Here is a 70,100-nt window from a genome sequence, read left to right on the forward strand (position 1 = left end):
TTCGTAGGTTACCGCGCTGCTCTTAGTTCGGTTGTTTACTTTTATGTAATATCGAAGTTTGAAACAGTCTGCTAGGATGGTCCAGTCACAACTGTAAGACCTCCTAGGGAGGTCATTAGAAGCGTGTCGTGTGTATGGTTAAATTCTTCTTCTTCTTAATACAATGATACACAAATCTTTTGCGTATTTGAGAGAAAAAAATATCTGAATCAGTACTGCACAACATCATGCCATATATTTCCCCAGTATCAGTTCTGACTACAAAACGCTGCCCTGCACACATTGGACCATGGTTAAATGACAATTACTTTATGATGTATCAGTATTCTTCATTATCATTCATCCATATGTTCTTTTGATCTTTCCAACAGCCATAGGAAAATCTTTGATTATCTTTCTGTGTTATGTAGGCGTATCTACTGATCAGCCTGCAACAAGAAAAACGCGATGAAGCAATTTGCCCAAAAGAATAGCAACAGGAAACAAGTGGTGGTTGTACCTTCAACAAATTACTTATGTCATCCCTAATACCAAAAAAACTGTTACAGTGTCATGAGATAGAGGACAAGTAATGTGTTGGAGATCGCTCTTAAAAAAGGGCGGCACTAAAAAGGCCCACCGGGGATAGGTGTTCTGTTTATGCTCATCATGCTACTGTCATTCGTTGACCGAGTCAAATGGGTCACACATCAACAATTCAGTTCGCATATGCTACTGTAAAGTGCTCATGTGAGTTGTGCCGTGAGAAGTAGAAACGTCATTATTCTAAGGGGCTCGCAGCTGGACTCAGCATGTGAGGGCGATAAAAAAATTAACCTTGCTGGTCGATGCATTTTTGTCGGTGAAAGCTCCAACATAAAGTACTTGATGCAGTTTCAGTGGCCATTAGCCAAGTTTAGAACAATATCTCTAGAATGCAGTGGCGTTATCAGTGGAGATTCGATCTAACTTACCAGGACAACATATCTGCCACTCAAATTCCAACAGCGTCAAGAAGCTCCGAATGCTGCGACACCGGAACCAGTGTGTTGGCGACGATTGCGCCGCTTGCCGCGACCGCCGGCACTCCGATCCCTGGAAAAGTCGAGTCACCGCAGCACAAGAGCTGGGGGATTGGTGTTGCTTGCCCAGGGAAAGTGGCTTCTCCAGCTTTTATGGCTGGACCATAGGTTCCCCTATTCCTTCGGAGAAATCTCTTGTGCGTTAGTGGTGTCCCGACCAATTTCACGTCGCATTTTGCGCGGCTAAATTTTGGGCCAAGAGCAAGTTCCACAGCTTTCCACATCACCTGAAAAGTTTGCATGGGAATGTCAGTCACAGTCAAGACAACAAATGTCTTGTTTAGGCCCCGTTTAGTTCCAACCCAAAAACCAAAAATTTTCAAGATTCCCTGTCACATCGAATCTTGCGGCATATGCATGGAGTATTAAATGTAGACGAAAAAAAAAACTAATTGCACAGTTCATCGAGAAATCGCGAGACGAATCTTTTAAGCCTAAATAGTCCATAATTGGACAATTTTTGCCAAATAACAACGAAAGTGCTACAGTAGCCAAAAGCCAAAAATTTTCGGAACTAAACGCGCCATTAATTGCCAAACTTTGGATGTGCAAAATCGGCAAAATGTACTGTAGCGTCACTGTAGCATTTCGTTTATATTTGATAATAATTATCCAACCGTTGACTAATTAAGCTTAAAATATTCGTCTCGCAAAGTACAACCAAACTGTGCAATTAGTTTTTAATTTCGTCTACTTTTAGTATTCCATACATGTACCGCAAGTTTAATATGATAAAACATCTTCTTTTTACATAATACTAAAATTGGGAGTTCTGGAGAACTAAACACTACTTACGGACACTCGATAGCGGTCTTCTTTTTGAAAAACGAGAGCCATCTTGATGATTTCTGTGCCAACTTTGGGGGCATTTCTCTCTTTTGACTATTCCCTCTCTTTTGGTGTCAGATCTTTGCTTAGACGATGCAAATGAGCACGTGCATTTAAGAACTGGACCATTGAGGGTGAACATGGCCTTATTTAGATTGCAAGTTTTTTTACTCTTTTTTCATCACATCAAATCTTTGGACATATGCATGGAGTATTAAATGTAGATAAAAAAATAACTAATTACACAGTTTGATTGTAAATTACGAGACGAATCTTTTGAGCCTAGTTAGGCCATGATTGGACAATAATTGTCAAATACAAACGAAAGTGCTACAGTGTCAAATACTGATTCCTAACCCCAATCTAAACAAGGCCCAGATGAGACTTCCAAGAAATATCTAAACTATGCATTTATTTGCTATACTAGGTACTAATAGTAACAGTGGCAAAGAATCAAAATTGCATCCCATGTATCTCAGAACGTTCTTCCTTCAATCTTCGATATTCTGCACTTTTCCTGTCCAATCCCTCCCACAAACTGAAAGGTTCTGTCCCTAGAGTATATGCATAAGAATGTGCTTTTCAGGTGGTGCTAGGTCCTTAATAAGGGGTGTTTGGTTCTTTATTCGCTCCTAAAATTTATGTCACACCAAATATTCGGATACTAATTAAGAGGATTAAACATAAGCTAATTATAAAATTAATTACATAGATGGAGGCTAATTCGCGAGACAAATCTATTAAGCATAATTAATCCATCATTAGCACATGTTCACTGTAGCATCATATTGTCAAATCGTGGACTAATTAGGCTTAATAGATTCGTCTCGCAAATTAGTCTCCATCTATGTAATTGGTTTTGTAATTAATCTATATTTAATGCTCCTAATTAGCATCCGAATATTCGATGTGACAGGAATTTTAGGAGCGTCTAAAGAACCAAACAGGGCCTAAGAACACTAGGAACGGATATCAACACAACATTTTGTTCACCATCAACTCCTTTATTCCAATCATCAACCACAATATGATGGATCCCAAGGTCCTCTCTAGCATTCTGATTCAGTAATGTCGAAGGGTTATGGTAAGAGATGGATCACCTATGAGGAAACATGCACCTTTGTTAAAATGTTTTGCTAGATTTCACTTCGGACAAAGCATACCTCTGCATCAAAACCAAGGTGGAGATGCATAAACGATTCACATTGTGGAGTTGCTTTCACTCTATCTTCATATGATTTTGGGACAACATTTGGTGGTAGCAGATCCAAAGTATCCCACATAGATGCATTGCTAACAATCGCTTTCTTTGCACGGACAACCTCCAAAGCATTAGCGGAGCCAAGATGAGCACCTCGGGGGGGGGGGGGGGCTAATCAATAGAGTTTTAGAACAAATGTCGAAGATTAACGGTGAAATCACGTTTTTTCTACAGTAAATACAAAGAAAAATCACTCTCACAAAAGGGGCTGCTGCCCCCTAGCCCCCCCCCCCGTGGATCCGCCACTGCTCCAAAGGACATAATTCCCGACAAGATTTCAACAGCTACAACTTTCTTTAAACCATATGTTGGATGTGTCAATGGGGAACCCTACGGGCCCCCATAGACCGTACTATAGGGAAGTGGGCCTTGGTAACAAGGCCCACAGCCTAATCGCCAAGAAGAGCACGGAGCAAAGCAACGTGCAAGACCAAAACTCCAATTCAGACTATACAAGGAAAGGCGCCCGAAGCATAGCTTAGGACTCTGACCTTGTATCCGAGTAGAACACAAACAACTCCTCTCAGCACCTGGACTATAAAGGGCTGGTGAGGATATCCCTTGTAAACGCAACACACACCCAATACTCAAAGCAATACGACGCAAACATGCTAGCGTCGAACTGGACGTAAGGTTATTACTCGACCAAGTCGAGGGCCCGAGCCAGTATAAATCGTGAGTCTCTTTGCGTAACCGTCGAGTTCCACTATTCGCCGAAGCCCGAACAACTGTCTCGAGTACCCCCGTGGCAGGCTATCGGTGGTAAAACATCGACAGCTGACGCGCCAGGTAGGGGCTTTCAACGAATTTTTTTCTCGAGAGCTCGGCGGACCTCGACCTCAAGATGACTTTTCCGGCGGGAACAACCTTCGTCTTCGGATCCTAGATCTATGAGGCTGACGGCGATGGCAAGCTACGTACCCGTCTCCGAGAAGAAAAAGAACTCGACGACAAAGTTGAATATGAACTCGCCGAGAAGATGACGAAACTTTCAACTTCGGATCCAACTCAGAATGAAGAAGAAAGCGGATACGAAACCGACTCTGAGAAAGAGATACAACCCGACTCCAAGACAATCTTCACAGCTAAAGAGCCAAGCCTAATTCGACTCGGAGACGCGACGACAATCGTGAAGGAATACAACCCGTACAACTCCAAAAAGAACTCAGGAACATACGGACAAAGCCCGGACTAGCACGTACATTGAAGAACTACCTTATCAAGAGGGAAAAGAACTCGGATCCAGCTCAGAAACTACCGATAGCTCAACCAAACGAAGGATGAAATACCGTACAAGAAGAGCTTGGAAGAGGCACACTGTATACATGGCAGAGCAGTTAGAACAACCTCTGAAACCACCACAGATATCAGATATAAAATCTTCAGACGAATCAGAAGGCAACATCTCACCGGATGAGAAAAGCGACATCAACGAAAATGATGAGCAAAGGCTAGCAAGACTAAAGAAGAATAAATTGAAGGCTGGAAGAAGGAACAGGGCTAAACAAAGGAAGCAAATTTGGAATAAGTATAAGGCGGAACTAACGGAATACAACAGAAAGAAGGCAGAAAGAGAAGCCGCAAAAAGTACAAAAAGGGAAAGAATTGAAGAATTAACAAAAGAATTGCACACCCTCACGAATAACGGAAAGTCAGAGGAAGACCAGAAGAAAGAAGTCGGGGGACCAGAAAAACAACCCGGCGAGGAAGTTCCACAAGAGCCACAAGGAGAACAACCACCCAAAAAGTCGATTTTTCAAAGACTAGGGAAAATGCTGACAATAATGGAAGGCAAGAACATTACCCAAGATTACAAGAAAAGGGCAAGCCAGAACTAAGTCAATGATACCCGGAAGCATCAAGAAGATTTGACAAAGAAGATGACTATGGAGAATCCGAGTTTAAAGAAGACAGATCTTATTACTGAAGGGCAAGATCGCCAGACTACGGAAGAACGGAACCATACAATAGATTCCCTTGTTTTGCAGGAAGACTACAAACATTGAAGGTACCACACAAATTTAAACCAGCAAATCATTCCAAGTACGATGGCAAAGTAGAACCAAGACAATGGCTAAGAGTTTATTCCCAATCTATTGAGTTAGCTGGAGGAGATGAAGACATCAAGGCTCTATTTTTCCCAATGGCCCTCGAAGCAATGCCACTATAATGGTTTGACAAATTGAGGCCAAGATCAATTAGATATTAGGAAGACTTGCAAGAAGCTTTCTGCAACAACTTTGCAGGCATTATTACCCATCCAATGACTGCAGCCGAGTTGAAAGGAGTAAGGCAAAGGAGAGGAGAAAGTCTAAGGGAATACTATAGAAGTTTCGAAGAATTCAGGGCTCAAGTCCACGACATTATCGATAGAGAAGTGATAGAAGCCTTTGCGGAAGGAATCTTAGCAAACTGGCAATACAAAGACTATTTCAATGAGAACCCAAGAACAAATGAAGATTTCAAGAGGGTTGTTGAAAAGCTGATTTCATCAGAAGAAAGAACCTGGCATCGGTTTGCTAGGGACAACCCAGAAAATAGAAGACCTGATTACAGACAGCAAGACAAAAGGCCAAGGCAGGACAATATGATGGCAACCACAGACAACAAGAGAAGATACAACGACAACAGCAACGGTGGCAATTACAATGGCAACTACAGCAATAACAACAACAGTAACAACAGCGGGTACAACAATAATAGCAACTATCGGAGCAACAACTACCGAGGAAGAGCACCGAAAAACATAGAGAACATGCCATGTCACATACACCTAGGAACCAGACACAAGTTAGTTGAATGCAGCACTTTTCAGCGGTAATTCATGAAGAGAGAAAACAGGAATCAAAACAACTCAGAGCAAAAGCAAGAAGAATCTAAGAAGGAGGAAAAGAAAGCTGAAGGAAATTATCAAGAACCCAAACGCCAATTAGCAGTTATATTTTTAGGTGTTCCTAAACACGAAGCAAAAGGCAAGAAAAACTAGCTCATAGAGCCATCATGGCAGCTGAACCAGTCACCCCAAGATATCTAGATTGGTCAGAGTACCCCATCCACTTCATAAGAGAAGACCAATGGACCAGTGTAGCAAACGCAGGATGCTACCCGCTGGTACTGGGTTCAACTATCGCAGGAGTGGCAGTAACTAAAGTACTCATCGACGGAGGAGCCGGGCTCAACATAATTTTCACAGATACTCTCAGAAGGATGAATCTAGATTGTGAAGGACTAATGACACCAACAAGCACACCATTCTATAGAATAGTACCCAGCAGAGCAACTATACCACTCAGACAGATAACCCTACCAGTCACCTTTGGCACACCAGACAAATACCGAACAGAATTCATCAAATTCGAAGGTGCAGACTTTGAATCATGCTACCACGCAATACTTGGGAGACCAGCTTTAACAAAATATATGGCAGTGCCACACTATCCATACCTACTACTCAAGATGCCAACAACAAAGGGTGTATTGTCATTGAAAGGAGATATAAAGAAAGCACATGATTGCGATGTACAAGCAGTACAAAAATCCGAAAGATTACATGACATAAAGGAAGGAAAGGAGATTGCAATACTAGCCAACGAAATGAACCCGGATGAGATTCAAATACCGGCTAAGAAGCCAAGCAACTTTGCACCATCAAAAGAAGCCGCTACCAAGACTATTGACTTGTTGACTGGTGACCCGGAGAAGACGACAATCATCAGTGCAAATCTTGATCCTAAATAGGAACTCGCGCTCACCAACTTTCTTCGGGACAACAAAGATATCTTCACTTGGAAGCCGGCCGACATGCCAGGGGTCCCAAGAAAGTTGGCTGAGCACATAATTGATGTGAACAAAGGTCCAAACCCGTTAAACAAAAGCTACGAAGATTCGCTCCAGACAGAAAAGCAGCAATCAAAAAAGAGATCACCAAGCTCATGGTAGCGGGATTCATCAGAGAAATAATCAACCCGGATTAGCTTGCCAACCCGGTCCTAGTTGAGAAGAAGAATTCAAAAGAATGACGCATGTGCATTGACTACACAGACCTCAACAAAAATTGCTCAAAAGATCCATATGTTCCACCAAGGATTGATCAAATCATCGACTCAACAGCAGGATCAGCCCTATTATCCTTTCTGGATTGCTACTCGGGCTATCATCAAATATCCCTTAGAGAAGAAGACCAAAGCAAGACATCGTTCATTACACCCTTTGGGGCATATTGCTACAAATCAATGCCTTTTGGGCTAAAAATGCAGGGGCAACATATCAAAGAGCAATTCAAACTTGTTTGGGGAGTCAAGTCGGAAGAAACGCAGAAGCATATATTGATGATGTAGTAATCAAGATAAAAGAACCCGGATCATTGATAGAAGACCTCAAGGAGACTTTTAAAAATCTAAAAGCATGGCAGTAGAAGCTAAACCCCACAAAGTGTGTTTTTGAGGTCTCATTAGGACAACTACTCAGATTTCTAGTCAGCAACCGAGGAATTGAAGCAAGTACAAAGCAGGTTAAAGGCATCATGGATATGAAACCTCCAAAGAAAGTTAAAGACATACAGAAGCTTACAGGATGCATGGCAGCACTCAACAGATTCATCTCCCGACTAGAAAAAAAAGGGCTACCTTTTTTCAAATTATTGAAAAAGGCAGGAAATTTTGAATGGACAGAAGAGGTAGAAGAAGCATTCCAAAAGTTAAAAGAATACTTGGCATCATCACCAGTAATGACACCACCAAAAGGCAAAGAAGACATGATGCTATACATTACAGCAACCAAGAACGTTGTCAGCACAACAATTGTGGTTGAGAGAGAAGAAACCGGACACGCATACAAAGTGCAGAGACCAGTCTATTACATAAGCGAAGTACTAACAAAATCAAAAGTGAGATACCCACACGTGCAAAAACTACTTTATGCAGTATTGATATCATCAAGAAAGCTGAGACATTATTTCCATGAACACAAGATTACAGTGGTAACCAATTTTCCACTTCAAGACATTCTACGCAACAAAGATGCAATAGGTCGGATATCAAAATGGGCAGTAGAACTCGGTGCTCTCAACCTAAACTTCAAACCAAGAACAGCAATCAAATCTCAAGCATTATCCGACTTCATTGCTGAATGGACAGAAATCAGGCAAAAAGAACCCGAACCAATACTTGATCATTGGAAAATGTATTTTGACGGTTCCCTAAAGTTGGGAGGAGCCGGAGCAGGAGTGCTATTCATATCACCAGAAGGAAGACAGTTAAAGTATGTGCTACAAATACTTTGGCAGGCAACTAATAATGAAGCAGAATATGAAGCATTAATACATGGTCTAAGAGTTGCAAGCTCACTTGGGATAAAAAGGCTACTTGTCTACGGTGATTCAGCTGTAGTAATCAATCAAGTCAATAAGGATTGGGATTATATAAAAGACAATATGGATACATACTGTGTAGAAGTCAGAAAATTAGAGAAAATTTTCCAAGGGCTCGAAATCCATCATGTACTAAGGGATTCTAACGTTGCAGCAGATGTGCTAGCCAAACTGGGATCAGATAAAGCAAAAATACCACCTAGTATATTTGTAGAAGAACCCACAGCCCCATCTATCAAACAACCTGGGAACACAGAAAAGGAGAAGGAGACCAGATCTAATGGAAATAGATCAAGCAGAAGAACCAGACCAATCAAGACAGATCATGGTCATACAAAATGATTGGAGACAAACATACATTGATTTTATCAAAGAGAAGAAACTACCTAAAGACAAAGTAGAAGCAGCCCGGGTTATACGAAGAAGCAAAAACTATGTTCTGGTGGGAGACAAACTATACAAAAGAGCAGCATCATCTGAAGTACTACTTAAATGTGTTCCAACAGATAAAGGAAAGGAAATCTTGGATGAAATCCATTCAGGATGTTGTGGAAATCATGCAGCCTCTAGGACACTGGTCGACAAAGCATTCAGAACTGGGTTCTATTGGCCAACAGTACTCAAAGATGCAGAAGAGCTCGTCAAAACATGCAAGAATTGCCAAATGTTTGCCAGGCAATCACACATACCCGCTCATAATTTGATATGCATACCACCAGCTTGGCCGTTCTCATGTTGGGGGATGGATCAAGTCGGACCACTCAAAAAAGCAAAAGGAGGCTTCGAATACATATTTGTGGCAATCAATAAATTTACAAAGTGGATTGAATACAAACCCTTAGTCAAATACAGTGCAGAAAAAGCAGTAGAATTCATACAAGACATCATGCACAGGTTTGGCATGCCCAACAGAATAATCACGGATCTTGGTTCACCATTTACAGCAAGAGAATTTTAATACTGGGCAAAAGATTGTGGGATAGAAATCGACTTTGCATCAGTAGCACACCCACAGGCCAATGGATAAGTCGAAAGAGCAAATGGACTCATATTATAAGGCTTAAAACCAAGATTATATGAAGATTTGAAAGATTATGGTGGAAAATGAATCGACGAACTACCAAAAGTAGTATGGGGTTTAAGAACCCAGATCAGCAGAGCCACCGGCTACTCACCTTTCTTTCTGGTCTACGGATCAGAAGCAGTACTACCAGCCGACTTGATATGGCTATCTCCAAGAATAGAACAATACGAAGAAGGCGAAACCGAAGAAACAAGGCGGTTACAAATTGATTCAATAGAAGAAATAAGAGACAGTGCAATAATCCAAAATGCAAGATATCAGCAAGGACTACGAAGACATTATGACAAAAGCACTCAGCCCCGATCACTAAAGCTAGGGGACTCAGTATTATGACTAATCCAGAAGAAAGATGGAAGACACAAACTACTCAGTCCATGGGAATGACCCTTCATTGTGAAAAACGCAACAGGACCCGGCACATACGAGTTAATGACTCCAGATGAAATACCAGTGAAGAATACTTGGCATATCAGCCAACTCAAAAGATTCTACAATTAGTACAACATATTGTACTCAAGCTTCAAGAGAAATAAAGCAGAAATTCTTCAAGAAGAATGACTTCAGATATAAGCCCTATCGAACCGACAAACCAACCCGTAATCAGGTTGGGGATAAAAGGGGCATCCCTGTTAACAGCCAACCCAAAAACGGTTGCGCTACACGGATAATTTTGTCACTCAACCATATGGAGATGGTTTGACTGACGGCCAACAGCCAAATAGCTTCTTGGGTAAGGAGACCCAAGCTAGCATTTGTCACTCTACCATAAAAGAGATGGTACGACTGACAGCCCTGTCCAACGGACAGAACCAACCCATAATCAGGTTGGGAAAAAAGGGCAGCCTTGCAGACAGCTCAACCCAGAAACGGTTGTTGCTATACGGGCGCAATCGCTTACCCCAAGAGCTGGTACGATTGCTTACTTACCCTACAAACAGCCAACTCGGAAACGGTTGTGCTATACGGGTCCGATCGCTTACCCCAAGAGCTGGTATGATCGTTTACTACACCCAATAAGCGGCGCTATCTACAAAAACAACTCGGTCGCCTACCCCAAGAGCGGTATGATCGACTACCTCACCCAACAAGCAGGCATCTACAAATATACAACTCGGTCGCCTACCCCAAGAGCGGTACGATCGACAACTTCGCCCAACAAGCGGTACAATCAACAAAGAAAACTCGGTCGCCTACCCCAAGAGCGGTACAATCGACTACTTCACCCCAAGAGCGGCACAATTACTCCAACAACTCGGTCGCCTACCCCAAGAGCGGTACGATCGACAAACTTCGCCTAATAAGCAGCATGATCAAAGTCAACTTGGCTACATATTCCAAGAACAGTATGACCAACTGCCTTGGCCCAAGAGCAGCCGAAACAATTGTACAATCTGGCAAGAATGGCCGACCAACTCGCCCCAAAAGCGGCAGGAAACAACCCTACAAGGATGACTATCTACTCAAGAAAACAGTATGATCAAATCCCATGCCCAAAAGGGTGGCAAAAAACAACTCTACAAACTGGATATCAACATGCAGTCGATTATTGTTATCCGAAGAGCAACAAAACCAGTCACACAATGTGGAAGGACTACTCAGAAATTACACAAATACAGTAAAAGAAAGACAGGTCAAAGCCTGCTCATAGCAGTCAAAGATAGATTCAAAAGCAGGACAAAGCCTGATCATATTCATAGAAACAAGTATATATTACAAGAAACCACAAGTTCATTACACAAAATGTCCAAGGAGCTGAAGGCACAGCAGGAAGCACATTCATCGACAGACTTGCTCTTATTCTTGCTCTTGTTCTTCGCCACCATCTCAGAAAAGCAAAGACAAGATTTGGACAGAAATAGCAGGGGATCGAAGGCACAATAGAACTAGGGTTTCGACTGAGATTGGGGAATTTTTTACAGCAAAGGCAAGTTAAGCCAACAGTAACAGAGCAGTTATCTTTATACAAGGTAAATACGCGGCCCAAAGTACGCGGTCACCAAAGGAAGGCACTTCAAAGTTACCGTTACAGCAATAATTACAGTACGCACCAGAGAAGAGCAGCAGTCCGTTCACACCACAACGGCTATCGATCCATTCACAAGAAAGTTATTGAGAAAATAATATACTACAAGTCGGGTACGTTTACACAGAGGCAACCGAAACAAAAAGAGCTCGGACACATCTCCAAACAAGTCGGACAACAACTCAGATAATATGATCTTTTATTCCTCTGATCAAGAAGATACTGGGATTACAACAGAGTACAAGATCTGATAAATTCAACAAAGAAAGCAAAGGAGATCATTCTAGAGTGGCAGCAAAGAACCCAGTGGAATTCAAGGTTGCAACCCTCCGCAGGCAGATAGAGCAAGCATGGAAGCCACATCACAAGAACTCTTCTAACTGTCAACGCGAAAGTTATCAAGTATACAAAAGCCCGGCGGCTGCTCAACCTCACACAACAGCATATCTACGAATGATGAAAGAATTGAAAAAAGAATTTCCTACTCAAGGTGGAACCACAACCAACAAAGAAGGAAAGCTACATCTGTAACATGAGATCAGGAAAAACATGCTCCTGAGAGCTACTTTACTCAGATAAGTCAAGAAACAACCTGGTTTGATCAAAAAAGAACCCCGATGAGGTACGACAAGAACCAAGACAAGCTTAGAAAGAACCCAGATTGATCAAAAAAGAACCCCGACAAGGTGCGGCAAGAACCAAGACAAGCTTAGAAAGAATCCGGATTGATCAGAAAAGAACCCCAACAAGGAGAGACAGAGATCAAGTCAAGATCAGAAAGAACCCATATTGAAGAAAAACAACCTAGACAAGTTGGGAACAGAAATCAAGACAAAAAAGAACCTGGAGTGATCAGAAAACAACCCGGATGAGGTGCATACAAGTTCAGAAAGAACCTGGACGAAGTGCAAACAACCTGGAAGAGGTACATCAAGAACCAGAGAAGTCTAGAAATGACCTGGATGAATAAAAACAACTCAGAAGAACATCACGGCTTAGTCAAACACTAAGCTCGGGGGTTCGGCATTCGCTTCAACTACGCCCGGGGGCTCGGATTTAAAGACGAAGGATCAAGAATACAAGAACTCAAGACTACAACAAACGACAACACATCAAGACCCTTCATCCGATTTCTTTTCGAAAGAAAAGAACCCGGAGAAGGCTCGGGGGCTGCAAGTACCCACTACAGAAAAGTACATTTTTAATTTTTTGACCCTCCAGTTTTTTGTACCAAAAAACAAGAGGCTCGGGGGGCTACACTCAATGAGTGCAATTTTTTTGCAAAAATTACACTCGCTGCACTCAAAGGAAAAGAACTCGGAGGACATCAAGACAGAAAGACCCTCTAGCTTTTTGTGCCAAACAGCTGAGGCTTGGGGGCTGCACTCACTGAGTGCACTTTTATCAGCAAAAGTGCACATCAGTCAGAAGAAGAATCAAAGAAGACCATCTCAAGATTTCACTTCAAGAAGAACCTAGATCAAGTCTACAACAACTCGGCCCTTGAAGCTCAATCATGAAATGCTCGGGGGCTTGTCGATGGGGAACCCTACGGGCCCCCCATAGACCGTACTATAGGGAAGTGAGCCTTGGTAACCAGGCCCGCAGCCCAATCGCCAAGAAGAGCACGGAGCAAAGCAACGTGCAAGACCAAAACTCCAATTCGGACTATACAAGGAAAAGCGCCCGAAGCATAGCTTAGGACTCTGACCTTGTATCCGAGTAGAACACAAACAACTCCTCTCAGCACCTGAACTATAAAGGGCTGGTGAGGATATCCCTTGTAAACGCAACACACACCCAATACTCAAAGCAATACGGCGCAAACAGGCTAGCGCCGAACCAGTATAAATCGTGAGTCTCTTTGCGTAACCGCCGAGTTCCACTATTCGCCGAAGCCCGAACAACTGTCCCGAGTACCCCCGTGGCAGGCTATCGGTGGTAAAACATCGACAGGATGATAGCAATCACTTAATGATAAGTTTGTCTAGTGGCTTAGACTGACATGTGGCACACTCATGCCACTCAAAAACAGATTGCATAAGACAACATGGTGGTAATTTTTTGCAATCTTGGCCTACATGGTCTGCCACTAATTTAAAAGCATGGAGAAAGGCCTAAACTAACTATGATATGCGGTACTGAGGATAACACTTAATTTGCCACAGACAAAGGCTATTAATATTGATCACAGTGCATTCCAATCGAAGGCCTTTTATCATCTATAAAGGAAAAAAATATTGTGAAATGAAACATTAAACAAAATCATTGTCTATGATAGGCACATGACATCTAAATCAAAGCCATGCTAATGGGGTGTTTGGTTCGAGCTACTAAACTTTAGTAGCTACTAAATGGTTTAGTCACTTTTAGTAACTTTAGAGTTACTAGAGAGGACTAAAGTCATTTTAGTCACATTTAGTCATAGTGTTTGGTTAAAAAATTACTAAAGTGACTAAAAACTACTAAATTTAGTAGCTACTAGACGAACCAAACATGCCTTAATTATGGCTGTTATTGGCTTTATGTTCGTGACATATCACTCATTTCCCCACATGTCTCTCTCTCTCTTCTTTTGGCTCTGAAGGGGCAATATTTTATTTTGCCTGCCAATAAAATATCTTCTAGAGCTTACTTGTCCACTTTGTAGCTTGACACCAACTGCTCGACCATTCTCGATTAAGATCTTTTCAACATGAGAACAAAGAGCAAGTCTGCCACCAATTTTTTCAATACCACTCACGAGGGCATCTATGATTGCTCCAGTTCCACCCAGAGGGTACTCAAGCAAGCATCCTGGTTTGTACCATTCTGCAAACATATAAACCTGAGGGTGTAGTTAGAACAACTAATCTATAATCAAAAGAACACCTCAAAACCTCATCTTTGCACATTTTAAATTATCCAAGCAATTTTGAATGTTCACAACAGGAGGATCGCCAAGAGCACATGAAGATGTAAAGATGGACGTTATGGAACAGACAGACGACAATATGTCAATATCCATCTGATGATTCTTCTAACAATTATTGCTATTCATCGCTAGAAAAGGATGCTGGCATCGTACATAGTTCAGTATCAGTACAAATACAATCACTACTGTGGCCATTGCATTTGCTTGGCTTAGAAGCAGATGGCAGTGACTTGCTATACGTCCTGAAATACAGCACCTGGTACATAAAAACTTGGTACGGATATGTTACGATAAATTGTCACAAGTTTAGATGAGTCAGGTGACATAAAAAGCCAATAAGAATAAATTCTTCCCAACACCAGCATTCTATTTAAATGAAATGAATGTAAGACATAATCGGCTGCTCATCTCTCTCTCTGATTCTGCAATCAGGAGCAGGCAGTCGGTCAGCTCCTTGTTGCTGTAGAATGTAAAGCAAAGCCATGTCTTGGAAGTGGGCTGATCTAAGCATGGTATTTGTAGTACTAGGAGTAGTTGAGGCTGTATTCAGCCATACTCATGTGTACCTTATAGTTGGTACATGAGTTGTATATATACCACACATAAGGCAATGCAAAAGGGCAATTCAGTTGCCACATTCAGAGTTTCAGAGCTGCTGTTGCAGCCCGAGCAGTGTGTGTGCTGTGCTCACCTCTTCTTCTACCTCTAGCCAAAGTGAGTGTGTAGATGTGCTACTAAGCTAATTGCTTACCTGTGTAGGGATCTCAGGGGTCAACAAGTGGTATCGAAGTCGTACAGGTGCTGTGGCGGCGGACTAATTGCCGGCGATGACAGGCAGCTTGGAGACGGGCGACAACAGCGGTGCTGCTGGAGGCAGCGGAGCTGCCGGGGCTGCCCAGCCACGTCAGGAGGACGTTGCGCACACAATGCGGGAGGTCAGCGACACCAGTTGACCGACGTTGACTCGCACCAACTATGACGAGTGGGCGGTGACCATGAAAGTCAAGCTCAGAGCCCAACAGCTCTGTAATGCCATTGACAAGGGCACCGACAATGAAGAAGAAGACATGTCGACGATGGAGGTCATCCTCGCTGCTGTGCCTCAAGAGTACCGGGAGCCGCTGGGGCGAAGAAGACTGCTAAGGAAGCTTGGGAGGCCATCGCGGCCATGCGCGTCGACTCCGATCGTGCAAAGAAGGCGAAGGCCCAGCTGCTGAAGCAGGAGTATGCCAACCTCAAGTTCCGCGACGGTGAGTCGGTGGAGGACTTCTCCCTCCGCCTGCAGTCGCTCATCAGCCAGCTGGGGAGCCACGACATCACCATCGACGATGAGGACGCGGTCTCCAAGTACCTGCGTTGTGCCGGTGAAGTACATCCAGATCGCTCTCTCTATAGAGACGATGCTGGACCTGTCCACCCTCACCATTGAGGATGTGACCGGCCGTCAGCGGGCGGTGGACGAGCACACGGAGCAGGCCAGGACGACGACAGATAGCAACAAGTTGTTGCTGAAGGAGGAGTGGACTGCCCGGATGAAGGAGAGGAAGTCCGGGGAAGGCTCCTCCAAGGGTGGCGGCGACGGAAAGCGTCGCGGCAAGGCTCCGACGGAGAAGAAGAAGGAGAAGGTCGATCCCAACACCTGCCGATGCTGCGGAAAGACCGGCCATTGGGCAAAGGAGTGCCCAAACCGCAAGTAGGAGAAGAAGGTTGAGGCTCACCTAGCGCAGGCTGACGACGACGAGCCTACTCTCCTGATAGTGACGTTCTGTGCGTTGCACGACCTCGACCAGCCGCGCGCCCAAGTCCACCTCAGACATGTGGGCAGCGAGCAGGAGCAGAGGTGGTACCTGGACTCCGGCGCCAGCAACCACATGACGGGTTCCTAGGCAGCCTTCTCTGAGCTCGACGGGAACGTGACCAGCATGATGAAGTTTGGCGACGTCACAAGGGTGGTGATCCGAGGGCGCGACACCGTCATCTTCAGGTGCCAGAACGGCGAGCTCCGCGCGCTGACGGATGTGTACTACATCCCGCAGCTGCGCTCGAGCATTGTCAGCATCGAGCAGCTGGATGAGCGCGGGAGCAAGGTGTTGATCAAGGACGGCGTCCTCAGGATCAGGGACCAAGAGCAATGGCTTCTCGCCAAGGTAAAGAGGTCCCGTAACCGGTTGTATCTGCTCGACTTGAAGGTGGAGCTGTGGCAGAACCGCCTAATTTAATGCCTCACAGGGGTGTTTGTCTTCCATTAGACACTGAGCACTCGAGGGAGAACACTAAATTACTCGGTTCTGTCGGGCACACCCCAGGGGAGAACCCGAAAATCCACATTTTTGCCTTCAGGATCACAAATGAGAGAATAAAGCTTACATCATTCGTAACCATTTCTTACCTCACTTTTAATACAACATCAGAGTATAATATTTATTAATATAACAGCGGAATGACATCATATTATCAGAGTTATAAACAATTTAATTGAACAGCGGAATAGAAACGTGTGAATAGAGTTACAGCAGAAATAAACATCTATTAATGACATGATGAAGTATTAATATATAGCCTACGGCAACAGATTATGAAACTTTCATTTATAAAAGCATTCGGTGAGAGTTGTAACTAAAAACTACGATCGCAGCGCAAAGGAATCCTCGCTGAGCCCACCAGGAGGAATTCACACACAAAGGTCAGCTCTAGCATCCACCTGTCACCTGCAACAAGGGGAATAAACCCTGAGTACTCAATTGTACTCAGCAAGACTTACCCGATAGGAGAAAAGAAAAGACTCCAAGGATATGCAAGGCTATCTGGCTTGTGGGGTCATTGCATTTGCAGGAAGTATTACTAAGCGTGCGTCCTTATATTCGTTTTTTATTAAAAGCCGCATTGGTTCATTAACTAACCATCCTATGTAAGCACCTGTGCTACTTTCAAGCAGGTGGTAAGCAATCAAATTTCCTTTGTCCATCTTCCATCTTTCATCTTTCAGTTCTTACTACGATGCTAAACCGTAGACAAGCCGTACCGGATAGTCCGACGATTCGCGAATCAATGCCCCCAGCTGGGTACCCCGAAAACACACGCCCCGCTTGTACCCCGGGCACAAGCAGGACCAACCCATCACTCTCTTGTCCCGGGTGTCCAGGTCCCCGTCCAAACTGGGACTCCAAGCCCCCGCCCCTGAGTCCCGGACTCAGTGCGGTGCAAGGACCTCCTCCACCAAAAATAAACCCTAGCAGTCAGTCCGGAAAGAGCCGGATCCGCGATAAGAGAGCAACAAGTCTTCCAAGCGCCCATACACAAGTATGTGCTCGGGATAATAAGTCTGTGACCTGCCTAGAGTCATATGCACGATCGATCCTTAATCGACCAGACAGGGAAAAACGGTGTAACCAAGCTATGACCCGCCTCCGCGGCGACACAACTTCTTACACCCACCAATACCCAAACCACATCCCTACCCGGTCACCATTTTTCTTTCCATCATTTTATATATTCCAAGTGATAATCATATAGTAACATATTTCCTATATCTCGCGAGTGACAGGCAATCACTCGACTTCTACCGGAGTCCTGTAGCATAGCAATCTACACGATCCTGTCATACTAGTAAGACTCATAGGATAAAGATATATATGCAAGTGGGTTTCATTCAACACCTTGAAACTTAATGCACAAATATAATTTAAACTGCAGAAAGTAGGGGTTATACACCGGGGCTTGCCTGGGTAAAATATAATCAGAAGTTAGTATCTGCATCTTTAGATCATCCACCATCAACTGGATAGAAGCCCATTGCATCATCTCCCGGCGAGAATATCATTACATCATCTTCGGATTCCCAATCACCCTTCGATCGATCCATTGATCCATCATCGTACCTATATGATATGCATGAGATGCAATGCAAAGATGTAATTAATCAACTGCAATCGTGACTCGTAAAATACGACGTACACCTCTCGAGTTAACGGTCTAGTTCTAACGACGACCGTACTTAGGTTATATATACACGTTGTCGGATAAGGTGTTATTTTCCAATAATTATTCTAGTTATATAAATCCAAGTTATTTCTTTATTCCGTTCTATCAGTGTAATCTTTATTCGAATAGGACATCTTTATCTATTTAGCAAATTAATTATTCCAGAGCTACAAAAATTATGGTGAGCAGCTAATATTACTAGGAACCTACTGTAAAGATTTCAGATCTAATACTATTACCAATTTGTCACGAAAGTTCCTACAAGTTTATATTCTGCAATATTAAATATCTTAGATTAATTATATGGCTTCCAAAAATATCGTCGAACTATGTGAACCAAATATACTAATAGGTAGGTCACGATTTTAGGGACTTAACAAAACTAGTTTTACATTTTTTTTTGATTCCCATACCATTTTATATTGATTTTACAAGTTTACTTTATCAGCTAAATTGGAAATCGCTTATAAATCGAAAAGGCCGGCGCAACCAAAATTGGCCCAACCGCAAGCGGACTAAGGCCGGCCCAGCAGAGGCGCGTAGGTGAGCAGCCAGCCAGCCCAGCGGGGCAGGCGGCCCAGCAGACATGGCGACAGAAATTTTGCGAAATGGCCCCATGCGTTTTCCCTAATCGCGCTGAGGACCACGAGCACTATTCAAACAAGTCATGTATTAGCAGTAAAGACCCTGTATTACGTTCTGGCTTGGATACTTACCCCTCACCTTCCTTCCCAGGGACGAGCAGAGGAGCTAGGAGGGGCGTCGGGCCAGTCTCGCCGGCCGGCTGCCAGCGGCCCGGCGGCGGCGGAGGAGCAGCGCGGGAGCTGCGAGGCGGTGAGGCGCACTTGCGGACACCCGCAGCGTGGCCCAAGACAGCCCGTGGCCCACTGGCCACGCGAGCCAGGGCGCACGGCAGTGGCCACGGCCTCGCCAGAGGCGGCCTAATGCGGTCCAGCCGCGGGACACGGCGGGAACGCCAGCGCGCGGTGGCTGTGACACCGGGGTGCGCAAGGGGAAAACGGAGGGGGCACAGAGCCACGCACTGGCACGAGCGCTGCGGTGGGGTGCGCTGGAAGCAGCCACGGCGGCGTGGAGGAGGCGCGGCGAAGCAGCTGGCGATGCGCGGCCGAGGAGCGCAGGTGACTGCGGAGGAGGCGCCGGTGGCGCGGGTGCGCCTGCGCTTGCGATGGCCAGCACCGTCGGGGTGACGCGGCTCGGGTCCCGGTGGGGGAGCAGGTACCGCGGCGGCTCAACGTGAGGCATGAAACTCGTGCGCATAGGAGAGCAGGCACCGGTGGGCAGCCATGGCGGGACGCTGCGGCATGGCTGAGCGCGGGCGGCCGAGGAGCGGGGAGGAGCTTCACGACACGGCATGGGCAGCGAGGACACGGCCCCGTTCGGCATGGGCGCACAGGGCTTGGCGTAGGATGGCACTCCAGGACGGCGTGGCGAGGACGATGCGGAGCCGCGTGCGGATGTCGACGGGGCGCTCGGGTGCAGCGGCACTCGCGCGCGGTCACGGAGGAGCCACGAGGAGCCGCCACCAACGACGTCCAGCCGGCGCGGTTCACTGAGACGGACAAGTGCTGTGGCCGGACGGCCGGGGCGAACCGGCTCGGCATTGGGGCGCTTTGGAGAACGGGAATGGAGTGGCGCTGCGGAGTCAGCGTATCCGCGGGAAGAGCGAGCAAGACCAGGGCGCAGGTAGCCGGATGCGCGGCGCGCAGCTGTGGGACCGAGGGGTGCCCGGGAGGAGGAAGAAGAAGTGGGCGCCGGCTCGCGGGAAGACGGAAGGAGCCGCGGCGTCACGAGCGCGCTGTGAGGAAGGCGAGGCTGGGGTGTTGCGGTGGTTGCGGCTGGCGAGGCGGCTCGGGCTCGGCGACTGCGGACGCTGCGGCTGCAGGCCAGCACGGACCCGTGGGGCACGGCAGCGCGGCCATGGTGCGTGCTATGGGCAGCGGACCGGCGCGGGCTAGAGCGAAAAGGGAAAAGGGCGGCACTGCACGGAAGCGCGCGCGAGCAGCGCGAGAAGAGAAAGGGAGAAGGAGCGCCGGTGCCCGCGTGCAAGAAGGAGGATGGCAGTGCTAGAAGAGCGAGGAAGGAAGAGCAGAGCTGAGGCGTCGGTGATTTCTGTGGGCAGAGGCAGACAAGCAAGGCAGAGAGAGCCAATCAAGTCAGAGAAACAGACACGACAGTGTTAGATAGGACGCCCTGGCCAAACGTGGCCGGCAGGGCCAGGCCAGCAGCGATGCACGACGTGGTTGCGTGTACACTGTGCACGAGTCAAAAGCACAGAGCCACGCTCGATCATTTTACTTGTCCCCAGTGACAAACGCAAGAGGTCAAGATAATGCAGCCGTTTATTTTATTTTATTATTTTATTTTCCATCTACTTTTCAGTTAGAACAAAAGTGTATTTACCCGCATGGGACGTCCGATCCGACGACTCAAATCTAGCAGGACGCGAAGGCAGCCAACCGCGCTGCGACAAGGACAATAACGCGACGAGACAACGGAAGCAGATTTGCAGTACAGTTCCATTGGTGATATCAAGCAAGCCCGCGTACACGGCGACGGACCCGACAACCTGATGTGACGTTAATAATTCGGATGACGGATTTATTCAGAACCGGAGCGACACACCACTATACTCAAACGTCTAGAACGACAGCGCGACAAGGACAACAGTGCGTTTAAATATATTTTCAGATTTCTGCCGTGGACGTAAGAAATTGGTTGTCAAATTTTTAAATCCGAGAAAAATCGTTTCAAAAATTTGAATTAAGCCTAAATCGCGGTGCTAATTAAGCGCGTAACACTAGGGGTGTTACAGGAGCAGCCCATCTACCTGGCGGCATAGCGCACAGAGGAGCCGTGGCTGTGGCACGCTTGGTTCGGCCATCTCAGTTTCGATGCGCTCGGTCAGCTGGAGAAGATGGTGCACGGGCTGCCTCACATCAAGCACGCAGGCGAGCTGTGTGACAGCTGTCTGGTCGGAAAGCAGAGGAGACTGCCGTTACCGAAGACGGCGAAGTACCACGCGGCAGAGGCCCTCAAGCTGATCCACGGCGACCTCTGTGGGCCAATCACGCTCCGACTCACGGCGGGCGCAAGTACTTCATCTTGCTCGTGGACGACTGCAGCCGGTACATGTGGCTACAGCTCCTGACGAGCAAGAGCGAGGCGGTCAAGAAGTTCAAGGCGCGCGCGAAGACTGAGTCTAGAAAGAAGCTATGCGTGTTGAGGACGGACCGTAGCGACGACTTCACGTCGGTAGAATTCGCCACATACTGCGCGGATCAAGGAGTGGTGCGCCACCACACCGCGCCGTACTCGCCGCAACAGAATGGCGTGGTGGAGCGGCAGAACCAGACAGTGGTTGGCATGGCGCGATCAATGATGAAGGCCAAGAAGATGCCAGCGGAGTTCTGGGGCGAGGCGGTGACCACGACGGTGTTCATCCTCAACCGCGCGCCCACCAAGGCCCTAAAGGGCAAGACGACGTTCGAGGCGTGGCATGGGCGCAAGCCGAACGTGTCCTTCCTCAAGACGTTCGGGTGCGTCGGCTATGTAAAGAACACGAAGCCCTTCCCCACCAAGCTGGAGGACAAGAGCACGCCCATGGTACTCCTGGGCTACGAGGAGGGCGGCAAGGCCTATCGGCTCTACGATCCCAAGGGAGGTAAGGTTGTGATCTCCAGGGACGTGGTGTTCGACGAGATGGCGCCCTGGGACTGGGAGGGTCTAGGCATGGGGGAAGACCACGGCGTCAGCGACACATTCACCATCGAGCACTTGGTGATTCAAGGAGGAGGAGATGCAGGGGCTGAGGAGCCAGCTACGGACGCGCCAAGTCCGGCAGCTGTGGCAGCAGAGGAGGAGCTGCCAAGTCCAGCCATGGTGGGCGCAAGCGAGCAGACTCCACCAGCAGCCGCACACACACCTCCACCACAGTCCCCTGCTTCGGTAGGACAGGGGACGCCTCCACTCGAGTTCGCTTCTTCGCCCACCGACATCGACGAGTACGTGGACGCCTTCCACAACGGCGAGGAGGTCCGGTTCCGCCTGGTGGACAACATCGTCGACGACGGGGGAGCTCCTGGGTTGGCCAGTCGTATCCTCGACGACCCAGAGCTGCTTCTCGTCAGCGCAGAGGAGCCGCCCACGTTCGCGGTGGCCGAGCGCGACGCCAATTGGCGACGGACGTTGCTAGAGGAGATGAAGGCGATCGAGGACAATGGGACTTGGGAGCTGGTTGATCCGCTGGTGGGCTGCCGGCCGATCGGGCTCAAATGGGTCTACAAGGTGAAGCAGGACGAGCGTGGCGCCATCGTCAAGTACAAGGCCCAGCTCGTCGCCCGCAGCTTCGTCCAGCGCGAGGGCATCGACTTCGAGGAAGTCTTTGCTCCGATGGCGCGCATGGAATCGGTCCGCCTGCTGCTTGCCATGGTAGCGGCAAAGGACTGACGCGTCCACCACCTCGACGTCAAGTCGGCCTTCCTCAACGGCGAGCTCGCGGATACGGTCTTCGTCAAGCAAGCTCCGGGCTTCGCCATCAAAGGGGCAGAGCTCAGGCTGCGCAAGGTGCTCTATGGGCTCAGGCAAGCCCCGCGGGCGTGGAACGCCAAGCTCGACACCACTTTGGACGAGCCCGGGTTCAACCGCTGCGCCACGGAGCACGTGCTCTACACGTGGCGATGGGGGAAGGAGGAGGTCGTCGTCGGCGTGTACGTGGATGACCTGATCATCACCGGAGCGCGCGTGGCGGACATCGATAGCTTCAAGCATGAGATGGCTGCTCGTTTTCGAATGAACGATGTGGGTGCGCTCTCCTACTACCTCGGCATCGAGGTGGGGCAGGGGAAGCAAAGCATCTCCCTAGGCCAGTGCGCCTACGCGGAGAAGCTGCTGGAGCATGGCGGCATGGCAGGGTGCATGCCGTGCGCGACTTCGATGGAAGAGCGGCTGAAGTTGTCCAAGCACAGCACGGCGGCGAAGGTGGATGCGACGCGCTACCGGAGCATCGTCGGCGGGCTTCACTACCTCACGCACACTCGGCCGGACATCGCGTTCGCGGTCGGGTACATCAGCCGATTCATGGAGGACCCGCGCGAGGATCACTGGACGGCGGTGAAGAGGCTGCTGCGCTACGTCAAGGGGATGCTCGATCAAGCGATCATCTTCCCCAAGCACGACGGCAAGGGTGGGCTGTGCCTCACGATCTTCAGTGAGGCACCTTACCCAAAACAGAGGAAGGTGAGACAGAGCTCACGGTTTTCAGCGATGCAGACATGGCGGGCGACATCGACGGGCGACGGAGCACCTCTGATGTGCTCGTCTTCCTTGGAGCGGCCCCCATTGCCTGGCAGTCGTTGAAGCAAAAGATCGTGGCGCTGTCGACATGTGAGGCGAAGTATGTCGCAGCAGCCACGGCGGCGTGCCAGAATTATTGGAATGGAAGATAATTGGCATGGATGAGGTCAATGCTTCAGGTTAGCAACAGGATTAAGGGAAGAATTGTAAGACATAATCTGATGGTGATCTCTCTCTCTCTGATTCTACAATCAGGAGCAGGCAGTCGGTCAGCTCCTTGTTGTGTAGAATGTAAGGCAATAGGCCATCTAGTACTAGTAGTTGGTAGAAACTGCATCAGTCATGTCTTGGTAGTGGGCTAATCTAAGCAGGGTACTTGTAGTACTAGGAGTAGTTGGAGCTGTACTCAGCCATACTCATGTGTACCTTATAGTTGGTACATGAGTTGTATATATACCAAACCTAAGGCAATGCAAAAGGGCAATTCAGTTGCCACATTCAGAGTTTCAGAGCTGCTGTTGCAGCCCGAGCAGTGTGTGTGTGCTGTGCTCACCTCTTCTTCTACCTCTAGCCAAAGTGAGTGTGTGGGTGTGCTGGTAAGCTATTTGCTTACCTGTGCAGGGATCCCAGGGGCCAACAATGAAGGGGTAGTGTTACAACAATACTCCCATGTTCCCTATCTCCTTTGGCCCTCGCCACCAGAATCTATGCACTGATAGTAGTAGTCACACAGATTCGGAAATAGATTATTACATCTATCGATTGATAGGACAGAAACTTGTTTAAAACAAACACATAATGCAGGTTTTTGTTAATGCAGTTAATACTCATGCATATTATGATCTATTAGTTCTGGATAGTGTCATATCAGGAAAATCTAAATGCACTGCACATTCATTTTATGTAGTAATGAGGATGCCTCAACCTTAGATTCCCAGATACAGGCAAGGCAATGAATTTGCTCACATCCTACAATGCACAATTTTCATCATGTGCCAAAGTTTGGGAAAGCACTGAAGAGGAAGTTTTTTATGTTGGAACTTAGATTACCATTTCTGCAGAAAGAGTACCATCAGATTTAACTCCAGCAAGTAGAAAGCACAGGAGATCGATCCAGTTACGAACAAAGGGATTTTTCAGCCCCAGCGAATCAACAATTTCTTTGAATGGACGTAGCAGTTTTGTAGCGCCCAGAGCTCCTTGGGGTCCCATTTGTATGAATGATTTCAACAACGAAGGAGCATATCTACCAGCAGCTGTAGATAGAATGCCTAGATCGCCTCGAATGGAAAGTGGAGGCAAAGCCATTGCAGCTGCAGACATAGGAATAACTGCATCCTGAGATTGTTTTCAGTATGGTATTAGCACATGTTTTAAGGGAATATAAGAGCATCCTAAGTTACGAACTTCGTGTGATACAGTGTATGCGAGTGCTAGCACACAAGGAGGATAACACCTAGTGCATTACCCATGCATTGTTCAGTAGTTCAAAGTGTTCATCTACATCTAGCAAAGACTTTACCAAACCCATGAATCTAAATATGAAGCGAACTCACAAGAAGTTTTTTCCACTCCTGGACAGCGTCAACACCAACAAACATCTCAAGGTCCAGCGATTACAAGTCAGGTCTCAGGATCCAATCAAGAGAGGGAGCATCCCAACATAAACAAAATGGTAACAACAGATATTGTTAAATATGAAAGAGCATTGCTGCATCTAATAATCTGTGCTGGTTACCCCAGAAAATCTTAGCCAACTATTGCAACAGAAACCCCCTTTTCCCTCTTTTGATCACAACAACTAAGTGTGCACTGTGGAGCATACAACATCCCAGGGTAATCGGGTATCATCCAAGGACCCCTTTGTACAGTATTGAAATGGCCATAAATTGAGCCATGTCTGTTTATCATTCATAAACAACTCTTCTTTGGCTTCTTCATTATTATCATTATAAGTATACGCACAAAAAATCGATTATGAGGATACCCAATAGTTATTAATTAGACAATAATCAAACATGCCAATGAGTACTGAACCAACTTGCAGAAAATCAAGAAAATGCACAAGATAAAATTGAGACTGTAGTAATGTACCGAATGGCCTAATCAAGAAATATTACCTTGAGGAATTTAGTTGGTCCTATCCGTGAGAGGAATTGTCCTTCAGGTACATAAACCATCCAAGAGTCATAAGACACGCAAGGGACTGATTGGCCTAACGCATCAAGGACCTGAGGCAGGCAAACAAATCAGAACAATTTGAAGCTGTCACCTAGATCAATACCATTGTCTGTCTCCGTCCATCCAAGTCCAACTACAAAAATGACAAAAGGCTATGCACAATGACGTAGCACTTCACCTGAGCAAGTGGATTTGCCTGGGGGCCTCTGGACTGGAACCCGGAAAACAAGGATGGCCCTGAATCGAAGCTGAAGCCCTTGATATCGAACGAATGCGCGGCGCCTCCTGGGCGGTCATGGCTCTCAAGCACCAGCACGTCCTGGCCGTACCTCGCCAGGAGGCCGGCGCAGCACAGGCCGCCGAGCCCGCTGCCTATCACAACGACGTCCGCTTCCGGCCGCTCCACCGCCCTGGTCGACCGCAGACCAATCAAACCAACGCAACAACGGCGAGGCGATGCGGAGGCGAAGTCTGAAATCCGAATGGTCAGTTTGGTTGGCGCGTTGCGGTCCGTACCCGGAAATCCCGCGGTTCTGGCCCTCGGGGAACGCGGGGTCGGCGGGGCGCTCGTCCGCAGCCACCGCGCGGCAGCGCGCCCTTGCAGCGGCGGCGGTTGCCGAGCGCGCACGCGCACGCAGGCGCGGACGCGACGAAGGGGCGGCAGGGTGTCGGCCGTGCGGAGGCCGCAGCGCGCGGGAGGCCAATGTGGAGGCAGCCACCTCGGACGGAGTCGCAGAAGCGGAGGGCGACTGCGTCCGGCGAGGCGAAGGTAACTGGTGGGAGACGACGAAGACGACGAGCAGGGTGAGGAAGGCGAGGGAGTAGTACGAGTGAGGCCGTGGCTGGGGACACGTGGCGCCTCGCCGGCCGTTCTCCATTCGCGGCGGCCGTTGCCTCGTCCAGGAGACCAGGACGGAGCCGATGCCACCGCGCGGTGGATCAAAGCCACATGTGCCCATAGAATATGGGCTGTAGGCCCATATACTCAGAAAGTCGGCCCGAAGTGTCGATCCGGCCCATTAAACATTTATACTTTGCTCGTCTCGCCGTCGCCGTCGAGGCGAGCTCCGTTGAAGCTTGCTGCAGGGCCTAGGTCCGTTCCAGGCGTCGGCGGACAGGCAGCTCTCCGCTCGGCTTGGCTTGGTCGGCTGCCGCGTCGCGCACCTGCTGGCGGGCAGTGGCCAGCGGCTGGGCGGTCTGAGGCAGGGGCAGCGCCGCCGCAGCCAGGGGCGTCGTCACGCTCGCACCCACTGAGGCCGGCGGCGGCGGCTCCGCGGCTCGAGGTCGGCGCGTCAGTGCGGCACCGAGCCACCGTCCCACCGAGGAGGCTGGAGCACCGTGCACCGAACAGCGAACAACGGAAGAGGAGCAGCCGAGCAGGTTTGAATACTCTGAGTCTCTGATCGATTGCAGCACCAACTGTGAATCAATTCAATGTTCAATTGGCTTCCCATTTACTGATATTAGATCAGTATTTGATTTTTTTGAAACCCCTTCAATATTGAGAATAAGGGCAAAGTATGAGAAAGACTAGACTCAGGAATATACGGGTAGAGACAGACAGAACTTCCAACATCTTTTCACTGAAAACTGAATCTTGATCACCAAGATGGCGATGGCAACTGTTGTTGTTATCGTGAGACAGTGGAGAGCTTATCGAGTGGTCTGAATAGTTCAGAGATTACGGCGGCGTGGCGAGGCGCGGCGACCCACCACCTTCGCACCTTTACAGCGTCTATGGCGCGCGGCGTGGCGACGCCATACACACATCGGCGTGGCAAATACATACATTATAGTCTAGGATATTAGGAAATTATATTGACAAATGGTAATGCAAATGTAGCTTAAAAGGTATAGTCTACAATATTAGCAAATCAAAATAGCAATGTAAATGTAGCACAAAAGACATAGAACACAAATGTAGAAAAGGAAAACTGGACTCAAATCAACACTGTTCCTTCAGCCCGACCAAGAAATCGGCCCGGCCTGCCTTGCGCGCGCGCGCGCGGCTCCCTCCCAGGCCGCAACCTGGGCCTGGGCCGGGAAAGCGGCTCGCCCGCTCGTGCCCGCCTGGGCCGGTCTCCGGCCCGTGGATTCTGCGCTGTTGATGCAGATCGGACGGCCGAGCAAGCGCTTTGGAGGATCAAAAACGGCGACGCGGCGCCGGCTCCCAAAACCCTAGCTCACTTCTCTTCGCCCTTTCTCTCTCAGTCCAGCGAGCGACAGAGCGCAGCCGAGAGCTCACAGCAGACACGATGCGGGGATGGCGGCTCCGCCGTGGCACCCCTCGCCGGCGCACGCGTGCGGCCGGAGCCGCGCGCGGCACCGTCGAGCGGCACCACGGTGGTGCCCTTTGGCCCGAGCCTGAGGCGGAGATCCAGGCGGGCGCTGAAGCTTGAGGGCCGGCGCCTCGGGAGATCCAGGCGGCCGACGGCGGCGGCGGCTCGGAGGGCTGCTTGCGGTTGCGTCTCGGGCTCGGTCTCGGAGGGCTCCAATCGGCCACTCGGCCTATACAGGTACCCTCACGGCCTCACCCTCACCCTCACCGTCTATTGCGCCCGCCACATCGCACAAAGGCGCCACAGGACGCCAAATCGGCGCCACGGGGACGCCACGGCGCTATGGCGGACGCCATACACGCCGGAGCCGTGGCGTCGCCGTGGCGAGAGCTAGAAAAACGCCACGGCGATATGACGACGATATGGCGTCGGTATAGCGACGCCTTAACAACTATGAGTGTGGGACTGGAGGTGCATGCCTCCACGCTTACTTTAAATGGTTTGAAGCAAGAGACATAATGACACAATAGCCAGTCTGTCATCCAGTGGTGAAAATAATCAGAAAGGCCAAGCTTTGATTCATTGAACAAGGGAACAAGGCCATCAGCAACGACTAACGATTATTAATCCATGCAATCTGCTACGCACTTAAGAAATCATCAGAATAATACATACTCAATCCTGTTGATTAAATTAGAGATCAAGATTGTATCAATAACATTGATTAGAATTGCTACTCGCAACCACCAATTTCACTGTGAGTCCATTTGTGCTCACAGTTGCATCTGCTATATATTATGTGTTATATCTGCTATATATTATGCAATTATAATTGTGTGGTAGTATATATGCCAAATATTAAACTTTAGGTTGTTACTTTTTTTAACCCCCTTCATATCTTTTAATACCCAACCTCAAAATACTGGACCCACCACTATTGAAGGCAGGGGAGAGGTTCCAGCTATGCTCGCCGCGCAGCCGCAGTCGCCTGAGGTGGCGGGTGAGGATGAGAGCAGTTGCCACGGTGTCTTCATGGAATTCATGACCAAGTAATTCATCCTCTCTTATGCGAACGGAATCCGTTTCCTTTTTTGACTGAAATTTGCATTAACCTGAGCTAAGCTGATTCCTCCATCTGTGGCGACACAGGGTCGCTCAGTTCGAGGAGCTCGCTGAATGTGGGGAGCGATTGCTTGGGAGATTTCGTGAGGAGCTTGGTTAGTTACTCTGATATGCTCTCCTTCCTCTTTTGTTGGGAGAACTGATATGCCATGGAGGTTCAGTTTATATTATCCACTGGGACGCCATTTAATCTTTAACATCGTGATGGTATTATGTACTGTTCACCGGTTAATTTTCTGTAATTGTGTTGACTGAGGCGCTGAACAATCTTATTGCAGAGTATTTTCGTAGGCCGCAGATTCCTAAGGAATCAGATGTCATGAATCAGATACTTAAATCCAACTGCACTGTCAGAATGAGGTCCTATATTGAAGCTGGCTGCAGGCTTCACTGCCAAAACATCTCAAACATAAATCAGCGTTTGTGAACAACCCTTTTTATTCTTACATGCTAATGTTTGATATGACCCGCTTATATGAATTTGTTCTGTACATGATTTTTTTTTTCCTGAACGGAAGTAGTACGGACTATGGAAGGTCCTGACTGTAGAATTTTCTCTCATATTGTGATTTTTGACCTAATTCTATGTATTCTGCTGTTATTCTTGGATTTCTTGTTGAAGTATGAGCTCTAGACAACATAATTGTTCAATTTTAATGATAATTGCATACCCTTTAATCAGTTTGATATTAAAATTTTCTTTTCCTTGTGCCAGTAAGCTCATGCGAACATAGACTTAAAGATCATATAAAGAAAGGTACTTGATCTTTGTATCTTATATGAGTTTGTTTATCTTTATCCTGTTCAATATTCACAAGCACTTTTTAGTGCTAAGACCTTGCTGCAATTCTTGTGCAAAATTTATAGACTGCTTGAGTGGTCAAATGCAGTCAGATTGGTGCAGCAAACGTTTGATTGTGATCCAAAGGGATTTATTCTTATGTTGGACAGAGAAACGTTAACTAATGTATAAAGTGACAATCATAATCCTGCATTTTATGTTATGCAATAATGATAGCATACGTAGAGCGACCATATCAATTTGGTCAAGATACTGTTTTCAGAGACCAACTCATTTGTTAACCGGTTACTGCCATGTTTTGGTCTTTACATGGCTGTTTGGCTCTACGTTTGGCCACAAGTCCCTCCTACCCCCTCCCCTCCTTAAGAATAGGAAGAAGGGCTGCCTATCTTTCCATTAGTAGACAGAGGGAAAACGTCTAGCCAAGATATATGCATCATTGCGATTGTTGTCCTTGGTTCATATTTTAAAGCTGGAGCTATGGGTTTATAATATCACCTTTTTACATGGTTGTGATACTCTTTGGCTCTAATTGACCTTGTGTTCCTTTTATTTTCTCCTAGTTAAGACTTTGCTTGAAGAGCTTGAATGTCTAGTCGAGAATGTCTATGGCATGACACTAACAGCCAGTTTAAGTGCTCTGGGAGTTTCAGACAGTCAGTGCCTTGACAACATGCTAAGTACCGATTGCTGCTCCATGGAGGTAGAGTTTTTTGTTTCCATATTCCTTAACTTGCTGTCTGCAATGATGAAGTGAAATGGAAAATGGGTGACAGGGTGTTTCTACACAAGAGGAGGATAAAAGTGCAGATCAGTTGGACACGGATGTATCATTTGTTACGGTGATGGTCATGGTTCGCAACATGCTGAAGCTTGACTACATGATGCAGGTAAATTAAACCACATCCATGTGCCAGCCAGAATGTGCATTTGCTGTCGCGCTTTACATTTTGTGGCATCCCAGCTCTATTTCTTTCGCCCTCTTGATTAACGAAGGCTGCCGTTCTCTTCTACAGGAAAAGATTGTCAGTGCATTGTCCTTGAAAACACCTTCATCAGAGCTCGAGGGATACTGCCTCATGTGGAATTTACGGCCATACATCGATGACGATGTGATGCGTCATGCGTGGAAAATGTGTCCCTGGAACTTTTGGCCCGTTCGCTTATGCTGATGCTTATGCTGAAATGTTGCGAGAGGAAAACACCGTTCCATGGCTGAAAAGTAGTTCAAACGAACAGGGCAAGGGGGTGGATGAAGCAGGAAGTTGTTGCGCAAGACTCAAACGCGATCCTTTGAACAGCTGGGCATTGGGTGCTTGGAGTTGTTTCTGCTGGGATGGATCATGGATGTCTGGTCTGTTCATGTGTGATGTATGCGTGTGTGTTCATGATCATGATTGTGTACTGGAGAAACCCATAATTTGTCAAATTGGGCCCCCTTTTGACTTTTTTTTTCCAGAGAAAGATCCCAAAGAAAATTTCTTATTTGGCCTTGTTTAAAGTTGTCTTTCTTCCTTGGCCTTGAAACAAAATTTCTTACCTATTTGGCCTTACTCGAAGTTTCGCTTTCCAATCTGATCTTACCGTCATCTCCCGTCTCTAACACCGTTAATTGGCATATGAAAAGACCAAACTGCTCCTGAGACATTATGAAAAACCAAATATCACCCAGGCAACATAACAACATAATTTTGAGCACTTTGAATTCAATTTTTATAACACAAATTTTTATGTTATGAAAATTGGATTCAAAGTGCTCAAAATGATGTTGTTATGCTGCCTGGGTGACCTTTGGTTTCTCATAATGTCTCAGGGACAGTTTAGTCATTTCATGTGCCACTTAACGGTGTTAGAGGCGGGAGATAACGGTAAGGCCAGATTGAAAAACGAAACTTCGAGTGAGAGCAAATATATAAGAAATTTTTTTTCAAGGCTCAGAAAGAAAGATAACTTTAAACCAGGACCATAAGAAATTGCCCATTCTTTCTTTCTTCTCTTCCCTGTCGTTTTCCCAAACCCTGTCGACCCTTTCCTTTTCGGAAGACAGTTGAGAGTCCTACTTGCTTCTGCATCGCTCGTATCCAGCACTTTTTTTGCGGGATCGAGGCGAAGAAATCGTCGCGTGGATCCTCCAGTTTGGGTCAACACTGTGTACTAGAACAGGCTGGAAGTGGAATCCAACCCGGGTTGCACGCGCACAGCACACAGCACCGGGCTCGTCCTTGTAGCCTTGTCTGCCAGATCGGCCGACGCGCACGCGGACACCACGACGCAAGCGCGGGCGCGGGCGTGGCCTAGCGATGGAGAGCCCCACGTCGACGGCGTCGCGCCCCGACTACTACGACTTCCTCGACCGCATGCGCCGCCCCGCCGCCGCCGACCTCTTCCGCTCCATCAAGAGGTCAGTCACCTGTAACCCGCCCGCTCCGTGCTCCGAAAAATCGTAGCTTGAATCAATGGGTCAATCTAGATTGATTGCTAGATGTAGATAGAGTGAGTAGAACGCACCTGCTTCCTATGGATTTCTCTGACCTGCGGTTAGCTTGGCGCTGGCAGCTTCCTCGTGTCCTTCTCCTTCCACGAGCCCAACGCCGAGGAGGACGGCAGCAAGGTCCAGGCCTTCCTCGCGGAGATGGAGAGCGCCATCAGGGACCATCCGCTCTGGGCCAACGCAACCAGCCAGGAGATCGACCATGCACTCGAGGTGAAGCCCTGCCCCACTGATCCTTGTTTTTCGCCTTCATTGACACGTTTTGGGTTCCAGACGCCCTGACGAGGTTTTTTGTGTCCTACTAGGGCCTGGAGAAGTACATCATGACCAAATTGTTCGACCGCACGTTTGGGACATCCACTGAGGATGCCGTTACCGACATGGAGATCTCGGAGAAGATTGGTCTCTTGCAGCAGTTTGTTAAGCCTCATCACTTGGACATACCCAAGGTCCTACATAACGAGGCATCATGGCTGGTAATTCATTCTGAGCTTCAAACATTCACAATGCGATTTAAGTCCGTGATGGTTGTCATAAGTTGCAAGGATGGGAGTAATCAATGTATGCCGCATTTTAATAGTTTTATATCATTATATGTTTGATGGAAATGAAGCCCCAAAATAGTATTACTTGGATACATTTGCTAGCTTCAATATATTGAAAAGGGTGTCAATTGTCAAGTGTTCAGCTCTATTTTTTATGTTATCAATTGTGTTCTCATTGTACTGTATATTCAAGAAGTTCCTGGTTTTAATCATGTAATATCCAAAAAAATTAATTATCCAAAATTCCCATGAAAGAAATCATTCCAGTGATACAGACAAGGCTCATGCTAACTATGACCATTCTTTTTTCTGCACATGCCACTCTAGCTTGCAGTGAAAGAGTTGCAGAAGATTAATTCCTTCAAAGCACCACGCGAGAAGCTTCTGTGCATCATGAGCTGTTGTCAAGTCATCAATAACTTGCTTCTGAACATATCAATGTCAAATGATCGAACATTATCTGGGGCTGACGAATTCCTTCCTATTCTTATCTATATTACTATCAAGGCAAGCAACTCTTGGCAACTGTTTATTCTTGCTATTTCTTCTTACTGATTGACTACAACAGAGAAGCTTTCTGAAAATTTGATGTAGGCCAATCCTCCTCAGCTGCACTCCAATCTGAAGTTTGTTCAGCTCTTTAGAAGAGAAACAAAGCTAATTTCGGAAGTCGAATATTATCTGACAAACCTCATTTCAGCAAAGATGTTTATAATAGATGTCAATGCTCGCTCACTATCAATGGAGGAAAGCGAGTTTCAGAAACATATGGAATTGGCAAGACTAGCTACTCAAGTATCTGTTGCTAGCCCAAGTAGCTCACAGGGCCCCCCCACATCTGCAAGGGCAAATCAGGAGGAAATTGATATGGCAGGTTTGCTTACTATATTAGTCAATTTATTCAAAGTTTGTTTGACCTTGGGTTTGCATTCCAGTTTTCTCTCACAAAACAGTTCATTTTTGGCGTCAAACAAAATGTGTTTTTTTTGTTCAAAGAAAAACATAATATGGTTTGTGATCTTATCCAAGAACCATTTTACCTATCAAATAAAACAAAATGGTTAGCTCTTGTAGATTTTTTTTTCCTTTAAATGGTTGTTATGCGTTCCAAGCAATTTTCAGGGTTTCAATCCAGTGCTTAATATTGTTGATTGAATAATCATAATATTCAAAGTGATACATGTAACAGGTCCCAGATTCCCTTTCATGGATTCAGAAACTGAAAGCTTGACTCCAGGGGAAGTCAAGCAGCTGCATGATTTGTATAGGCAAGTTGTCACAAGATATACACTGCTGTCTAAAGCTTTAAGAAAGTTATCCATAGATGAGGATCAGCTCATTAATTCAGTGCATGACTCATGAGGTGATGTGAAGATGCTGGTGGTATCAATCATAAGCAGCCTCTGTATCCACATTACTCTTGTGCATGTACAGTGGAGTAAAAACAAGTGAAATCTTGTTTCCATTAGTTGCAGCCTCGTAGGAAAAGAACAGGAAAAGAACGAGGTCTTTAGAGTCAATGCATGTAACTAATGCTCCAGCAAGTCCAATGCAACACAGGTATGATCATATAATCTTTCGCATGGATGTCTGTCTTTTCAGTGACCTAAAGAGCAGTTATTTCTACAATCTCACTGTAGTTCTGATGCTTTCTTGTATGTTCCTCTGTTGGCGCAGGGCACAGCAGCTGTGAGTTGAGCATTACGCATGGAAGTGCAGCTTTTGCTAATCTTGTTCCTGAGCCTTGGTTCACTACAGTTGTAGCATTGTGGTGCCTGGGCATGGTTAGTTCATGGCTTATACTTAGGTTGGGGGTCCTTTATTCACCTGGATGGATCTTCCGAAATCAGTGCTGAAGGAACTGAAAATTGGCGCACATGACATTGCCTGAGTTATTGACTTCTAAACTGTGTTCGATCTGCCACCGGATGTCTCACAGTTTTGGCATCGATGGGCTTGCTGCAATGGAGAATATGAATTCTAACCTGGAATGTAGGCCAGAAAATCACTACTGGGACAGGCAGGGGTGAAGATGGAGTAACATAGGCTGGGAAAATTCTAAAGCTCAACATACTAAACAACGGAGTATGTTTGTTGATTCCAAATGTTGAGCCTTGAGGTTTGAGAGTTGTAGTGTTGGGGAAAATGTAAAGCGTGTAACACTTTTTTTTTATAAGGAACAAAATGTATTAAACTTGAGAAGAGTACACTTAGGAGAATGATATTCTCCAACTTAACAGAAGATAGAGAACAGGGGCAGGAGCCTCTGTGAAACTGGTTTGAAGTGTTTAAATGATGTGGGAATGGATACTAGGGGAACTAACTAGAGGAACTGTGCAGACATGTCGTGTGCTGCTCTGAGCAAACTCGGTCGGACGCTATGCTAATGACGATTATGTCAAAGAAAAAAAATATGACGAAGGCAGTTTTATGTAGTTCCCTTTTAGTTAGACACCTGATTTTATTTTAAAAAACAAAGGGTGAAGGCAGTTTTTTTATGTAGTAACCTTTTGCTTAGACACCTGGTTTTGTTTCAAAACAAAGTTAACTCGTATCATGGTGCTCCTAATTTTATGATGAGTGGTATGCATGAGGGATATCTATGGTCAAGTTTGATGCTTCAGGTTGAGGTGAAATTTCGTTATTTGGGGACTCGGTATATCCGCCTCACCGTGAGACCTTTACAAGATGCCCGAAACAGCTGTAATCAATAAAGGCAAACTAGATAAAAAGTTTTTACCAAATGGTGCTTTAAGAACTACTCCTAGTAGTCAATAAATAAATAAGAATATACAGGGTAAACTTTGTCTGATACAAACATAATGGACGACCACAGTACAGTTGTGAACAACGAATATCTCATCTTCTGATCTGAAAACATACCACAGTTGTTAGAAACAACCTCACACAAATTCGCAAAACTTGTGACACGCATCCAAACCGACTATGCACACACTAGTTTCTAGTAGCAAAACAGCCACCTGAACGAACAGCATCCAAAATATTGTTCCCTGGGACTAGAAACAGGTGTTCTCGTCGATAAAAATGTTGACAATTGTCTGTAAACCTGTTTCCCCACCAAAACAAAAGGCACAGATTGGTAAACCATCCAGGGTGCAAGATTGAATCATTGTGCACCCTGGTTTTTCAAAGCCAAAAAATAGGAACTTGCAGTAACTGATTAACTGGCACGATGCTACCTTCATTGTGTGGTCTCGGTTTTCTCATCACTGTAACCAGCCGCCCTGCCCGTTCTGCCTATCAAGATTGAATTTGGCACTGGACCTTCATATTCTCCAGTTAGACCACGGTATGAACGTGCCTTGAGGTAGTCAATTGAGGACATTGCTCTTCCTTGGTAAAGGACAGCGTCATTGTGCTGGTTTTGGATGCTTAGTGCCTTTTCTGTTACCTCAGCCAGTGCGAGAGACGTTTCTGATTGCTCCTCATTTTCTGTGGGGGCAAACGATTAGAAAACATGTGTGATAATTAGATGAAACAAAATAAAAGCAAATGAGTGACCCAACCACAGCACTATTAAAGGACAGAACTTATTCAAACAGTGACAGATGGATAGACCCAACTGCATATGATGTACCTTGGGGGCAATTATCTTCCACATAGACACCTTTGATAAAAGAAAAACGTGCTTCTTCTGTTGTGCTCGCAACTTCTTGTTTCTCTAAAGTGATCAAATCCTTGAAATCCAAAAGATATTCTCCAGTCCACTCTCTTCCCCTGAAAACATGTTGCTTCTGGCATCAGAACCATAGCAAAATTATGTAAATTGATGCCACCCTTCATATAGATTTGTAATCAGGCACAAACAATACAAGTATCTTGGGTTCTATTAGAGGACAATAATGTAGCATACCTGCCAAAAGCTAGTACAGCTTCAAAAGGTGTAATAACTGGAGCTAAAAAATCCTTGCTATCCAGCAGAGCGGTTTGGGCACAAGAAACATAAATAAAAACTTCGCACTGCTCCAAGGAAAAGCAATGTCAGATGGTATAGATAGGTGAACAGAGAAAAACAGTTCAGAGTTAAATTAAAGTAGCACACCTCTGGAAAATTCGCAAGTTTTGCAGAATTAGGCCTGCCCATGACCAATGTATAAGATTTCTTTCCAGCGGCCTTGATCAGTTCTTTCATTTGTTCGATTATATGAAGATAACCAGCTGCATCATCAAGGAGTGCAATTGACCACATCACAAAATTTTAAGTGTTTCTAGCAAAATTCCAGGCCAGATAACACGAGAACTAAAATGATAATATTCAAGTAAAGTGGTCGTATTTGTGATTATGGGAAATGCACAAAATCAATAGACCAGTAAAGAAACGTGGAATGTCTGGTCTAGGCAAACCATGAAACTAGTTAGGGAGTTCATCTCCCGCTTGATCTGCTTATAGCCAAACTAAACCAGCCTTGTGATGAACCAATCGCATGGATCAGATCTTGCATAGTATAGTGCCTTTCTAAGAGGCATGCATGGCTGAAATATAAAGGTAAACCTCATAGCTGAGGTCACAATCTAACAGTGCCTCAACATTGGCATAACTACTTTCTATGTTCAAGTTAACAATGTGCATACCAACACCCAGAGTTCCCACCAAAATGCCAATAATGTTTGCATCCTTCGCCTTCTCCACAAGGTAATATCTACAATTAAAAATTATATTTTGTAAGCAGTACCAAATAATGTAAGAAAAAAGTACATGAATGCTGCAAAAACAAAGTACCTTCGCCTAAGAATTTTCATCAGATGAGAGATGTCAGCTGTGAGTTGATTTTCTATTGCGTCATATCTAACTACAAAAGAAACATTAACATTCAAATGCATTACATTCAGAAGATCCCTGCATTAGAGCAATTACCTTAACCAAATGGAAGATTATTTAAACTTACTGCAAAAGATGATCAATTACAGAATGGAAAATGTAAGCATGTGCAGTTGCAAATAATGTAAAGAAGAAGACTATAAGATCTGCATCACGCATCGCTAAGCAGAAGTTACAAGATCACTGCCGATCAAGAATCAAATTTTAGATTTCAAACAAGCTGTACTCCAAGTACATCACACTGCTGATTATTCAAGAGAAAAGTAACTACAAGCTTAGGAAAACAAGGCTTGCACAAATTAAAACAATCCTCCTGCCATACACAAAATGAGGATGAAGAAAACACACCTATTTCACATTCATTGAAGGTAAGGACTATGTTGGCAAATGCTGAGTTATCTTGTCCAATCCAAAATATCAAATAGTCCTCCATTTTCTCATCAACTGAAATATTCCATGTAATGCCACCAAGGCTGTACTTTTGTGTGGAACTGGAACATTTCATGCCATAACGATTGTCCAGGAATGTTGCTACATCGCTGTTTCTTGTGATATCTCCGTTACAAGAGGTGCCACTCGACTGAGGAATTGTGTTTTCTTCTGTAGTACTTGATGGACTCATAACTGAACACAGAACTTCTGCATACTGGACTTCAGGATTGCCAGAATTTGATTTACATGACTCCATGAAAGCTCGTCTAAGATCATCCAATGCATATGCGTACTCTAGTCCATACAAAACCTGCTTGGTAAGCCATAATAACCAAGATTAGTAAAAATAGAATACGTAGAATGTAAACTATCGTTGATAGCATAACATAGTTAATATTTGTTTATCGGTAAAACATGCCAATTGTACTAGTGAATGCAAGGCAACAGAAACCTGAAGTAAGCAGATCAATGAAAATCCTAGACATGACATAGAATTGCTGTTTGAACCAGCATAATGTTACGCGTATATTGCACTACCTAATCCTATTGTAGCGTTACTTGTACCATAAGAGGAAGAGTGGAAGACCACAGGAAATACAAAAAGATTTTTCCGCTGACCTATTTTTGTGCCTGCACTGGCTATTACTAGATGCGGGCAGGATGCATCTATTTCTGTTCTGGTGGATTCAATTTATGCTTCACAGACCGCAGGAGATGGTTACTGTGGCAATTTGTCTGACTATGAGGTTCGTCTTAGGTGAACTGTCCATATAAGTCTGCAATAAGATTTAGTTCTAATTGAATGGTATGATAATGGAACTGTGTTTGCAATACTCAGGATAATTCCTATGGAGGGAGAAACAAAGGAAGGTTCATGGATGGAAACAGAGAGAGAGAGAGAGAGAGAGAGAGAGAGAGAGAGAGAGATGTAGGTCAAGCACAGGGAAGTAGAGGCCCATTAGATGGTAGCTGCGATGAACCCATGCCTCTCCCACATCCAATTGTTGGATTTAACTTGCCAAACCAGTGGTCAAGACCAGCTGCGCAAGCTATTGATCCACCATACTTCTACTACGAGAATGTTGTTCTTACTCCAAAAGGCGTCTGGACTACCATATCGAGATTCTTGTATGATATTCAGCCAGAGTTTGTGGACTCGAAGTACTTCTGTGCTGCTGCCAGGAAAAGGGGTTACATACTTAATCTGTCACTTGAGAACAGGTCACCTCCCCCCCCCCCCCCCCCCCCCCCCCCCCCCCTCCCACACCCCCCACCCAATACCTCCAAAGACAATATCCGAAGCATTACCTCTTACCAAGAGGTGGTGGCCGTCATGGGGACCCAAGACAACAGTTCAATTGCCTCCATACTTGTGTCTAGTGCAAAATTGTTAGAGAGGTCCCTTACAAACAGTTCAGATCCACCTCCTCCAAGAGTTCAGAAGTTTGTGTAGGAGTCGTCTAGAAAATGGAATCTCGCTTGGGTTGGCTTAAACAAGGTTGCTCCTCTAGAGCCTAATGAGATGGAATTTCTACTCGGCTTTCCGAAGGATCACACCAGAGGTATCAGCAGGACAGAGAGGTATCGATCTCTAGGAAATTCGTTTCAAGTTGATATTGTTGCTTACCATCTCTCAGTCCTCAAGGATATGTTCCCACAAGGCATGAATGTACTGTCTTTATTCTCTGGTATTGGAGGAGCAGAGGTGGCTCTACACAGACTTGGTATATGCATGAACACAGCTCTATAGCCTGATGAGATGGAGTTTCTACTCGGCTTTCCAAAGGATCACACCAGAGGTATCAACAGGACAGAGAGGTATCGATCTCTAGGAAATTCATTTCAAGTTGATACTGTTGCTTACCATCTCTCATTCCTCAAGGATATGTTCCCACAGGCATGAATGTACTGTCTTCATTCTCTGGTATTGTCTTGATTCTCTGGTATTGGAGGAGTTATTTCAGTAGAGAAATCTGAGGTCAATAGGACGATTCTGAGGAGTTGGTGGGGTCAGACACAGACAGCCACTTTGATTGAGATTACTGATGTGCAGGCATATTAGAAGGATTGGCGGCTTTGATCTTGTGATTGGTGGAAGTTCATGTAACAATCTTGATGGGAGCAACCGTCACCACAGAGGTGGTTTGGAGGGCGAACATTCTGCATTATTCTACCATTATTTTAGGATCTTAGACTCCGTCAAGTCCATCATGGAGTGTTTGTAATTTTTAGAATCTTTATTGTATTGGTTCTAGAATTGTAACATCTTTCTTTGTGACCAAACTTGTGAATGATTTGAAGGTTGACTACTGTAATTCTCATGTCACGCTAATTTAGGCTACTTTTAATTTAATCTCCCTTGGGATTAAAAAAAACTATAAGAATGATGACCCAAGTAAAAACACGGCTTCTGCCCAAAGAAACTTTCTCACTATTAATCTAGCCAAGAAAATTACTTACTTGGGTAGCAAACGCAATCATTTATCAACATGTTGATCTTATAGTGTGGTTTAGCAAAGTTGTCAAGTCAAGAATTCAGATATGATGCTATAGGCCATACAAAGATTGAAGCTCATCACATGGACTAAACATAAAACTTTTAAGCAGAGGAAATAGTTTGGGGCATACCAGAATGCGCTTATTGCTTTTTCTTGAGCACTCAAGCAATGTGCTGGCACATGCGGGGATATCCAACTGTGCCTTCCCAAATACAAAGAAAGCTGGCAAATTTGATGTTCTGCATTTCAAGTTGCCAGTGCAAAGGTAGTGGTTAGGCTGTTAGCATAGCACAAACTAATGAGCGCACAGAATGCATTGTTCCCAACAAGTCGAAAAAAAATGGTATCAAACCGCATCTAATCTAACCATTTTAAAAGTCTGTCCTAATATTTGTTTAGGAAAACAAAAAAAAAACTTTTGAGAGGAACAGGGGGGGGGGGGGGGGGGGGGGGGGGGGGGGGTTGCTCACGGGCTCATACAGGCGTGGCCATAGTGGACGACGCACTGCGCATCGATGTGGGACGCGCCCACCTCGTCGACGCAGCAGGAGTTGTACGCCGTGTCGGCCATCACGAACACCCTGACCCCACCACCGGCGCCGCCGGAGGCAAGCTCCCGCCGCAGCGCCCTCGCCACCGCCGCGGCGTCTTTGAGCATCTCGTCGGGGAACTATGGCGCCATGAGAACAAGCCGAAGCATCAGAGGAGCGCCAACAAACCGTCCACGAATCCAGAGAGAGACGAATCGACGAGGAATGGTTTGGGGCAGGATTACCTGGAGCGCGACCCTGGTGTAGGCGCCGGCGCGGAGGAACTGAGCGGTCCGGGGAATCTCGTACCTGGAAGCGATGTCGGCTTCCATGGCCGTGGTTTTGGGACGTTGCCCGCCGCGGCGGCGCCGGAGGAGAAGTCGGGCAGCCGGGAAGGAACGAGACGGTTGGCTGCCGAGGGTTCTGTTCTGGAGGGGACGAGCTAGCCTTCTGTTTGCGCCGTCGGATGAGAAATTGCGGCCCAGGCCTGGTTTAGATCACCTCCAAATTCTAAGTTTTTTCACTCTCTCTTCATCATATTAATTTTTAGCCACTTGTATGGAGTATTAAATATAGATAAAACAAATAACTAATTGTACAGTTTAGTTAGAAATCACGAGATGAATCTTTTGAGCTTAGTTGGTTCACGATTGGACAATATTTACCAAATAAGACGAAAATGCTACTATTTATCGGTTTGAAATTTTTTGCAATCTAAACATGGCCCCAGATCGACACAACAGGAGTTTTCGTCTTTCGAAAAAGTCTACTTAACCCCCACTTTTCAACTTGGTCTACTTCACCTCCAACTATAAAATCGTCTGTTTTACCTCCTGAACTTTCTAAAACCGTCTATTTTACTCTGGGCGGTTTTTTACAGCGGTTTTGCTATCGTAACATCGGGTTTGCTACAGTAATGGTTGGTTCAGATTTTTTATTTTCGATGAATTTTTGAAAAATTACAGTAAATCATAGAAAAATTATAAAATAAAAAATCTAATTTTGTTGGACTCCACGTGAGTAGATCTACACAGTGAATATATAATACGGTATGCTTTAGTACAAAATTTTTACTGTAGCCTTATATTAATTGGAAAATCTAATTTTGTCTGTAATTAATTGGAATAATTCATAGCTGTAGCTTATATAGTCTAATTGTGGTGAAATTTTTATGGTACGCTAATTATTGAATGCTTGAACTATAGTAAAAATTTCGTACTCATTGGACTATGTATAACTTAGTTATAGATAAATTCTAATTAATTACAGACAAAATTGGATTTTTCAATTAATCTAAAGCTACAAAAAAAATTTGTACTAAAGCATACCGTATTATATATTCACTGTGTAGATCTACTCATGTAGAGTCTAATAAAATTAGATTTTTTATTTTATAATTTTTCTATGATTTACTATGATTTTTCAAAAATTCACCGAAAATAAATAAAAAAATTCAAAACTATCGGAACTGTAGCAAACCCACCGTTATTATAACAGATTCACCGTTACTGTAGTAAAACCGCCGCTAAAAAACCGCACAAAAGGTAAAATAGACGGTTTTAGAAAGTTAAAGAGATAAGTTGGGGGTGAAGTAGACAAGTAAGAAAAGTGACGGTCTAGACTTTTTCCTTTCGTCTTTTGAAGATGAAGATGCAGTCTCTTTTTTGTCAACGCAGACGTTGCCGGCGGCAGGTGCACGCACACGTATCACCGGAATGGCGACCTCCTCCGACCCTGCCGCCACCCCGGCGCCGCAGTCTCCGGGCATCGGCGGCGTGCCCCTCTCGTCCTGCATCGGCGACCTCCTCCGCTTCGTCCTCTCCTCCCACGCCGCCGCCTACCCCGGTGATGACCCGGCCGCGTTCCCCCTCTCACCCTCTTACTGCGCCCGCCTCCTCAACGACGGCGAGCTGTTCGGGAAGCTGGAGGCCTGTATTCAGCAGTGCCTCGAGGAGGGGCGGCTCCCGGGACCGCCGGCGGTGGTCGGGATTCCGGCTGCGGAGGATGGGCCGGAGGAGAGAGGGTGGGAGCTGCAGCTGCTGGAGAAAGGCGCCGAGTTGAAGCGGGTAATTCGTCTTTTCGTTGCTTCAGTTCCAGCTGTGTTTCGTCGCTATGAACCATGAATCAGAGGGACCATTGTTGGCTATCCAGTAGTATGCCAAGAATCAGAGGCACCATTGTTGGCTGCTTCGATTCTTGCTGTGGAAGCCTTGCATTTGCTGCAACGTTTCGGTGCTGCTTCTGAGTTCTGACCAAACAGGATGAGCAGAGTAATTATTTCCACAAATTCCACTGCACATGGTTTCTGTATAGGCACCAAATCACGTAAATTGCATATCCTGTCTGTTGTTTGCTTGGGGGCAGTGTAATTTTTAGCTGACCAGTATAATGAAAGCATAGTACCAAAATTTGAAAAGTATAGTAATGTTCCTGTTTTTTTTTAAGAACAGGCAATATGGATTCCTGGCTGGGATGCACGCCCTGTTCGTTTGGGCTGGTTTGGCTTATAAGCCATGGCTGAAAGTACCGTTGGCTGGTTTGGTGTGAGAGAAAAATACTGTTCGTTGGCTGATAAGCCATGGCTTATAAGCCAAATACGACCCAGCGAACAGGTCTACGATGCTGTTGACTTTTTGTTGGGTTTGTAACTTACTATTTGCCATTTTTAAGCATTATAGGTCTACGATGCTGTTGACTTTGAGCTGCATGTTCAGGAACCCTACTTCACTCAACTCAGAGGTATCTCTGAATCTCTTCTGGGTAAATGGCCTTGTTTTTTAAACTTCGTTTCACATCCAAACATCAAACTGATATTCACATATCTCTTTCCTTGTATGTATCCTGTGTATGTATGTACTAATGGTGCTTTGTTCTTTAATCTTGAAAAAAATAAGCTTGACCTTTTCTTTTCCTTTTGTTCACTTTACACAACCAATGGTCTGAAATGATAAATATCATTTGAATGATTCCCTAATTCCTTCTCCATTCGCATGTATTTGGAACATGATATTATGGTCAATAGTTTAAACAGCTACTATAAGGCAGACCTTCTGTATGTTAAGATGGACCAACATACACTGAAATTAAACCCAGTTAGTTCATACTCCTATATAGATGTCCTAATACAGGCACATGACAAGGTATTGAGGTGTGGTACTATGTTTAATGTATTGTATTTTCTGCTTATTTATCGAACTTGTCGATGACAACTTATTTTAAAATGGTTGTGGGAAAAGCTGTAAGAAACTAATTTTATGTATTTGGACGAAGTTTGTATTTTAATAACACTTTGCTTTGACCTCCTTGAGGACCACCTTTCTAACTTGATGCATGTATACCTGTAGCTGGAGCCAAGAAGGTTGAAGGGAGATTAGCAACTGGTAACTACAACCGGTAAGCACATTTTCATTCTAAAAATCGGTTAGGGAATTCAAGGTGGATAAACAACTGTGCTTTCATGGAATCATAATGGTTGTTATCATCAAAATCTTAGTCAAGTTGATGAACTAGAAGTATATCAATCAATATATATTAAAACTGAAAGAAATCTAGTCTAGTTTTCTTGTCATTAACTCCTTATATCGTTATTGTTTTGTGGTAATGTAGATCCAGGTTGCTCCAGTCCTGGGGGAATCTCACATTCTGCACAGACAAAACTTTGCAGACAAATGCATCTTGCAGTAATGTGTGATTTTTTTAGAAAAAACAGTCATAGGCACTTTCCCATTTTCATTAGAAAAAAACAAGATGTAGCAGGATTTTAGCTTCTTCATTTTAGATAAATGTTTACAAAGTTTCTAGAGTCCTAACAAATATCCAACAAAACGTATTACTTTTAGGAAACTTGTTGGCTCTTAATTTTGATTTCTTCCACTTTTTCATGGTTAGGAATTTTGTGTTACTCTAATGTGCACAGCTAACATGCTTTGTTACCTCTCTTTCCCAGGATTACTCAAGGTTCTTTGCTGCTATTCAATAAATGCCTCTTGCTTAACGTTGAGGTAACATCAATAACTAACTCGTCTCAGTATACTTTATTATGTTTTTTTACATCATTATCTCGTGTTACTGTTTGTGTGTAACATTAATATTTTAGAAATCTTCTTTAAAAATACATTATATTTGTTTCAGTAATACTCTATTGTATAAATTTCTTAACCAAAGCAAACATTCACTTCATTTTTTCCTGTAAATTTGTTAGTCTCCTTTGCTTATGCTTTTTTCAGGCAGTTAGGAAGTACAGTTCATTCTCTGAGATGCTACAAGCAGAGATAATCTCAAATGTCCTTCCTGGTATTTCATCAATTGTAGAAGGTAATTAGGAAGTGTTCTTGCATTGTCTTCGGAAACTTGGTCAACCCGCATGTCGACTGCATCTTTGGTCTTTTATAGACTAGGCTTTTAGGAAAATGGTACCCTTGTTTCTTATCGTGAATAGTTTGCACTTCACATTCCTTGTTTCCACTCTGTAAAGTGAGTTTTTTCCTCAGGAATTTGAAACCAAGTACAGTGTGTAGTCATTTAGTTATCTGTTTTACCTGTCAAGTATGTGTAAGATAGCTTGGGATTAAAGAATGCTTGGTTCCGATAGGAGTATCCATTTCTTTTAATAGAATTATACCCAAAGATCTAAACGCTTCTTAAACAGTAGGTTTGACTCTCTCTGCAGGTGTGAAAGTATATAGGAAATTCTATACAGAGAAAAAGGAGAACTCTTATGGAGTTTTAGCGATATCAGTTTCAAAGCCAACATCTCAACCTTACGTAACCATGACTGATATCCTTGCTGTGAGTGCCAGTCTTCAGAATTTTATCCAAAATTTGTTCCATATATCATATCGCCAGAAAAAAATTTATACCATTTACGACATACCACTGTCATGTCTTATTTATCGTTGTTATGGATGCACTTTCTTAAGATAAATTGGTGGTTTGGCTACAGTGACATAATGATGAACACACTCTGTAATTCAGCACAAGACAGCTCACTTTCTTCTTTGTATATCAGTTAAAAAAAAATTGTTCGTTGGATTTTTTTTTGCATGTTGTTTAAGAACATCAGGCACATTCCCTACCAGTTATATTTGTGATTAGTTATCTTCATATCCTGTCAAAGGATACCACCCTTCTGTTGTGATCATCTTGAATACTGTTAATATGGGTACTTAAATGTTCTAATAGGTTCTTACTCTGCTTAGTTTCTTATATTTGGTCAGGGATTGGGCTATGATGGATTGGGTAGACTCCTTGGTATGGCCAAAACAACTGGAACTGTTCCAGATGGACTACCTCCTCCAAGATCTGCACTGTTATCATGTTGTATGAGACTACTCCAACCAAATGTAGGTTCAACTCTTATGACTCTGCCAATTCATCTGAACATCTTGTTCTTGAATCTTACAGAACTTCCACCATTTGAAATTTCCCTTGCAACTAAAACTGGCACTGTCTTATTCAATTGGAGCTGAAAGGCTGTTCTTTAACTGATGGTGCAAGGGCATTGGCCAAACATGTTCACAGGAGTAGGAAAGGATGGTGGGGCAACTTTAATGGGAGTGGTAAAGATAAAGTCCACCTTGATACTCCAGAGTCCAGAGTTCGAGACTGCTGTTGTAATCTATTTCATTACTGCTTTGCTTGTCTTCAGATTCGAGCAAGAACCAAGTTGCATCTGAAACTGTTGACTCTTTGTTGCGTGAGTGTTGTTGGATGAATGTTCATCGGACTCCACCCTATGGTCCTGTTTTTGAAATCCGTGTGCATGAAGGTTATGGCGCCAGATGGTCTCGAGATGGTTCAAAGGTACAAGTATGAGTTTCCTATTTCTTAGATTAATTTTAAGTCTGGATGCTGATGTAAATAAGTGGCATACCTCAAACCCTGTGCTGTTAAAGTAAAATAAATTCGTCCTTAGTGTACTATGCTGTCGTAATGAAGCAGATACGTGGAAGTTATAGTTTACTAAAATGCTAATGTATCAAATTGAAAACAATGGAGAAGTTTCAGCACAAATTTAAAACCGATATCACTAGTAAATTTGTTCAATGATATGCCCCCTGCCGAGCACTCCATAATCTCCCTAGGTTAAAGTGTGTACAATAAATATTTTCCTAGTTTGCTGGTTGCAGACTCAGTACCTTTTGGTTCATCTGTAATAAAGTTAAGGTCAGTCAGGAGTCATTCTTAATGCTATTCGCCTATTCCTTAGGTTGCAATGTTGCATTCATCATTTTTCAGAACTTTTTTCATCCACATAAAAAAATTGTTTAAGGACTTTTGTACCTCAAACAAGCAGGAAAAACATCATATCAAATTGTAACACCACAAAGAAAAAAAATCGATAAGTTTCACCGTGATTGTTACTGTCCATATGCACATTGCCATAATGTTACTGAGCTAATTTTCTGAAAGAAGATATACTGAATCATTGAGCTGGAGCAACAAATGTTTATTGAGAAAAGATTGTTGTAATGGTCGTTGTAGATTGACTGGCAGTGGTTTGTTCACTTGATATCTGGTGCTGAAAGATTCCAGAAGTGATCCAATCAAGATACAAAATCCTACAGAAAAATAGCACAAGTTGACTAATAATGACGATCTGGCAAATTTCCTATTGGGGTGTTTCCTTCTGCCTTGATACATACTCATGAACAGCTAATAACAAGTCAGGCTGTGTTTAGTTGTAGGAATTTGGATTTTGGGCCTACTGTAGCACGTTCGTTTTTATTTGGCAAATAGTGTTCAAACATGGACTAATTAGGCTCAAAACGTTCGTCTCGCAATTTCCCACCAAACTGTGCAATTAGTTTTTCTTTTCGTCTACATTTAGTGCTCCATACACGGGCCGCAAACATTCCATGTGACAGGTACTGTAGCAACTTTTTGGAAGTTGGGGTGGAACTAAACAAGGGCTCAAACACTTGATGCCAACATGTTTTCTATAATCAGTGTCTACCATGTATATTAATCTATTCCAGAATGTCAGGACATTGCAGTAACTTTAGGCTGAAACAATTTCTAAACTATGCCCGATCATTCAACTGCTTGCTCGCCACATTTGCAGTTCATTGGATTCCTGGAGCCCTACACCCCAGAAGGCTATGCTAAAGGATGGAAACACTAGCACTAGCTAGATGCCTAGATCATGATCTGTATTAGCAGTCTATCAGGGTTCATTTGCATCTCCTGAACGTTACTGAGGATACTTGTCTTGCTCAATTAAAGAGACGATCATGTGTTACATCAGCTGCCTGCCTAATAAGATTTACTGTACCTTTTCCCATTGGTGACCGAAGAAAAGGGGCCGAGGAACATTGTTCCTTGTACGTTTTATGGTCAGATACTGTAGTTCTGAAGTTTTTCTCAGGATCCATGTGTTCTTTTCTCGGCATAATGGCTCGAAACTGCATTTTCTGTTGGTCAATGAGTGTGCATGGATTATTACAGATTTACAGTTGGTCACTTCTGGTAGAGAATTTAGGTTCAGCTAGGGGTAGATCTAGCGGGTTGACTTTACTAATTTGGCACAAACATCATATAGTTCATCGATGTGAAACCTAGAGAGAGAAGCCCATACCTTCGGCTCGGCAGAGGAGGTAGAGGAGGAGGAAGTCGCCATGGCAGTGGCGACGCAATGTGGAGAGGTGGAATCCAAAGGACGGCAGTGCGACCGGTGGTGCTTCCCGTCACTACAGCGCGCCCACAATCGGATGGAGCCTTCTAGGGTTTGTCAGTGGGTTAGTGGCGTCGGCCAACCTCGTTCCCCACCTTTCTCTTTTATAGCGCTGTGTGACAGGGGCTCGCCGACCAGGAGTCAGTTGAGCGCCCCCATCAGGACGCGGTCAAGGGGTCCGACTCGATCGTTGGATCAAGTCGGATGAGATCAATCCTAACATTCTCCTCCTTTATTTCATCTTATACTTTAAGCTTAGTCTTAAACTTAAAATACTTAACTTAGACACCCATTTCATTACATATTAGTGTATAGAGCATGTCTCGTCATAATAGTCAGCATTATCAGATTAACAGGCTACAATACACCTTTCTATTTTGAAATAGATCTTTAACTTATTTTAGGCCCTTAGTATCCAGAAATCATAGGCTTTTTCGTAAACCCATGTCGATTGTGTGTTCTCTGAACGCACTGAGTGGTAAGCCTTTGGTAGACGGATCCACAGGTACTTGCTCGGTACTTATATGCTCAATGCTTTTAAAATGATTTTGGATTTTCTCCTTTACAACATATAGCTTAATGTCAATGTGTTTGGCAGCACACTTGACCTGTTGTTATAGGAGTGAACTACTTTAAATGGTTATTATTGTTGTCTACCATTGTTAATTCTAGGTACAAATTCCCTTAACCACTTTTGCCTGTCCCTGAAGCCTCATAACAAGCTATACTATGGGTATGCATCATTGATGATACCACAACGGTTTCTTTGGAGCTTTTCCACAATAAAACTCCAACTGCGAGTGTTAGCAACTGAAACGACCCCGATTTCCGCGAAGGGAAATCCACAGCGTCGAAGTGTAATAAGACCGTTGTAGATCATATTACCCAAATTCCAGTCGCATATCACATCCATACAATGATAATATCAGAGTACAAATAGTGCGGAATTACATAAATTATTACATCGCCGCGTTGGCGGAATCAAAAGTAGCATTCATTCAGAACAGCTTGAAGATAAGATCGCCAAACTTGAGCGTAGGAACGAACCCCTCAACCGTCAAACTCCTCGGAGCTATACTCCTCAGCAGAATATATGTGCCAAAATTTATCAGTACGATTTGTACTGGCCACTCCCAACCCTATGAGCATTGCTTTTGTGGACATTGGATGCATATTAGATATAATCAAAAGGAACCTATAAGGCTAGGGTTTCCTATGCATTAGCATATCTAGTATATAATAGTAGTTGGTCAAGTTTTAACACCATTCCCACACACATTCCATCCCATTCCCATTCCAGAGCCAGATTTCGATCCTGGGATCGATATACCACCATCTCCACACCATCACCATACCATAACCATACCATCGCTCAGTCGACAGGCCAACTCCCTCTTGGCACTGTCTCAAGGCCCGTAGCCCCTGGCTACGACCGACACTCTCTCACAGGGGAAGAAGAGAAGGACTCATCTCACTATCTAGTTTAAGCGAAACCCAGGAAAGGTCCATAGCCGATAAGTCGGCACATGTATCGATCGATCAACCATACACTCTGCAGAGGTTTTACATAACCACAAGATCCGCCTTCCTCGCTGACCGTCATCAACTGGGCTGATTCCGGCCGCTTGATAGCCTAGGATAATGCCACTCTACCATTCAGCCCTGGTACACCCCAAGTCCAGTCTGGGGTGGCTGAAACTGTGAGTCATGAGCCAGGTCCACAAGGTCTCTATGAAGTCTCAGAAGGGTGTGGGGAAATCCTCCGCGCCCCGTACCTCCCTCGCACTTTCCGTTATCAACCTAGCAGTAGTGGTAATATCCCACCAAGTAGTCCGGCCGTCCCGCACCATATAGGACGAGTGGTACGTAAGGCTTCCCGGTGAATCTGAGTACTAGTAAGTCCTTAGGGGTGACCAAGCCAGAATGTCTTCATCAGGGTTTCCATTTACTGTGCCACCACAGCACCTCCATCCCGGGCTCCTCCCATCACAGCTTCACACCTAGGACCACCTTATATACCATTTACCCACCACAGGTATCCATTTCCAGGGGTGCCCAGGTAGCACCCCATGGCAAGACTTGCCCCAGACTCGTCGTATACTCCAACTTGGTCGACACCCCTCACCCTCCACACACCCAAGTCACACACGCAGCACTCTCTCCATAGTCCAGATAACACCACACATTAATGTAGTATAAGCGTAGTAGAAGTACAAGTAATGAAATATAGTAGTGAGCGTGTGTCTAGCCTAATAGCAGGGTATGCAGGGGTAAGGTTGCGTCAAGGTAAAGGCCTTCAAGTAAGCATTCTATCATGCAAGTCCTAACATAATATGACTGTAGCAGTAAAGTAAAGCAATAGCAGTTCTATATTAGCCATGCGTAATAGGTGCTACGAGATTGGGTGGGATGTGGCACCTTTAGTGTAGTCGTCTCCGTTCTCCTCATAGTACTCATGATCCTCATCCGTCTAGTTCTCCTCCGAGTATGCAACGATCGTATTATAGTCGCATTAGCGACGTCTATAGAATAGCACAAAGAAGCAATGAAAATTCAAAAGAGCCAAATGCACTCAAACATGGGTTCATTGCGTAGAGCTTGATTTTAGATGAATTTTGGTCCTGGTTTCGTATTTTTCTGGGGTCATATGAATTAGTTATGAATTTCCAAAGTTTAAATCATTTCTGAAAATGGAAAAAGGCTGAATTAATCCTGGGCTGACATGTGTCACGCTGTGACTGGTCATGACGTCATTGTCTCAGTTCCGAGTTGGTAGGTGGGGTCCAGCTGATGCCAGCGTGACGTCAGCATGACGTTAGCAACGTCATCAGTTCTGACAGGTGGGTCCAAGGACTCTTGGGTCACTGACATGTGGGTCCGGTCAAAGTCAACGCCAGTCAACGGTCAACGGTCTACGGTCAACGGTTAGGGTCACTGACGTGTGGGGCCAGGGCTGCTGACGTCAGCAGCTGATGTCATCGTGACGTCAGCATGACGTCACCCTGGCTGTGTTGTCTTCTGACGGGTGGGTCCCGTGTGATGTCAGCATGACGTCAGCATCTGACATGTGGTTCCAGAGTGTCCGTGCCACTGACATGTGGAGTCAGGTCAACGGTCAACGTTGACCGGTCAACGGTCAACATGGGTCGGGTCTCAAACGGGCTTTTGGTGGGCTCGGGTTGGGCCGGTCTAGGCCGGGCCGGGCCAGACACGTGGCATGCTGTGGCGCTGCCACGTCGTTGCCATGGGCCTCTACTGGGCTGTGGTCTACGGCTCGCGGTCCACGGTGGACGCATGCGTCGGTCTACGGTGGACCACCTCTCCTTCCGATGAACCGCGTCCACACTTCTCCTCTCACTCTGTGGTCCACGTGTGCCGGGTGCGTGCGCGTGTGGCCGGCGAGGGGAATTCCCCTGCCTCCTCTCCCGCCGTGCTTTCATCGGCGGCGAGCGCCCGGTGAGCCTCCGTGGCGGCACTGGTGTCCAATTGGGGAGGGGAAAAGCTTCCCCAGGCCACGGCGATCATGATGCTAGGGTCTAAGTGATGGCCGGGGCCTTCCAGACCATTGGCCACGGTGGTCGGTGTAACAACCCAAAAATCCATACACCAAAAATACCAACTACAAAATTTTTCTTAAAACTCCCATGTGATGATGAGTGTCATGTATAGAAACCCAACCTAAGAGATGCATTAGATCTAACCCCAACCCAGGTCAACACATAAGCATGGCATGCCATTGTTAATCATGCATATTTAAATACTAACAAATGAAACATGGCATATATTGTTAACTCAACTTGTGATTTGGATTTCCAATTGCCTTATGTTATGCTTAACAACTTCTTTAAAGAAATACACCATAAAGTAATTAATACTCAAACCAGGGAATAAAGGTTTAAAGAGAAAACAAATTCTATTTTTGTATAACAAAACAACACCTATTTTTGTTATACAAAATAGCTAAATAAATTCCTAATATTTATATAAGTATGTTGTGGGCCTCATATCAAAAACTCCAATGAATATGGTGCACCAATTTGGAATCCAAATTTCAAGATCAAAATTGAATTCAAATAAAGAAGAAGGAAATAAAACAGAAAAAGAAATGGGGAAGAAGAAGGCCTCGCAGGCTGGATCGCCCTGCTCAGCCCACTGTCAGCCCTGCTTCGCGCGTAGCCGGCCCAACTCGCGCAACCAAGCGACCGGCCCAGCAAGCCCGCACGCCGCTCACGCCAACGCGCCTCCCTGCCTTCGCTGGCTATCACTGCCGCCGAGCCCCACGCGTCAGCCGCACGCCGTCCATAGGATCGTCTTCCTCCCTCGACCGCTCACGCCGATTCCCTTCTCCGATCGAGCCCCGACAGCACTGGCAGGGGCGGGCCAGGGGGTCACGCCTGAGGCATGGCCTTGTCCCCTTGGTGCCGCGCCCACGCAACCACTCGCGGCCGTTGGATGCAGCACGCGCCTCTGATCTCCCTTGATTCCCCAACCGCCGATCACCGGGCTCGCCGTTCCCCCCGCTCGGCTATAAGAGCCTCGGCCCCGGTTGCCCTAGCGCCCTGAGCTTTCAACGCCCCGCCGCCACTTGGTGGCCATCCCGTGCACACCCGAGCTAGAGAAAAGCGAGGAAGGGAGAGGGAGGAGGAAGAAAGAGGTGCCATCGGAACACCTCCGAAGCCGCCGGAGCAGGAGCCAACGCCACGACGCTACACGGCACTGTGCTGCCTCCAGAGCTACATGGCCGCAACTCGCCACTGCGTCGCCATCCCCTCTTCCACAACACCTACGGTGAGCCCCCGGTTCTTCCCCTACTCGCCGCGGGACCTTGCTATCTGGCCATGGCGCTCCATACCGTGAGCGCATAGGCCAAGGCCATCTCTGGTCTCTAGGCACACAAGCACAGCACACTCACGCGCACACCGCGACCACCTTCGAGCCCTTGGACGCTATAGACCCCTCCAAGCCCCACGAACGCCGAAGCAGAGCACTCGCTCGCCGCGCTCGCAACGCCGCTGTCATGGCGTGGCCACCACCGGCGCACCCGACCACCTCGCTAGACTAGAACATAGACGTAGAGCATCACTGTGATGATCGGAAGATAGCCGCGTAGACCAAGTCGACGATAGTCAGCCGCAGCCCCTTGGCCAGAGCACCAGACCATCGGCCAGAGCACCGCCACCACCGGCCGAAGCACCAGACCACCGTGGCCAGTACCGCTGGGAGCGCCTGGCGCCTCTTTGACTCGCCCGCCCTGTTCACTGGAGCCACAGGAAACTCACGTGCCCCGCCAAACACGCTCTTGGCCACCACCACAGCCTGACCATGCCACACCGACGGGCGCCGCCACGCCGAGCCGCCAGTCGCCGTGGCCAACACCCTGGAAGGCCCTGGCCACCACTTAGACCCCAGCATCATGATCGCCGTGGCCTGGGGAAGCTTTTCCCCTCCCCAATTGGACACCAGCGCTGCCATGGAGGCTCACCAACGAGCACAGCCACGGGAGAAACAGGGGAAACTCCCCTCGCCGACCACCCGCGCATGCACCCGGTGCATATGGACCGCGCCTGAGAGAAGAAGGGAGGACTCGGTCCACCGTAGACCTGTCTGCGGTCCATGGACCAGCGTCTCTTGGTCCACCGTGAGCCACGCTCATGCCCACAGCCGAAGACCACAGCCTAGTGGAGGCCCACGGCTACGACGTGGCAGCGCCACAGCTTGCCACATGTCCGGCCCGGCCCGGCCCAACCCGAGCCCACCAAAGCCCGTTTGAGACCCGGCCCATGTTGACCATTGACCTGGCCCCACATGTCAGTGGCACGGACACTCTGGACCCACATGTCAGATGCTGACGTCACACGGGACCCACACGTCAGAAGCCAACACAGCTAGGGTGACGTCATGCTGACGTCACGATGACATCAGCTGCTGACGTCAGCAGCCCTGGCCCCACACGTCAGTGACCCTGACCGTTGACCGTTGACTCACCGTTGACTGACGTTGACTTTGACCGGACCCACATGTCAGTGACCCAAGAGTCCCTGGACCCACCTGTCAGAACTGATGACGTTGCTGATGTCATGCTGAAGTCAACAGGACCCCACCTGTCAGTTTAGAGCCGATCCAATGACGTCATGCTGACGTCAGCATGCCACGTGGACCAGTCACAGCGTGACACATGTCAGCCCAGGAATAATTCGGCCTTTTCCATTTTCAGAAATGATTTAAACTTCAGAAATTCATAACTAATTCATACGAACTCAGAAAAATACGAAACTAGGACCAAAATTCATCTAAAATCAAGCTCTACGCAATGAACCCATGTATGAGTGCATTCAGCTCTTTTGAATTTCCATTGCTTCTTTGTGCTATTCTATAGACGTCGCTAACGTGACTATAATGCGATCGATGCAGACTCGGAGGAGAACCAGATAGATGAGGATCGTGAGTACCATGAGGAGTATGGAGACGACTACACCGAAGGTGCCACATCCCACCCAATCTCATAGCACCTATTACGCATGGCTAAAATAGAAATACTAGTGCTTTACTTTATTGTTATGATCACACTATGATAGGACTTGCATGGTAGTATGCTTCCTTGATGACCTTTACCTTGACGCAACCTTACCCCTGCTCACCCTGCTGTTAGGCTAGTCACACGCTTGCTACTATATTTCATTGCTTATTACTTCTACTACGCTTGCACTACATTGATGCGTGGTGGAAACTGGTGTTATCTGGACTATGGGGAGAGTGCTGCGTGTGTGACTTGGGTGCGTGGAGGGTGAGGGTTGAGTCGACCAAGTTAGAATATATGACAAGCCTGGGGCAAGTCTTGCCATGGGGTGCTACCTGGGCACCCCTGGAATGGATACCTATGGTGGGTAAAAGGTATATGAGGTGGTCCTAGGTGTGAACCTGTGATGGGAGGAGCCCGAGATGGAGGTGCTATGGTGGCACAGTAAATGGAAACCCTGATGAAGATATTCTAGCTTGGTCACCCCTAAGGACTTACTAGTACTCAGATTCACCGGGAAGCCTTATGTACCACTCGCCCTATATGGTGTGGGACGGCCGGACTACTTGGTAGGATATTGCCACTACTGCTAGGTTGATAGCGGACAGTGTAAGGAGGTACGGGGCGCGGAGGATTCCCCCCCACCCTTCCGAGACTTCATGGAGACCTTGTGGACCCGACTCATGACTCACAGTTTTAGCCACCCCAGACTGGACTTGGGGTGTACCAGGGCTGAATGGTAGAGTGGCATTATTCTAGGCTAGCAAGCGGCCGGAATTAGCCCAGTTGACGACGATCAGCGAGGAAGGCGGATCTTGTGGTTATGTAAAACCTCTGCAGAGTGTATGGTTGATCGATCGATACATATGTCGACTTGTTGGCTATGGACCTTTCCTGGGTTTCGCTTAAACTAGATAGTGAGATGAGTCCTTCCCTTCTCCCCCTGGGGTGAGTGTTCGGACGTAGCTAGGGGCTACGGGCCTTGAGACAATGCCGAGAGGGAGTTGGCCTGTCGACTGAGTGATGGTATGGTTATGGTATGGTGATGGTGTGGAGATGGTGGTATATCGATCCTAGGATCGAAACCTAGCTCTGGAAAGGGAATGGAGTGGAATGTGCATGGGATTGGTGTTAAAACTTGACTATACTTTTATATATACTTGATAGGCTAAATAAATAGGAAACCCCAGCCTTATAGGTTCCTTTTGACTATATCCAACTTGCATCCAATTTCCACAAAGCAATGCTCATAGGGTTGGGAGTGGCCAGTACAAATCATACTGATAAATTTTGGCACATAGGTTCTGCTGAGGAGTATAGCTCCGAGGAGTTTGACGGTTGAGGGATTCGTACCTACGTTCAAGTTTGGCGATCTTATCTTCAAGCTGTTCTGAATGAATGCTACTTTTGATTCTGCTAATGCGGCGATGTAATAATATATGTAATTCCACACTATTTGTACTCTGATATTATCATTGTATGGATGTGATATTTGACTGAAATTTGGGTAATCTGATCTACAACGGTCTTATTACACTTCGACGCTGTGGATTTCCCTTTGCGGAAATCAGGATCGCTTCAGTTGGTATCAGAGCCATACTTGACCATAGGACGAAACCCTTAGAAATGGACGATAGAATAGGACGTGAACAACCCTTCTTTCGGTTATATACCGACCCTGCATTTACTTTTATGCAAGGCTTATCTATTATTGACCTGCTAACACCTGTTCCTTAAAACATGCAGATGGCAACGAATGTCAACTGGCCGCCTCTAGGACCGCTACCTCTGGACCACGCCAAGCTCACCTTCGACCTACATGAGCTCAGGGGTTTTGCACAGACCCTCTGCCAAGTTCTCGTCACGTTAGGTGCCCCCGACGAGCTTGTCAAGGTCACCTACACCGGGAAACCAGCTCAGGAAGGAGGAATCAAAGGACCGCTGTCACCTCAGTCGAGTTCCCAGCTAGCACTACCTTACCTTTTGTCCCAGCTTTCACCGAGATGACTATAGAGGACACAGTTGAGGAGGGACTATGAGCTGTCTCACACAAGGCACTTCATAGAGTGATGAGGGACCACTACGAGCACCTGAAGATGATAGAGTTCTGTCTACTACCCCAAGCCCTCGACCTCAGCCTTACCCCTAGTGGGCAGAGCTTCGCAGCCGGTAGAGTTATCTTCGCCGAGGAGGACAGATGCCTTTGTGTCTTAGCTATCCACCTACTGGAGCAGGAGAGGTATGTGACCCAGCTGGAGCAGAGGAGACGACAGGACTAGGCCCTTCTATGGGAGTACCAGGAGCGAGACTCGCAGGGAGCACAGGAGCGAGCTAGTCTACTTGAGACAGTCGCCAAGCTGCAGGATGAGCTCAACCGTCGTGAAGAAGTCCACAGAACCGAGGTCGCTAACTTACAGGACAAAGCAGCCGACCTAGGCAACAGGAACTGCTACCTCGACAGTAAGGTCTTGGAGTTGCAGAGAGAGTTGGACGACAAGAAGGCCGAGATCAACCGTAGAGGAGACATAGAGAGATTCAAGGGGATTGATATGCTAAAAATCCAATCTCGGAACAAGACCATGACCCAGGAGTTAGAGGAGTTTAGGAAGAAGGCCGTTCACAACCAGGGTCACCTGATCGAGGCACTCAGGTAGACCGAGTACCTACAGGACAAGTGTGAGAGGACCTAGCAGGCTTGGTAGAAGTCTGACAAGAAGCGCCTCAGGGAGATGAAGGGTATGTGGGATCAGCTACCCAAGGAGATTCGTAGCAAGACGAAGCCTAGGATAGAGGAGTTTTAGCCCTGACTCGCCTCAACCTAGATGCCTGCCCTACCCTACCTGGAGCCAAGCCTACTGAGGAGCTTGCCGAGGCCCTAAAGTACGTGTCCCGACTTCACAAGTCTAACGAGGAGATCGAGATCGAGAACAGTCGTATCCCAGCTGCGGTGTACGAGTTAGAGTAGAATGACCCTACGTGGTCATGAGTCATGTCAATAGCTTCCATAAGTTGTACCCCATGATGTACCCCTTATGAGATGTATTATGAGACATTATGCGTAGTACGATTCTCGCACGTCTTCAAGTGTAGCTACTGGAGATGATGCTATGTAATAAAACCCATGTAATGAATGTTTTGGATCTTATTGCATCTTATGGATCTTATTGCTTCTTTGTAATGAGTGTTGGATAGTATAAATGTTTTTCTTTAAATTGTCAAAATCTTGTAATCATATTGAATTATAAGCACTTATGGCACAGACACTAAATTCTCTATGATCCGTGTTGCAGATACCGAACCGCCGATCTAATCGCCTAATGAATCATGGACGTGTGCCCACCCCTGAACCAGTTGAACCAAATGGGGGATGTGGTGGCAACCACCGTGGCCGTGGTCATGGCCGTGGACGTGGAGGGATACCCTTCCACCTGGAGAATACCCCACCGCCTGAGGAGAACATTTCACCACCACCACCACCGAACCTGGCAGAAGTGATGGCACAATAGACCCAACTTCTTATAGCTCTTGTTGAAGGAGCAAACCGTCGCCAGGGAGGTCAGCAGAATGACTTCCAAAGGAAGCTAGAGGGATTTCTGAAGCTAAGGCCACCTACCTATGATGGCACCGACCCTGACCCGCTTGTAGCTGATGACTGGCTCAAGGAGATGGAGAAGAAGCTTGACCTCACTACTTTCACCGATGATGAGTATGTTGGAGCAGCCGCACACCAGCTCATAGGTGCAGCATGCGCCTGGTGGGACAGTTTCAGTGATTCCCATGAGGACCCTGCCAACATCTCGTGGGATGAGTTCGCCGAAGCATTCACTGAGTTTCACATTCCTAAGGGTGTCATGGAGGCCAAAGCTAAGGAGTTCCACAACATCAAAATGGGAAAAGATAGGGTGACTGAGTACACTACTCGTTTCACCAACCTTCTACGCTATGCACCTTCCTATGTTGTGAACTCTGAGAAGAAGAAGCTGTACTATTACCGTAAGGGACTTAACCCGTACATCAAGCTGAAGTTTGGCTATATTGAGAGTAACACGTTGCGTGCTCTGGTGGATCGCTGCATCCAGATTGAGAAGGACCATGCTAAAGCTAGAGAGGAGTATAGGGAGAGGAAGCGTAAGCCTGAGGAGTCCTTCCGTGGCCATGATCGCAAGAGGTTCCGCAGAGATGCACCATCCAGGGAACGCTCTCGCCACAACAGGGATGACAACCCTGGATCGAGTAGGGGTAGTGGAGGCTACACCGCCAAATACTCCTGCCCTACTCAGGATCGCTACACCCGGGACCGTTATGCACAGGACCACAACACTCAGGACCGTTTCAACCGTCCCCACTCAGCGAATGAACGCCCAGCACAGAACCGCTCTGCACCAAGCACTGGAAACTGGAAGGCACCCGCGCCAACCCCTACAGGCGGTACGCCTTTCACTTGCTTTGCTTGTGGCCAACCAGGTCACAAAGCCGCTGAATGCCCTCAGAACTTAGCTGCTCAGAAGTCTCAGTTCAAGGGATCTGCTACCCGTGGACATCTCAACCATCTGGACACCAAGGAAGCATAGGCTGCCCCTAACGTGGTGTATGGTATGTTTTTAGTTAATGGCAATACTGCATCAGTTCTATTTGACTCAGGAGCAACTTGTTCTTACATATCATCCAAGTTTGCATGAGAACATGACCTGTCTGTAACCCCACGTGAAAAGCCTATCATCACTAGCTCACCTTTAGGAGACCTAAAATGCACCCACATCTATAAGGGAGTGAGTCTTATCATTGAGGGTCTTATCTTTAAAGCCGACCTAACCCTGTTACCTTCTACAAACCTAGATGTCATCTTAGGTATGGATTGGTTAACCATTCACCGAGGTATCATATCATGTTCACCTAGATATGTCTAAGCGACCCACCCATCAGGCCAAGTCATTAGATGTGAACCCTAGTCTGGAAAGTCCACCTCTATCTTGTGTGCCCTTAAAGGCAGTTCAGAATCATAGAAAGAGGAGAAGACAGTTCATGATGTGCCTATGGTCAGAGACTATCCAGATGTATTCCCTGAAGAATTACCGGATATGCCACCAGACCGTGATGTAGAGTTCATCATTGATCTCTTGCCGGGAACAGGACCCATTGCCAAGAGACCCTATTGCATGTCAGTTGATGAACTGGCCGAGCTCAAGAAACAGCTTGATGAGCTCATCTCGAAGGGATATATCAGACCCAGTGCTTCACCCTGGGGATCCCCTGTTTTGTTTGTTAAGAAGAAGGATGGCTCAATGAGAATGTGCATTGATTACCGGAACTTGAACGCAGTCACCATCAAGAACAAGTACCCCCTACCCAGGATTGATGATCTACTTGATCAGCTTCGAGGTGCCAAGTATTTCTCCAAGATTGATCTCAGATCTGGCTATCATCAGATGAAGATTCGAGAGAGTGACATCTCAAAGATAGCTTTTGTGACTAGGTATGGGCAGTTTGAGTTCACCGTGGTGTCCTTTGGACTCACGAATGCTCCCACATACTTCATGAACATGATGAATAAGGTTTTCATGGATGAACTGGATAAGTTCGTGGTAGTATTCATTGATGACATTCTTGTCTATTCATCCACCGCTGAAGAACACAAACATCATCTGAGAACTGTGCTTGAGAAACTAGCAAAACATCAGCTATATGCAAAGTTCAGCAAATGCGAGTTTTAGCTACAGAGAGTTGCCTTCTTAGACCATGTACTATCAGCTGAAGGTGTCGTAGTTGACCCAGCCAAGATTGAAGCTGTGAAAGAGTGGGATCAACCCCGTAATGTGACAGAAGTCAGAAGCTTCTTGGGATTGGCTGGATATTATCGCTGATTCATTGAGAACTTCTCCAAGATAGCCCGTCCAATGACCAACCTTCTGAAGAAGACTAAGAAGTTTGAATGGACGCCCGAGTGCGAACAAAGTTTCCAGGAATTGAAACAGAAGCTTACCACAACTCCTGTGCTAGCATTGCCTGATATCAGCAAAGATTTCGTGGTCTATTGTGATGCATCCCGTCAAGGACTTGGTTGTCTACTGATGCAAGATGGAAAAGTGATAGCATATGCGTCTCGACAGTTGAAAGAACACAAGAACCATTACCCAACCCATGATCTTGAGTTAGCAGCAGTTGTGCATGCCTTGAAGATCTGGAGACACTACTTGATAGGCAACAAGTGTGATATCTATACGAATCACAAGAGCTTGAAGTACTTTTTCACTCAGGAAGATCTAAATATGAGGCAACGCCGATGGCTAGAGTTGATCAAGGATTATGACCTGGAAATTCACTATCATCTGAAAAAAGCTAATGTAGTCGCAGATGCTCTTAGTCGCAAGAGTTACTGTCACACCTTGATCACTAAATCCGTACCACCTAAGCTCAAGGAAGAGATTGATGATTTCCAACTAGAGATACTACCGCATGGCTTGCTGAATGAGCTCCACATACAGTATGATCTCACAGATCGCATTCGTCAAGCTCAGAAAAGTTGTGAAGAGATCGAATATCTCCGTGGTCTAATGAAACTAGGCTACAAAACCAACCACCAAGAAGATGAACAAGGAATCATCTGGTTCAAGAACAGAATCTATGTTCCATCTGACCCAGTACTACGAGAGGAAATTCTGTCAGAAGCTCATGATTCCAAGTACTGTATTCACCCTGGAGGTTCAAAAATGTATCAAGACTTGAAGAAACACTTTTGGTGGAAATGCATAAAGACAGACATTGCAGGACATGTGGCACGTTATGACACCTGCAATAGAGTCAAGGCTGAACATCAAAGGCCTGCAGGTTTGCTAAAGCCTCTTGACGTTCCCGAGTGGAAATGGGAGAGTATATCCATGGATTTCATAGTTGGATTGCCCCGTTCACAGAAAGGCAATGATTCCATCTGGGTGATTGTTGATCATTTGACCAAGATAGCTCACTTTGTACCAGTGAAGACCAAGACCAATGCAGAAAAATTAGCAGATCTATATGTTGAGCATATCCTCAGACTGCATGGAGCTCCCTCTAGTATTGTATCTGATCGTGGTCCCTAGTTTGTGTCCCGATTCTGGGAAGCTCTGCACAAGTCCATTAGAACCAAACTTGATTTCAGTACCACTTATCACCCATAGACAGATGGATAGATAGAGCGAGTAAACTAGATCTAAGAAGACATGCTTCGCGCTAGTGTACTGAATTATGGCTCTGACTGGGAGAAATGCCTACCCTATGCAGAGTTCTCATACAACAATAGCTACCAAGCCAGTATTAAGATGTCACCATTTGAAGCTCTGTATGGCAGACCATGTAAGACACCTCTGATGTGGTCCCAACCGGAGGAAAGATCGTTCTTTGACTCCACCAAGATTCAAGATGCCGAAGAAGGAGTTGCTCAAGTGAAGGAGAACTTGAGAATTGCTCAAAGTCAATACAAGAGCTATGCTGACAAAAGGAGAAGAGAACTTGAGTTCAATGTGGGAGACTTCGTCTATCTCAAGGTATCCCTGCTACGTGGAACTGTCAGATTCCACGTGAAAGGAAAGCTTACAAGATTTGCAAGAGGATTGGAAAGCCCACCTACAAACTTGAGCTACCCGAGGAATTGATGGGTGTACATCCCGTATTCCATGTCTCACAGCTACGCTAGTGTTTGAGAGTGCCCGATGAAGTAGTTCCAACTGATACACTTGACATTCAAGATACACTCGAGTACAAAGAACATCCTATTAGAATTCTGGGCAGAGATACCATAGAGACCCGAAGCAAGACTATTCCAATGTGCAAGATCCAATGGAGCAATCACACAGAGAGAGAAGCAACATGGGAGAAAGAGTCTGACCTCCAGCTACATTATCCTTATCTTTTCGAAGAGTACGTTACGCTTTAATCTCGGGGATGAGATTCTGTTAAGGGGGTAGGACTATAACAACCCAAAAATCCATACACCAAAAAATACCAACTACAAAATTTTTCTTAAAACTCCCATGTGATGATGAGTGTCATGTATAGAAACCCAACCTAAGAGATGCATTAGATCTAACCCCAACCCAGGTCAACACATAAGCATGGCATGCCATTGTTAATCATGCATATTTAAATACTAACAAATGAAACATGGCATATATTGTTAACTCAACTTGTGATTTGGATTTCCAATTGCCTTATGTTATGCTTAACAACTTCTTTAAAGAAATACACCATAAAGTAATTAATACTCAAACCAGGGAATAAAGGTTTAAAGAGAAAACAAATTCTATTTTTGTATAACAAAACTACACCTATTTTTGTTATACAAAATAGCTAAATAAATTCCTAATATTTATATAAGTATGTTGTGGGCCTCATATCAAAAACTCCAATGAATATGGTGCACCAATTTAGAATCCAAATTTCAAGATCAAAATTGAATTCAAATAAAGAAGAAGGAAAATAAAACAGAAAAAGAAATGGGGAAGAAGAAGGCCTCGCAGGCCGGCTCAGCCCACTGTCAGCCCTGCTTCGTGCGTAGCCGGCCCAACTCGCACAACCGAGCGACTAGCCTAGCAAGCCTGCACGCCGCTCACGCCAACGCGCCTCCCCGCCTTCGCTGGCTGTCACTGCCACCGGGCCCCATGCGTCAGCTGCACGCCGTCCACAAGATCGTCTTCCTCCCCCGACCGCTCACGTCGATTCCCTTCTCTGACCGAGCCTCGACGGCACTAGCAGGGGCGGGCTAGGGGGTCACGCGTGGGGCATGGCCTTGTCCCCTTGGCGTCGCGCCCACGCAACCACTCGCGGCCGTTGGATGCAGCATGCGCCTTCGATCGCCCTTGATTCCCCAACCGCCGATCACCGGGCTCGCCGTTTCCCCGCTCGGCTATAAGAGCCCCGGCCCCGGTTGCCCTAGCGCCCTGAGCTTTCAATGCCCCGCCGCCACTTGGTGGCCATCCCGTGCACACCCGAGCCAGAGAAAAGCGAGGAAGGGAGAGGGAGGAAGAAGAAAGAGGTGCCATCGGAACACCTCCAAAGCCGCCGGAGCAGGAGCCGACGCCACGACGCTGCACGGCACTGCGCTGCCTCCGGAGCTACATGGCCGCAACTCACCACTACGTCGCCATCCCCTCTTCCACAACACCTACGGTGAGCCCCCGGTTCTTCCCCTACTCGCCGCGGGACCTTGCTACTCCGGTTCCATACCGTGAGCGCATAGGCCAAGGCCATCTCTGGTCTCTAGGCACACAAGCACAGCACACTCACATGCACACTGCAACCACCTTCGAGCCCTTGGACGCTATAGACCCCTCCAAGCCCCACGGACGCCGAAGCAGAGCACTCGCTCGCCGCGCTCGCAACGCCGCTGTCGTGGCGTGGCCACTACCGGCGCACCCGGCCACCTCGCTAGACTAGAACGTAGCCGTAGAGCATCACCGTGATGACCGGAAGATAGCCACGTAGACCAAGTCAACGATAGTCAGCCGTAGCCCCTTGGCCAGAGCACCAGACCACCGGCCAGAGCACCGCCACCACCGGCCGAAGCACCAGACCACCATGGCCAGTACCGCTGGGAGCGCCTGGTGCCTCTTTGACTCGCCCGCCCTGTTCGCTGGAGCCATGGGAAACTCACGCGCCCCGCCAAACACGCTCTTGGCCACCACCATAGCCTGACCATGCCACACCGATGGGCGCCGCCACGTCGAGCCGCCGTGGCCAATGCCCTGGAAGGCCCCGGCCACCACTTAGACCCCAGCATCATGATCACCGTGGCCTAGGGAAGCTTTTCCCCTCCCCAATTGGACACCAGCGCCACCACGGAGGCTCACCAGCGAGCACGCCGCCGACTGGAGCATAGCCACGGGAGAAACAGGGGAAACTCCCCTCGCTGGCCACCCACGCATGCACCCAGTGCACATGGACCGCGCCTGAGAGAAGGGAGGACTCGGTCCACCGTAGACCTATCTGCGGTCCATGGACCAGCGTCTCTTGGTCCACCATGAGCCACGCTCACGCCCACAGCCAAAGACCACAGCCCAGTGGAGGCCCACGGCTACAACGTGGCAGCGCCACAGCTTGCCACGTGTCCGGCCCGGCCCGGCCCAGACCGGCCCAACCCGAGCCCACCAAAGCCCGTTTGAGACCCGACCCATGTTGACCGTTGACCTGGCCCCACATGTCAGTGGCATAGACACTCTGGACCCACATGTCAGATGCTGACGTCATGCTGACGTCACACGGGACCCGCACGTCAGAAGCCAACACAGCCAGGGTGACTGCATGCTGACGTCATGATGACATCAGCTGCTGATGTCAGTAGCTCTAGCCCCACACGTCAGTGACCCTAACCGTTGACCATAGACCATTGACTGTTGACTCGCTGTTGACTGATGTTGACTTTGACCGGACCCACATGTCAGTGACCCAAGAGTCCCTGGACCCACCTGTCAGAACTGATGACGTTGCTGATGTCATGCTGATGTCAGTAGGACCCCACCTGTCAGTTCAGAGCCGATCCAATGATGTCAGTCACAGCGTGACACATGTCAGCCCAGGAATAATTCGGCCTTTTCCATTTTCAGAAATGATTTAAACTTCAGAAATTCATAACTAATTCATACGAACTCAGAAAAATACGAAACCAGGACCAAAATTCATCTAAAATCAAGCTCTACGCAATGAACCCATGTTTGAGTGCATTCGGCTCTTTTGAATTTCCATTACTTCTTTGTGCTATTCTATAGACGTCACTAATGCGACTATAATGCGATCGATGTAGACTCGGAGGAGAACTAGGCGGACGAGGATCATGAGTACCGTGAGGAGTATGGAGACGACTACACTGAAGGTGCCACATCCCACCCAATCTCGTAGCACCTATTACGCATGGCTAAAATAGAAATGCTAGTGCTTTACTTTATTGTTATGATCACACTATGATAGGACTTGCATGGTAGTATGCTTCCTTGATGACCTTTATCTTGACGCAACCTTACCCCTGCTCACCCTGCTGTTAGGCTAGTCACACGCTTGCTACTATATTTCATTGCTTATTACTTCTACTATGCTTGCACTAGATTGATGCGTGGTGGAAACTGGTGTTATCTAGACTATGAGGAGAGTGCTGCGTGTGTGACTTGGGTGCGTGGAGGGTGAGGGTTGAGTCGACTAAGTTGAAGTATATGATGAGCCTAGGGCAAGTCTTGCCATGGGGTGCTACCTGGGCACCCCTAGAATGGATACCTGTGGTGGGTAAAAGGTATATGAGGTGGTCCTGGGTGTGAACCTATGATGGGAGGAGCCCGGGATGGAGGTGCTGTGGTGGCACAGTAAATGGAAACCCTAATGAAGACATTTTGGCTTGGTCACCCCTAAGGACTTACTAGTACTCAGATTCACTGGGAAGCCTTACGTACCACTCGCCCTATATGGTGCGGGACGGCCGGACTACTTGGTAGGATATTGCCACTGCTGCTAGGTTAATAGCGGACAGTGTAAGGAGGTACGGGGCGCGGAGGATTCCCCCACACCCTTTTGAGACTTCATGGAGACCTTGTGGACCCGGCTCATGACTCACAGTTTCAGCCACCCTAGACTGGACTTGGGGTGTACCAGGGCTGAATTGTAGAGTGGCATTATTCTAAGCTAGCAAGCGGCTGGAATCAGCATAGTTGATGACGGTCAGTGAGGAAGGCGGATCTTGTGGTTATGTAAAACCTCTGCAGAGTGTATGGTTGATCGATCGATACATATGCCGACTTGTCGGCTATGGACCTTTCCTGGGTTTCGCTTAAACTAGATAGTGAGATGAGTCCTTCCCTTCTCCCCCTGGGGTGAGTGTTCGGACGTTGCCAAGGGCTACGGGCCTTGAGACAGTGCCGAGAGGGAGTTGGCCTATCGACTGAGCGATGGTATGGTTATGTTATGGTGATGGTGTGGAGATGGTGGTATATCGATCCCAGGATCGAAACCTAGCTCTAGAAAGGGAATGGAGTGGAATGTGTGTGGGATTGGTGTTAAAACATGACTATACTTTTATATATACTTGATAGGCTAAATAAATAGGAAACCCCGGCCTTATAGGTTCCTTTTGACTATATCCAACTTCCATCCAATTTCCACAAAGCAATGCTCGGGAGTGGCCAGTACAAATCGTACTGATAAATTTTGGCACATAGGTTCTGCTAAGGAGTATAGCTCTGAGGAGTTTGACGGTTGAGGGATTCGTACCTACGCTCAAGTTTGGCGATCTTATCTTCAAGCTGTTCTGAATGAATGCTACTTTTGATTCCGCCAATGCGGCGATGTAATAATTTATGTAATTCCGCACTATTTGTACTCTGATATTATCGTTGTATGGATGTGATATTTGATTGAAATTTGGGTAATATGATCTACAACGGTCTTATTACATTTCGACGCTGTGGATTTTCCTTCGCGGAAATCAGGGTCGCTTTAGTCGGCGGCTTGGCGTGGCGGCGCTCGTCGGTGTGGCATGGTCAGGCTATGGTGGTGGTCAAGAGCATGTTTGGCGGGGCACGTGAGTTTCCCGTGGCTCCAGCGAACGGGGCGTGCGAGTCAAGGAGGCGCTAGGCGCTCCCAGCGGTGCTGGCCACGGTGGTCTGGTGCTCTGGCCAGTGGTGGCGATGCTCTGGCCGGTGGTCTGGTGCTCTGACAAAGGGGCTGCGGCTGACTGTCATTGACTTGGTCCACGCGGCTATCTTGCGGTCATCACGGTGATGCTCTATGGCTACGTTCTAGTCTAGCGAGGTAGTCGGGTGCGCTGGTGGTGGCCACGCCACGACGGTGGCGTTGCGAGCACAACGAGCGAGTGATCTGCTCCGGCGTCCGTGGGGCTTGGAGGGGTCTACAGTGTCCAAGGGCTCGGAGGTGGTCGCGGTGTGCGCGTGAGTGTGCTATGCTTGTGTGCCTAGAGACCGGAGATGGCCTTGGCCTACGCGCTCATGGTATGGAGCGCCATGGCCGGAGTAGCAAGGTCCCGTGGTGAGCAGGGGAAGAATCAAGGGCTCACCGTAGGTGTTGTGGAAGAGGGGATGGCGACGCAGTGGCGAGTTGCGGCCGTGTAGCTCCGGAGGCAGCGCAGTGCCGTGCAGCGTCGTGGCGTCGGCTCCTGCTCCGGCGGCTTCGGAGGTGTTCCGATGGCACCTCTTTCTTCCTCCTCCCTCTCCCTTCCTTCTTCCTCGCTTTTCTCTGGCTTGGGTGTGCACGGGATGGCCACCAAGTGGCGGCGGGGCATTGAAAGCTCAGGGCGCTAGGGCAACCGGGGCCGGGGCTCTTATAGCCGAGCGGGGGAAACGGCGAGCCTGGTGATCGGCGGTTGGGAAATCAAGGTCGATCGGAGGCGCGTGCTGCATCCAATGGCTGCGAGTGGTTGCGTGGGCATGGCACCAAGGGGACAAGGCCATGCCCCGGGCATGACCCCCTGGCCTGCCCCTGCCAGTGCTGTCGGGGCTCGGTCAGAGAAGGGAATCGGCGTGAGCGGTCGGGGGAGGAAGACGATCCTATAGACGGCGTGTGGCTGACGCGTGGGGCCCGGCGGCAGTGACAACAAGTGAAGGCGGGGAGGCACATTGGCGTGAGCGGTGTGCGGGCTTGCTGGGTCAGTTGCTTGGTTGCGCGAGTTGGGCCGGCTACGCGCGAAGCGGGGCTGACTATGGGCTGAGCAGGCCGAGCCGGCCTGCGAGGCCTTCTTCTTCCCCATTTCTTTTTCTGTTTTATTTCCTTCTTTATTTGAATTCAATTTTGATCTTGAAATTTGGATTCCAAATTGGTGCACCATATTCATTGGAGTTTTTGATATGAGGCCCACAACATACTTATATAAATATTAGGAATTTATTTAGCTATTTGTATAACAAAAATAGGTGTAGTTTTGTTATACAAAAATAGAATTTGTTTTCTCTTTAAACCTTTATTCCCTGGTTTGAGTATTAATTACTTTATGGTGTATTTCTTTAAAGAAGTTGTTAAGCATAACATAAGGCAATTGGAAATCCAAATCACAAGTTGAGTTAACAATATATGCCATGTTTCATTTGTTAGTATTTAAATATGCATGATTAACAATGGCATGCCATGCTTATGTGTTGACCTGGGTTGGGGTTAGATCTAATGCATCTCTTAGGTTGGGTTTCTATACATGACACTCATCATCACATGGGAGTTTTAAGAAAAATTTTGTAGTTGGTATTTTTTGGTGTATGGATTTTTGGGTTGTTATAGTCCTACCCCCTTAACAGAATCTCATCCCCGAGATTAAAGCGTAACGTACTCTTTGAAAAGATAAGGATAATGTAGCCGGAGGTCAGACTCTTTCTCCCATGTTGCTTCTCTCTCTGTGTGATT

The 70,100-nt window shown here is 46.7% G+C and overlaps 4 protein-coding genes and 2 pseudogenes across 14 annotated transcripts; 4 read left to right on the forward strand and 2 right to left on the reverse strand.

Annotated features, from left to right (window-relative positions):
- Positions 1–973: 973 nt before the first annotated feature.
- On the reverse strand, positions 974–26,973 carry LOC136514638 (prolycopene isomerase 1, chloroplastic-like; annotated as a pseudogene).
- A 109-nt stretch (positions 26,974–27,082) lies between these two features.
- Positions 27,083–31,803, forward strand: LOC136514686 (uncharacterized). Of its 2 annotated transcripts, XM_066508456.1 has the most exons (8): positions 27,083–27,394; positions 29,237–29,342; positions 29,443–29,510; positions 29,694–29,834; positions 30,131–30,172; positions 30,781–30,920; positions 30,994–31,107; positions 31,234–31,803. In XM_066508456.1, the coding sequence occupies exons 2-8, from the start codon at positions 29,257–29,259 to the stop codon at positions 31,387–31,389; spliced, it is 747 nt and encodes a 248-aa protein (XP_066364553.1). In that variant the 5' UTR covers positions 27,083–27,394; positions 29,237–29,256; the 3' UTR covers positions 31,390–31,803. The 2 variants fall into 2 exon arrangements, with proteins under 2 accessions (XP_066364553.1, XP_066364554.1); XM_066508457.1 differs by lacking the exon at positions 30,131–30,172 and having other exon boundaries at positions 31,234–31,802.
- Positions 31,804–32,003: 200 nt separating this feature from the next.
- On the forward strand, positions 32,004–35,736 carry LOC136537605 (vacuolar protein sorting-associated protein 9A-like). Of its 3 annotated transcripts, XM_066529542.1 has the most exons (7): positions 32,008–32,618; positions 32,774–32,921; positions 33,014–33,184; positions 33,581–33,760; positions 33,848–34,127; positions 34,443–34,813; positions 34,931–35,736. In XM_066529542.1, exons 1-6 carry the CDS (start codon positions 32,518–32,520, stop codon positions 34,613–34,615), a joined length of 1,053 nt encoding a protein of 350 aa, XP_066385639.1. In that variant the 5' UTR covers positions 32,008–32,517; the 3' UTR covers positions 34,616–34,813; positions 34,931–35,736. The 3 variants fall into 3 exon arrangements, with proteins under 3 accessions (XP_066385638.1, XP_066385640.1, XP_066385639.1); XM_066529543.1 differs by lacking the exon at positions 34,931–35,736 and having other exon boundaries at positions 32,007–32,618; positions 33,848–34,123; positions 34,443–34,630; XM_066529541.1 differs by lacking the exon at positions 34,931–35,736 and having other exon boundaries at positions 32,004–32,618; positions 33,848–34,585.
- Positions 35,737–35,997: 261 nt separating this feature from the next.
- LOC136537606 (uncharacterized) lies at positions 35,998–42,023 on the reverse strand. 2 transcript variants are annotated; one of them, XM_066529546.1, is made up of 11 exons: positions 41,799–42,023; positions 41,494–41,693; positions 41,154–41,262; positions 38,442–38,835; positions 37,995–38,064; positions 37,847–37,914; positions 37,317–37,432; positions 37,128–37,234; positions 36,852–36,991; positions 36,454–36,706; positions 35,998–36,320 (listed from the first exon to the last, which is right to left on the reverse strand). In XM_066529546.1, exons 1-10 carry the CDS (start codon positions 41,883–41,885, stop codon positions 36,456–36,458), a joined length of 1,542 nt encoding a protein of 513 aa, XP_066385643.1. In that variant the 5' UTR covers positions 41,886–42,023; the 3' UTR covers positions 35,998–36,320; positions 36,454–36,455. The 2 variants fall into 2 exon arrangements, with proteins under 2 accessions (XP_066385643.1, XP_066385642.1); XM_066529545.1 differs by having other exon boundaries at positions 35,998–36,706.
- On the forward strand, positions 39,149–40,758 carry LOC136537544 (DNA (cytosine-5)-methyltransferase DRM2-like; annotated as a pseudogene).
- A 1,165-nt stretch (positions 42,024–43,188) lies between the features above and the next one.
- Positions 43,189–48,833, forward strand: LOC136537607 (uncharacterized). 7 transcript variants are annotated; one of them, XM_066529547.1, is made up of 10 exons: positions 43,189–43,619; positions 44,232–44,313; positions 44,898–44,946; positions 45,500–45,554; positions 45,780–45,867; positions 46,223–46,341; positions 46,770–46,895; positions 47,018–47,111; positions 47,201–47,355; positions 48,617–48,833. In XM_066529547.1, the coding sequence occupies exons 1-10, from the start codon at positions 43,269–43,271 to the stop codon at positions 48,674–48,676; spliced, it is 1,179 nt and encodes a 392-aa protein (XP_066385644.1). In that variant the 5' UTR covers positions 43,189–43,268; the 3' UTR covers positions 48,677–48,833. The 7 variants fall into 7 exon arrangements, 6 of the variants coding, with proteins under 6 accessions (XP_066385644.1, XP_066385645.1, XP_066385646.1 ...); XM_066529548.1 differs by having other exon boundaries at positions 44,232–44,292; XR_010779118.1 differs by lacking the exon at positions 48,617–48,833 and having other exon boundaries at positions 47,025–47,111; positions 47,201–47,286.
- The last annotated feature ends 21,267 nt before the right edge of the window (positions 48,834–70,100 follow it).

Source organism: Miscanthus floridulus, chromosome 2 (assembly GCF_019320115.1).
Source record: "Miscanthus floridulus cultivar M001 chromosome 2, ASM1932011v1, whole genome shotgun sequence".
In the NCBI taxonomy this organism is placed as follows: Eukaryota; Viridiplantae; Streptophyta; class Magnoliopsida; order Poales; family Poaceae; genus Miscanthus; species Miscanthus floridulus.

What these genes read in the sequence shown, in the direction of transcription:
- LOC136537607 (XM_066529547.1), top strand. Translation starts at nt 43,269, where the DNA reads ATGGCGACCTCCTCCGACCCTGCCGCCACCCCGGCGCCGCAGTCTCCG. An exon ending in TATTTCATCAATTGTAGAAG is followed by an intron (nt 45,868 to 46,222) that starts GTAATTAGGAAG and finishes CTCTCTCTGCAG; the next exon opens with GTGTGAAAGTATATAGGAAA. An exon ending in GGGCAACTTTAATGGGAGTG is followed by an intron (nt 47,112 to 47,200) that starts GTAAAGATAAAG and finishes GCTTGTCTTCAG; the next exon opens with ATTCGAGCAAGAACCAAGTT.
- LOC136514686 (XM_066508456.1), top strand. Translation starts at nt 29,257, where the DNA reads ATGCTCGCCGCGCAGCCGCAGTCGCCTGAGGTGGCGGGTGAGGATGAG. An exon ending in TTCATGGAATTCATGACCAA is followed by an intron (nt 29,343 to 29,442) that starts GTAATTCATCCT and finishes GTGGCGACACAG; the next exon opens with GGTCGCTCAGTTCGAGGAGC. An exon ending in GAGATTTCGTGAGGAGCTTG is followed by an intron (nt 29,511 to 29,693) that starts GTTAGTTACTCT and finishes ATCTTATTGCAG; the next exon opens with AGTATTTTCGTAGGCCGCAG.
- LOC136537606 (XM_066529546.1), bottom strand. Translation starts at nt 41,885, where the DNA reads ATGGAAGCCGACATCGCTTCCAGGTACGAGATTCCCCGGACCGCTCAG. An exon ending in AACTTGCGAATTTTCCAGAG is followed by an intron (nt 37,235 to 37,316) that starts GTGTGCTACTTT and finishes TCCTTGGAGCAG; the next exon opens with TGCGAAGTTTTTATTTATGT. An exon ending in GCTGTACTAGCTTTTGGCAG is followed by an intron (nt 36,992 to 37,127) that starts GTATGCTACATT and finishes ACATGTTTTCAG; the next exon opens with GGGAAGAGAGTGGACTGGAG.
- LOC136537605 (XM_066529541.1), top strand. Translation starts at nt 32,518, where the DNA reads ATGGAGAGCCCCACGTCGACGGCGTCGCGCCCCGACTACTACGACTTC. An exon ending in CTCTTCCGCTCCATCAAGAG is followed by an intron (nt 32,619 to 32,773) that starts GTCAGTCACCTG and finishes TGGCGCTGGCAG; the next exon opens with CTTCCTCGTGTCCTTCTCCT. An exon ending in ATAACGAGGCATCATGGCTG is followed by an intron (nt 33,185 to 33,580) that starts GTAATTCATTCT and finishes ATGCCACTCTAG; the next exon opens with CTTGCAGTGAAAGAGTTGCA.